Source organism: Mastomys coucha, unplaced genomic scaffold, assembly GCF_008632895.1.
Source record: "Mastomys coucha isolate ucsf_1 unplaced genomic scaffold, UCSF_Mcou_1 pScaffold5, whole genome shotgun sequence".
NCBI classification, from domain to species: domain Eukaryota; kingdom Metazoa; phylum Chordata; class Mammalia; order Rodentia; family Muridae; genus Mastomys; species Mastomys coucha.
Window position 1 is genome coordinate 65,471,431 of NW_022196911.1, and position 67,344 is coordinate 65,538,774.

The following is a 67,344-nucleotide window of genomic DNA, read 5'->3' on the forward strand; positions in this document are numbered from 1 at the left end:
ATCAAACATATGCATCACAAGGCCAGCTTTATTTTTATTTTTAATTATGTGTGTGCGCACGTGTGCACTCAAATGCAGTTGCCTGTAGAGACCAGAAGAGAGTGTCAGACCTCCTGAAGTCAGAGTTACAGGCAGCTGTAAGCTGCCTGACCTGGGTCCTGAGAACCAAGCCCAGGTCGTCTGATGATCATAATGGCTGAGCCATCTCCAGCCCTTGCCTGTGCTTTCTTGAAAGTATGTGATTTGATGCCTTTGTATTAGTCCAGTCTTTTTACTTTTATTATTATTATTATTATTATTATTATTATTATTATTATTATTAATGTAAGTATCATCCAAGCCAAAATAGTTTTGTGAAGTAGAGAAGTTTATTTGGCTCATAGTCCTAAGGATCCAATGCATGGTTCTGGTGATGGAACACAGGACATGAACAACAGGGAGAGATTATATTGTCAAACAGGCAGTCAGAGAGTTGAAGGTCCCACAGGCCACCCTGAGGCCTAGCCAACAACTGACCTAATGAATGTCCATTAGGTCCTCTCACTTCAACATCACCATACCTGGGACCAGTTCTCCAACAAGTCAACCCTTGGAGGCCATGGTATCTAAACCATCCTTCTTAATATTGTGTGCCTGGAGCCCCTCTTGATAAGAACTAATCTTAGTGGAGATAGAGGCAAGTGTACAATAATAAGAACAGATTGGAAGCTGGCTAGTAAGGAGGTATCTGTTTAGAGGGGGGCGGCAATAACTTAGGACCAATGACTGCTGAGGAGCTCATAGGCAGCGTGCAAATGGGTGTTTAGAGTTGGCAAGAGTTAGAAATACATCTTCCCGTGCTGAGCATGTACATCAGTTGTCTAGCACTTATGGAGCCCTGAATTTGATCCCCAGAACTACATAAAGCTTGGGCATGGTGGTACACGGCTGTAATTCCAGCATTCAGAGACAGAGTCAGGAGGATCAGAAGTTCAAGGCCATGCTTAGCTACATAGTGAATTGGAGAAGGAAGGGCCCTAGTAGGCCCAGGCACGGTGAACATGATTCTGGCAAGCAGTGCTAAACTGTTAGATTCCATTCCTAAAGCTAGCCACCAAGGTCTAGTCCCTTATTTGGCCACTTCCCCCTCCTGAGGCTGACTACCAAGGTCCAGCTATCAAAGTATTGAAGTAATCAAAAGCCCCTCCCACCTAATTAACACGCCCAGTCAAAACAAACCAACTCATCCTAACAGGGGGTGGGGAGTGGGGTTACAGAGGGTGAGGGGTGGGGGAGGGTACTCCCCTTCCTCCTTTAGAAACTTGTGTTTATGTCAGGGCCACATCTGTCTTCTCTCTACCCAGAAGCAGTCCTTTGTCCCTCGGTGACAAATATCCCTTCCCCATCTTCTTTGCCCCTTTTCTCTCTCATCTTCTATGTCCTGTCTCTGTCGCTTATTCCTAGCTCTTTGCCCCTCTGGGGCAAATAAATATTCTTTGTTCTGAGAACTTGGTTTTGATGTGTCCAGGGCTAATTTCAGTCCTTTCAGTGGCCAACCGGGGATATGTGAGATCCTGTTTCCAGAGAGAACCGGACCTCCAAATGAAACAGATAGAGTAGCCCAAGGAGGAGGTGCACTCAGGCTGCGCTGCTCCTTCTGGTGCTGTGTTTTCCTTCTGCTTGGGGCCTGAGAGACAAGTGCCCTGATTCTTCTCATAGCCATGGCTAAGTCACACCCTTTCCTCCTGGGTTCACAGGTTAAATGGGCAGAGCCTTCCTGAAGACTCATGGATGGATCTATAAACACTCAGGGATCACAGAGCTCTCCTACAACCATCCACCTACCCCATTTAAATATATTTAAATATGTAGACATATCCTTAAGTAGTGGGTTTTTTTTTGGGGGGGGGGGTTCGAGACAGGCTTTCTCTGTGTAGCCCTGGCTGTGCTGGAGCTCACTTTGAAGACCAGGCTGGCCTCGAACTCAGAAATCCGCCTGCCTCTGCCTCCCAAGTGCTGGGATTAAAGGCATGCGCCACCACTGCCCGGCAGTGTTACTTCTTTCTAGTTATTTCTCCTACCACTTTATAAATACTGAATCATTCAGTCCCCAGTCCACTTAAGATGCTATAACAAAATGCTGTAGACCAAATAATTTATAAATGATAGGAATGTATTGGTCATCAATCTGGAGGCTGGAAAGCCCACAGAGTCAGTGTCTCCTAATAGCCAACTCTCAGCTTCAGGACGCTAACAGCAGAAGGGAGTCACAGCTCTCAGACCTTTTACAAAGACCCTAACCTCATTCACAAGGGCTTCACTTAATAGCCTCATGAGATCCCCACCTCCTGATACTACTGCAGTGGGGATTAGATCTCGACATGTAGACTCTGGAGGGATATAAAGATTCAGATCATAGGACTTACCATCATCTTTTCCATAAATTAGAGAATTGTTACATAACAAAATCAAAGACTTCCTCTCATTCCTACAGTCCCTAATTGGCTAAGGCAGAGCTAGAAGGCAGCTGGCCTCCTTTCTAGATTCATATTCTAACTACCATTCAACAGAACCTCCTGAATCCATGTGCACTAAAACACTCATATTCCATGCTGTATTTTTACTGTTAGTGCATTTTCTATGGTACCCAGAGCCTCACACATGTTAACATAAACTCTACTCCCCCAAGCTATCTAGACTTTTTTTTTTTAAGGTTTATTTATTTTATTTATATGAGTACACTGCCTTCATACACACCAGAAGAGGGCATTGAATCCCATTACAGATGGTTGTGGGCCACCATGTGGTTGCTGGGAATTGAACTCAGGACCTCTGGAAGTACATCAATGCTCTTAACCGCTGAGCCATGTCTCCAGCCTGTCTCTCTGGATTTTTTACTTTTGTTTGTTTGTGTTTTTTATTTGTTTGGCCTTTTTTCTTCCTTCCTTCCTTCCTTCCTTTCCTTCTTTTTTTCTTCTCTCTCTCTCTCTCTCTTTCTTTCTTTCTTTCTCTCTTTCTTTCTTTCTTTCTTTCTTTCTCTCTTTCTTTCTCTCTTTCTTTCTCTGACACAGAGTCTCACTCTGCAGCCCTGGCTGGCCTGGAGTTCAGTATGCAGACCAGACTGCTATCCAGTTTACAATCTTCAGCGTGCCGAGATTAAAGGCATGCACCATCACACCCAGCTCTTTTTACTTCAGGACAAAGTCTTACTAACTTGCCCAGGCTAGCCTTGATCTCCATAGCTCAGGCAAGTTTTAAATATTCAATTTCCCTGCCTTAGGCTCTAAAGGAATTAGGATAATTGGCCTGAAATGCCAGGCTCAGTGACTGTTGATTTTTTGAAAAGACATGTATTTTAAAAATGTATTTATCTACAAAGAGCTCACTGAGTGTGTTATGCTCTGACACCCACCTCAGCATAGCTGTAGCCATTTTATTCCATGCCTGCCAGCTAGTTCATATTGTTGCTGTAACATGCTTGCCAGTCATTGACACAGAGAGGTAACTTGGCTCAGAGCAAGGTCATCCTGACCACATACCCTGTTTTGTTCTGTATGAATGTTCTGTATGATGTTTGGTAATCTTAAGAAATACCACAGAGTTTTACACAGGACCCATAACTCCAAGTTCATGATGAACTGTTATGTCTAAAATATCTTGAGTCAGAGCTGACCACTGGGCAGCCCTTCCTTCACCTATGTATGAGCTCACTGTGGTTTTTGTGGCTGACACTGAGGAATGCTACTAATAAGCCAAAAAGTTATTATTATAATGCTCATGCTCTGTTATCGCAATGTTCGGATTCCCCTGTTCACCACCCATCCACCACCTCCTTACCTAACTCAGGACCAATCAGCTTAAAGGCTAGCTGATAATTCCTAGGAGGTCAACTGCTCCCCTCCTTGCCCTTCAAGCTGTTGAACCTGGTACGTGGTTTTTCCTATAAAAAAGCCTACCCTGCGAGCAGACTAGTACCACAGCTTCTGAGTCCTTTTCAAGGTCCTGAGCATTCAGAATTAAGGTATGCGTTCAATAAACTATTCTCGCTTAGCTGAGATCAGTGTTTGTACGGTTTGAGTGATGATTCCTGGACCCAATGAGTTTAGTGTTGATTGATTTCTCATCAGTTATTATGGATCATAATGAAATGGACAAGGAACAAGAGTTTTCAGCAGTGAGAAAAGAAAACCAAACTTCGAGTTGCTTCCTAATATACTGATGCTTGAGACGCTAACCAAGTGGCTGACTGGCTAACGATATGTTTTGTAGATACGTATCTAAGCATTCATTATTTTAAAATCTTGCTTCCCATATTTTAGAGTCCATAAAAGTGCTCACCTCTCAAGCATTTATGTAAACACTTGGGAAGAGTTAGTTTAAGCCTGCTTACCCAAGAGACAAGTCACCTTTGCCTAAAGGCAACAAGGAAATAAACTCAGAAACCACAAGCCTCTTAAGAGCCACTAGGAAGCCAGGAGAGGTGGCACATATTTGTAGGTTCCAGTTACCCATGACGTTGAGGTGAGAGGATCTTTTCAGCCCAGAAGTCAAAGTCGGCTTGGGCAACACAAAGAGACCTTCCTTCCAATAAGAAGAAGGAATAGAAGAAAGAGGAAGGAAAGAAGGAAGGAAAATAGAGAGAGAAGAGAAGACAAAAGAAAAGGAGAGGAGAGGCCAGGCAGGCCTTATATAGGGTGAGGCTCAGTGTGGAATCTTTTTTTTTTTTTTTTTTAAGATTTATTTATTTATTTTTGTGTGTATGAGTACACTTTAGCTGTACAGATGGCTGTGAGCTCTGGCCCACTTGCTCCTGCGGAATTCACTGTAGCTGTCTTCAGACACACCAGAAGAGGATGTCAGATCTCATTACGGGTGATTGTGAGCCACCATGTGGTTGCTGGGATCGGAACTCAGGATCCTTCTCAAGAGCAGTCAGTGCTCTTACCCGCTGAGCCATCTCACCATCTCGCTAGCCCCTTAGTATGGAATCTTAGCTCAAGCTCTGAGCACTCACTGGCCCCAGTCCTAAAACTTCTGCTCTAAAGCCTTTGGTACCAACTTTTCATCTCCCAAATCCCTGGCTCCAGTGAGGTGTAAGCTCATGCCCTATAAATCAGGATGTCTACAGTCACCCACAGGTGAGATCATAACACTGCCCGCCCAGATACATTTTGAATTAAGGGCAGTCTCCTAGCAAACGACTCCTGGTTATGGATCAAGGCAAGGGGAGCTCCTAGGAGAGTTTGAAATTCAGTTACATAAAGCTTGGTAAACCTATTTGTCTGAATACGCTAGAGAACAGAAATCCCCAGGGAGAGAGGCTGCCAGGTTTTTTATTTTTATTTTATTTTATTTTATTTTTTAAGGTTGTAAAACAGGGGCAGGAGAAAGCTTTCAGAGGAAATGACACTGGGTTGGACAAGGAGATTTGTGGCAGATAAGAGGAACTCAGCTCAGAGCAAATGCACTGAAAGGGAAAAGATCTAAAACGAGAAGAGGGTGTGTGATGGCTGCCAGGTCACAAAACCTTCAGACTGGGAACCGTCCCAGACCTCACCAGTCCTCGCCAGACTTCACCCAGGCATCTGCCTTGCTCTTGAAAGCAGGCCCCTCTGCTTCCTTGGTCCAGGAGAGCACCTCGGTAGAAGTGTTGCACAAGGTACATTTTTGCCTGAAGTATCATAACTTCACACAGTGCTGACCTCCTGTACCCTCTGGTTTGGTAGCGCCCACAGGGTGTCTAGTGTACATTCCCACAGCTGCAGGGAAACCTGTTATCCAACTCCCTCTCTCCTCCCACTTCTGGCTTTTAAGCTCACATGACTCAGCTAAATAGAGATCCTGGCCAGGACAAGCCATTGTAGCCCAATGGGGTTATCCAGGGTTTATCTAGATATATCTTCTAAGAGAACACGTAAACTGTATGCTGAGGTACCAGTTTGGGACTGGAAAGGTCGATAGACACAGAAAACTCTGCGATAGCACAAAAGATGGGCAGAATAGAGAGAAAAAGAACAGATTCACTCTTGGCCTCTTTCATCTGCCTGTTCAAATCAAAAAGGATCCAATAAGAGAGTCACCCAAGCCTGGGGCAGAGAGAGGATGGGGTGGAGAAGACAGGGTGAGAACGGGTGGGGAGGAAATGAGGATGAACTGAAAAGCAGCAGAGGTGCTCATACTATCGATTAGTGAACCTACTTGTGATGTGCCCTGACTTGTAATGAGTCCCTTGCAGGTTTCCAGTCGCTGGAGGGCCACTGATAATCCTGGCTTAAGAGTATTAACCTAGTCAGGCAGTGGTGGTGCACACCTTTAATCCCAGCACTTGGGAGGCAGAGGCAGGTGGATTTCTGAGTTTGAGGCCAGCCTGGTCTACAGAGTGAGTTCTAGGACAGCCAGAGCTATACAGAGAAACCCTGTCTTGAAAAAAAAAAAAAAGAGTATTATTAACTTTCTTCACAGATGCCTAAGAATGGTAGTATCCAGAACAATACTTTTCATAAGTCACCAGGCCCCAACTGCCACTGCACGATGCACATCTGCCCTTGTTATGACTCAGATTCCATTTAGATTGACACAATTTGTTTACTGGGACTAAAACAGTTAAAAGACACCGTGAGCTGCCTTGAGTTTGGACCCCTTCCTTTCAGAAACCCTTCACCTTATTCACTTGTTTGTGTATTATTTTTAAGATATGATCTTGCTATATAGCCCAGGATAGCCTTGGGAACTCTCTATCTCAGCCTCCTGAGTCCTGGAATCACAGGCTGAGCAGTGGTACCTCCTCACAAAGTTTTTTTTGGCTGGTTTATTTGGCTGGCTGGCTGGTTGGTTGGTTTTTCAAGGGTAGATCTCTCTGTGCAGCCCTGGCTATTCTGGAACTAGCTCTAAAGACCAGGGTACTCACTCCATGGTCCAGGCTGGCTTCAGACTCACAGAGATCCACATGTTTCTGCCTCCCAAGTGCTGGGATTAAAGGCATGCACCATCATGCACCACTCTCAATGTAGCTTTCTGTCCAGCCAGTTCGTGAGGTCATCAAGCAGACTTGCTCCTGTGCGCAGTGGGCCTTACAACCTTCCAACATCATTACCTGTCCCAGCAGTGTTCCTCTGGCATTGAACCTCAAACCTGGGCCAGCATGTCCTTACCTCCTTCCCAGGTCATGTGCTTTGCTGGCTGTGCATCTGAACTCTGCCTTCCTGTGACCTGGTCACTGGGTGAACAGGGGAAATGGGGGAAGAGGTCTGGGGAGGGGGAGGCTCATCTGTTAAGCTTTGGAAGCCCCAGATTAACTAAGCCGATACTAGAAAGACTCTTGTTTTTGAGTTCCTCAAACAGCAACGTTTCTTGAGGATGACGCGCACTCCTTGCTCTTCTAGTCCTAGCCACCTCTGCAGATAGCTCCCCTGATACATGTGCACAGGGAACAGGGGAAAGCAAGACTTCACAGAGGTTGCCAGCAGAAGGTCTTAAGGATTCACAGGGCTCCTATAAAAGCCACTAGAGTTCACTAATGTAGACATGCTCCTAGATCCTGTGTCCCCAAAATAAATACTGTTTATATGGTTCTCAGTCTTCCTTATGGCTTCTCTAACTAAAGCCTTTATCTGGCTCCTCATCTACCCCCGTGTCTTCTCCACATGGGCAGGCATGTCAAACAACCATGCTGTGGTGATTTAGGCACTGAGTCTGCTCACTCAGACCTTCTTCCTCAGGTACATGTCGCCTTCAGCAACTTAACCATTCACCTTTACCATCTTTGGATGTGAAAGCCCTAGAGATTAAAATGTTGGGGTCCAATTTCTAAGGCCTCATGGTGTAAGAAGAACATCACGCAGGGGGATGGGGAGCCAAAGACGAAAGCAGACAATTTCCTGGCGAGCCATAGCATTCTGAAGGAGGCTAACATAGGCCGACTAAGCCAGTTCTGCTGATGATCCCACCAATTCCAACACATGGAGGCTGAGGCAGGAGAACCATGAGGAGTTTGTGGCCACAGTGAGTTTCAGAGCAGCCTCAGTTACATAACAAGACCCAACCTCAAGCAAACAAACAAATGGGTAGGTCAGAGGTTCTCAACATATGGATCTCAACACCTTTGGGGATGAATGACCTTTTCACAAGGATTACCTAAAACCATTGGAAAACACAGCTATTTGCGTTACAATTCATAACAGTAACAAAGTTACAGTTACAAAGTAGTAAGAAAAATAATTTTATGATTGGGGGTCAACCCAACACAAGGAACTGTATTAAGGGGTCACATCGTTAGGAAGGTTGAGAACCACTGCCATAAGCAGATTTGGTGTAGGTGTGGTCTGGGGGGACTTCCTGGAGGAGTCCTTCTGCTCAATCTAGGGGTTTGTTGCCCTTAATGGCAGGGTGCCAGGGCAAACAAAAGCTTGGAACAATTGCGTACCTCTTCCTGGAGTGTGTTCTTCTTCTCAAAATGAGGAGACAAGGTGTAAGCATTAGTTTCTTATGAATATTCGTCAAAGTAAAATGTAAAATACTCAGAATTTTCAAGTTAAACACAACACTGAGAGCTTTCTCAGGAGTAAAAGCCTGTTCTCTATATTCTCCGGTCCTCTTTGACTGTGGCATGACTGTCTTTCCAGTGTCCAGCTTGCCATTTTAGTGACTCCTCCTTCCATGGAAACTAAGGGGAAAAGTCTCCCGGAAGACGTTTACCGTCTCTTGTGTGGCCTCGAGGCCTTTCAGGCAGGACGCTGTCTTCAGATTGTCCTACACCGTTGCCCTACGCAGGAACTGTCTACAGGCTCTGTAAACAAGAAACAACATGCCAAAGTTTTCAACAAGTGCCATTCACCTGGAATGTCCCCTACCAACACATTCATCTGGCAAACTCCTACTCGCCCTTCAAGGCCTGGCTTAAGGGATCCTCTTCTAGAGAGCCTGCAAACAGGTCCGGTCTTCGAGACACGGTTTCTCTGTGTAGCCCTGGCTGTCCTGGAACTCACTCTGTAGATCAGGCTGGCCTTGAACTTAGAAATCCGCCTGCCTCTGCCTCCCAAGTGCTGGGATGAGATTTCTTTTCTGTGACTATTTCTCTGATTTGATTGTGGGGGCTAGGAAAGGAAAGACATATATTATTCATGCATGTATCCTTATTCCTAAGGCCAGTGATGGTCATGACAAATATCTACCCACATACACACACACACACACACACACATACACACACAGTTTTTCAGGCAGAGCTTTCTATATATAGTCTGTATGACTTTTCCTGGGGAAATGTGAACCTATTCACCCGCAGACAATGCAATGATGATCAAACAAAGAAACCATCTAGCTCGTTAATCGGAAAGTTTAACTGGGGTTACTTACAGGAGCACAGGCAAGCTGTGGGAGACAGCATGGGAGAAAAGCCTCCCTCCCTGGCAGTTATCCACACGTATCCTTGAGGAAGGGTGGGTGCATGAGACTTCCCATGAGTCCCTCAGACTGCACTCACGCTCCCTTGTGAGCCTTATGAACTCTCCCGCCTCCTCACGGGGACATTAGTGGGCTCAGTCATGTGATTGTCTTATGCAGATGGCCACAGGATTCCAAGACAGAAGCAGCCCTGCTATGTCCAGAGGAGACAGCTCTGCAACACTATACCCTTCTCTCCAGCTCTTCATTCTTTCCACTCTCTCTTCCACCATGTTGCCTGAGCCTTGGGAGAGATGATATGGGTGCATGATTACCTTTCCCACTCAAGGCTGATCATTGGTCCACTATACTGCAGTAATATTCATGTATACTTTCCACAGTATGCGTGCAACCCACTCTATAAAAAAAGCTTTCCCAGCCAAGACCAATAAGAGCAGTAACCTGGGGCCGTAACCATAAATGTTTAGAAGGCAGTTTTGACAGGCACGTCATATCCATGTCAGGAAACAAAAGCGATAACTTCTCCGCTAGGGGATTTTTGTCTTATAATACCAAATGTGTGTCCCTTCCTGTACAGTCCCAAACCCAACCAGAAAGCCCTTGGTTACACTCAGAACAGCTGTGCCACTTTTGTGCCCTCGGGTACATCTTCCCCGGCTTGTCACAGCATAGCATGCAGGGTCCATAACCAAGCAAGACGGTGGATGACACTTCTTCAGCAGTCCACACAGCACCCATGACACTTCAAAAGCCACTGAGAAAGCAAGGAGCTCTGAGTTCAATTCCAATCTGAATCTTATAACTAAAGTGTGTGGTGGCTTCAGCATCGGCATCTTTTTTTTTTTTTTAAAGATTTATTTATTATATGTAAGTACACTGTAGCTGTCTTCAGACACCCCAGAAGAGGTCACATCTCATTATGGATGGTTGTGAGACATCATGTGGTTGCTGGGACTTGAACTCAGGACCTTTGGAAGAGCAGTCGGTGCTCTTACCCACTGAGCCATCTCTCCAGCCCCCAGCATCGGCATCTTAAAGCTGAGTGCTGGAATGCTCCCAAAGACAGTGGCAATAGCCAGCCTTGTATAAGGGGCCTCCAGGACATCTCTGACCAACATTTCATAAGATGGAGGCCCATTTCTGACACTGAGGTCTTCATTCCCATAACCTTACAGGGCCTAGGCGGGCCTTTTCCCATCTAGTACCTTAATTCAAAGTCTTTAGCCATTGTTTTTAACTTATAGGCATTGGCTGCTGTAAGATTCTTGTCATCTTCTTGGGCATCACTCATACCTTAGGCAACTTGGTACATTCCAAGTACCAGCACTCTCCTGGCCCTCGCAGCCTGTGTGGACTGCTTCCCATCTTGCTTCTTTAGGTGTGCCCATGGCAATCTCAAACACATGCTCTCTAAACCTGTAAAACATTCCGAGGCTGCTGTCATATAATGAATGAAACCTTTCTGCAAATGGTGGGTAGGATGTACTACAGCCAACCATTTCAAGCAAACGCCAGTTGATCTTGGGATTAGGTAGCGAAAGGGATGCTAGAAAATGTTGGCGAAGTCCAAGAAAGCATAAAACTATTCTGTCACCTTGCATCTGCTGTCTCCTCTAGAGATCGATTCAGGCTGTGGTATCATGGATGAGAGGCACGAGCCTGTCTAGGTTTCTAGATCCCATGTTCATTCTCCATAGTCACTCCATTTCTTCACCTTGGGAGCTGGTGCAGTGTCTCCTTGCATCTTCTCATACCAGAAGGGCTCGGTGAGTCTGGATCACACTGTTCTCTTTGGTCTGAGGCAACCAGGAGCAGAGCTGTATGAACCATGGCTTGCTACACATGTTCTGGCTGCTTGGATTTCATGGGTTCTACCATGGCTGCTGCCTTTCTATTGGTCACATCTGCCTGCCAAAGAGCCCAGGGCTTGGTGAGCAACCTCCATCCGTGGAGAAGAACTGTATGTAGCATCCTCTGGTGAGATGATCTCTCACTCCTGGGAATAACGTCTTCTGTCTCACATTTACAGTTCTGCCATTCATTCTTTTATCCCTCGAGGCTCACAAGCACTGACTTTGGCTTTCTGACAGTTTCCTCACCAGGGACTCCAACTCCATAAAAAATCTTGCCACATTTCCTTTCAAGTGACCTGGAAAAGCTCGGTATCTGCTTTTTTCTTTTTTTTTTCTTTCTTTCTTTGTTTTTTTTTTTTGTTTGTTTTTTGTTTTGTTTTGTTTTGTTTTGTTTTGAAACATGGTTTCTCTGTGTAGTCCTGGCTGTTCTGGAACTCACTCTATAGACCAGGTTGGCCTCGAACTCAGAAATCTGCCTGCCTCTGCCTCCCAAGAGCTGGGATTAAAGGCGTGTGCCACCACTGCCTGGCTTTTTTTTTTTTTTTTAAATCTGAATCCTGTATTGCTTGCTTTAGCAGTTTACAGACATGATTTACATGCCAGCAACAATCACTCAGATCCACCAGCACTTCTCCTATCTTGTAAAGAAAATAGCCCACTGCAGAGCTCAACAAAACCACTAAGGGCCTGAGCTTCCGGCTGCATGAACTTGTTTTCTAACTCTTCTGTGCCCACAGCCCCATCAGGTCAGGGAACTTCACCACCAACACCACCTCTCCTACGCCCAGTCCCCTCAGCAATGCTTCCTTCCTCTGTTATCTTCCAGCCCCTGATACTCACAGGGACCGCAGCCAGTAATAACCAAGTGTCCCCAACAGGGCTGATTTCTCCCTTATTTTCTCAGATACACAAGCTTTGAGTCAAGGATGAAGGGGTAGCTGTATTGTTCAGTTTCTTCGATTCCATAGCACTCAGACTGACTCCACCCACCTCCATGTCCCATATTAAGTCTTTTCCAATAACATGGAAGTGGGTCTCTGATTACCATGGTTTTCTGCACTGGACCATTATTTAAGTTTTTTATTCCCTCCTCTCCCCATTGTCAGATTCACTGTCCTGTGGGTTCCAAGTTTTTGGATTTCAGGAGCAGCTATTTAACACAGATTTAATTTGGAGTCTTCTCTTATATGCCTTATATACCCCACCCTAGGAAACAGCAAGTCAATACCTTCTTCCCCCCACATTTCCCATCAATTAAGAGGTCATCAAAAAAGATAGAAACCAAATGTCTTTTTCATGTTCCAATTTCTCCCTTACAGAAGCAAGCTTTTCCCCCACCCTGGGGAGACAGTTGAGCCACAGTTCTATGACTTCCCTCTACCACACATGTTTGTGTGTGTAAGCGTGTGTACATGTGTAGTTAGAGGAGAGCTGTGGGGGTCAGTGCTACGCCACCTCCATTGGGATCTGTGTGTCAAGTTCCACAGACTGAGGCAGTTGACCTCAAAAGGGGGAGGCCTCCTGGAACCAGTGGTGGAACTCTTCACTGGAGAAAAATTATTGAGCCGTAGTTCTCATGACAATACATCTGTTTTGTTTTCTCTTATTCCTTTTCTTGTTTACATGTTCCTGCTATCCTAGGCCAAGATCTTTTTGTTTGTTTGTTTGTTTGTTCGTTCGTTTGTTTTTTGAGACAGGGTTAGGGCAGGATCTTAAGCTAGAAAAATGGGTAAGAAACCATCCCTTGAGATGGGGTCGCTATCGTGACGTTATCCCTGGGAAAACCAATGCTTTACTTTTTTGTTTGTTTGTTTTTTTGTTTTTTGTTTGTTTGTTTTTTTCGAGACAGGTTTCTCTGTGTAGCCCTGGCTGTCCTGGAACTCACTCTGTAGACCAGGCTGGCCTCGAACTCAGAAATACGCCTGCTTCTGCCTCCCCAAGTGCTGGGATTAGAGGTGTGTGCCACCACCACCCGGCTTACTTTTTAAATCACTTAAAAAACTTTCCCAACAATAAAATTTCATATGGCTACATGTGTGTCATCGGTGGTGGGGTTTGGTATATGGAAAAAAAAAGGCCTTAATTAGAAAGAATTAAAATTGTTTAAATTTATGTGAAGATTTATTTAAAAAATCAGGCATTAGATGTTAAATAATAATTAACCATATAGGGCTAGAGAGTTAGCTTAGCAGTTAAGTTGACCATACAGATTTATTAACCTGCTCTTGGAAATATGCCACTAGCCTTGGACAACTGCCCCCACTGAATACATCCTTTTAGAATTGTTATATTTTGACTTATATTAATAATGATGTTATCTGTTCTGTTTGTGACTGTTTCACTGGATACAGTTTCTAAGAGATATTTTTGTGCTTTACTGTGCCAAATAATGTTTGTTCGTATTTGTGATTATTACACTGGATACAGTTTCTAAGAGATGTAATGTTTGGGCTTTAATGTATAAAATCCCCTGCTTGAGAGTGGCAAAGTACACTCAGATTCAAACTGCCTCCATGTTTGTTTCTGTTTGTCACCACCGAATCCTTACCCACCTGGCCTCGAGAACCCACATCCCAGGGACCCCACCCCCACCCCCCATACCCGGCTGGGGTGATCCCTGGCAGGTTGGTTTTCTTCTTCTACCATGTGGGTGTAAAAAATCAATCTCAAGTTGTCATGGGTCATGACAAGAGTCTTTATACCCACTGAGCCATCTTTCAGGGCCCTCATGCCTTATTATTCTAGCAAAGGTCACACAACATAGGTTTTCTTATAACCCTGTCCCAGATATGTGGCTTCAGGGGATTGCTGTGTATGCTCCACTCTGTCAGCCATTTGGTTAGGTTGGGAAATGACTCTCATACTTATGAGGCAGGCTCCTTTCACTAAGGAGGTGTGTTATTCTGTACCACACGAGGAGGATGACCATTCTGGGATCCCTTCCACAGACATTCCACCTTGGGATGACAGAGCCTCGGTTGCATAACAGCAACAATCCAACTGCTACTGCAGCAAGCAAGAAAGATACCAAGGTATACTATGCAGGGAGGGACTCGGGGAGAATGCTTACACCGGGATTGCCTCTGAAGGTACTCCACCTTCAGTCTATCTTCAGTTGCGTATCTTATCACCCACCCAAAGTAGGAGACAAGGTAACTGCTTCTCCCAAAGCAGTTGGGTTCCACCGTGCAGTTGTTTGGGTGCCAACTGGTGCATAATTTTCCTGGACAGATGTTTTAAAGAGAAGAGTCTGTTCACTCCAGCTAGAGCACTGAAGACAGTTGAAAGAAATGCCTTCAACCAGGCACGGCGGGGAACACCTCTAACCCAGTACCCCACCCACAGTTTCATCCTTAGGTGGAGCCTTGAGAGTTTAGGGCCAGCCTGGTCTACCATGTAGCAAGTTTCAGGCTAGCCGGAGTTACATGGTAAGACCCTGTTCCAACTTCTCTCCTCTAAAAAAAAAAAAAAAAAAAAAAAAAAAAAAAAAAAAAAAAGTGCCACTGAAATCTAGCTTGGTGAGTCAATGAGTTTAATTGGGATTTCTTACAGAAGCATGACTGAGGAAGAATTCAAGAAAACTTAGGCTTCGTCCTCAGCCCTGTGAAGCCAAACCAAATCCTGAAGGGGTGACAGAGTGACTTATTGACATCTAGGTCAGTAGAGAAGAGTCTTTCTCTACAGCAATTACTCAATGCTTGCATGTTCTTAGGAAGTGGTGAGACCTTTGAGTAGCACACAGACCACCTGTGTGCCTCCAGGTGACTTCCCTGTGCCACACAGACCACCTGTGTGCCTCCAGGTGACTTCCCTGTGTGTCTCCACACAAACTTTGTGAGTCTCCCCAACTGCATAAGGAAATGTTAGTGTACCATCTCACCCAGATAGTCAAAGCTACTCTGATGTCAAGATGGTAGTGGCCATGTCGTCTCTGAAGGACATCATTCCACAATAGTACAGTTGACTTGGAATTATTTATGTAACTCAGGCTGGCCTTGAACCCGTGATCCTCTATCCCAGCTACCTGAGTGCTAGGATTATAGATGTATATTACCACTCTCTAAACATCATATATAAAAGTGAGTAATCCTGAGTCCTCTTTTGGTTTTAGTTTTGGTCAGGATAAGGAAGATATATTGATTCTCCAGCCCTGAATCGTAACTTAAAGTGAGCTTGATCACGGTTTTTTTTTCTTCCATAAGATATCACACCAGTCCACTCCATTGGCAACATTATGCTGATTGAACAAAGTTAGGAGGAAGTAGCAACCACTTGAACTCATTGGTAACACATACACAAATCAGAGGATGGGAAATCAATCCAAACCAAAATTCAAGGGTCTTCTACCTCAGTGAGATTTTTAGTAGGCCAGTGGTGTGGGGCATATAGAGACATTCTTTCTATGGTGACGGATAAGCTTTTGTATTTGACCCCTCTTAGTACAAAGAAAGAAGCATAGTGTTTAGTGGGTGACTTTGGATCCTGGAGACAGCACATTCCTCACTTGGGTGTGTTATGCCAGTCCATATACTGAGTGACTCTGAAAGCTACTAGCTTTGCGTGGGGCCTGGAACAAGAGACGGCTCGTCAGCGGGTCTCCAGGCTGCTCTACCACTTGGGCCGTGAAACCCAGCAGACCTGATGATGGTACTTGAGGTTGGTGGCAGAGAGAGATGCTGTTTGGAATCTCTGTCAGACTCCTGGAGGTGAATCACGGTGGAGGCATGACTCCATCCTCTCCAGACTGCCATTGGCCGGCTACTGGGCCTTAGTGAAAACTAAACATTTGACATTTGATGATGGATTAACTAGGTTATCATGCAGCATGAGCTGGGTTATCATCTGACCTGGGTTATCATCTGACCCACCAAGCCATAAAGCTGAACATGCGCAGCTGCAATCCATTATGGAATGGAAATGGTACGTGTTTGGGCCTGAGCAGGTCCTGAAGACACAAACAGGAACTTGAAGAAGTTGCCCAAATGCCTCTGGTTCCTGCTTCTTGTACAAGGCTTTCTGTCCTCGAGCACACACACACACCTACAGCTGCATGGGGTGTGCCTTATAGTTTGCTGATTGAGAAAGAGAAGACTAGACCCTTGTTTACAGATGTTCTGCATGCTGTGCAGGCACCACCCGAAAGTGCATTCCAGTCTCTGTCTGGGACTAGGGAACCTTAAAGGGCACAGGTGAAGGGAAATCTTCATAGACAGAACTTCTGTTAGTACACATGGTTGTACATTTATTATGGCAGGAGAAAAAGCCAGAGGTGGGATTACATATGGATGCAAAAGGATTGATTACCTTTAATCTCAGCACCAGGTTGATAGCATAAGTTCGAAGTCATCCTTAGCTACCTAGTGATTTGGAGTCAGCCTGGGTTTCATGAGCTCCATTCTTCCCACCACTCCCCCAAAAGAAAAGGAGCCACATTTTCCATTTAATTTTCTTAAAAACATTCATACTTTCTAACCCACGTGATTCTACAAAAACTCACAGGATTGATGTGGTTCCTTGCCCTTGAGTTACTAGAGCAGTTTTGAGTCTGAAATGGCCACCTGGCAAAGGGAAGCACTGCTGTAGAGCCTCGTCCAGTTGCCCTGGGCTACAGTGGTGACCATGAGGGCGATTACGTATCCTATTCAGACACTGTTCTAAGTCTCTTACTTACACATGCATACACCATGACGAATTTAATCCTTACAACAACCCTATCAGGTAACTGTTATTATAACCACTTGAAAAACAAGGAAACAGACAGTTGTTTGCACTCGGATAGCTAAGCGAAAGTCAAGCTGGGTAAATCTTGTTAGGGATCCATTTTTCCAGTGTTCATTACCTTACCTCCATGAGCAACACACATCAACCCTGGCTGTGAGCATGAGGAAGATGAGGAACCTGCCCTTTCACAACCAAGCACCCTTGGCTCTAGATTTCACATTCTGCCAAAGTACACAGCACTGTTTGCTACAACCCAGAAATAGTCTCCTCTCTGGCTGTCTTTCCACTTCACCACAGAGAGAGCCATTCCTTTTGACTGGCTGGGTTCCACTTACAGAGGAGCAGAGTCCTTACCAGCCCTTCTCAAGAAACCAACCGGTTGTTCCTCCCTAGTGGCTGAGTACCTGCAGGCGCCACCACTCCAGTGGCTTCCACGGACAGCTCCTGGCTGGTGAATCCACTGAGGCCTCTTTCCTAAAGTGTATGTGGCAGGGCCTCAAACCTTCATGGTTCTCTGTTCTAGGACGTTTCAGCAGAAAAACCATTTACGCCAAAACCTAGAACTGAGAAAAGGGTAGATTTGCTGATCCCTCGGGGGTAGGAGTGTGGGATGGGAAGGTAGCCTGGCTCGCCTTTAATGGTTGTGAGGCCTTACCAGAACACAATGGTGTGCTGCTGAAAGTGCCTCCACTCTTTAATCCTCAGGTTTCATGACTTCTGAGCTATGTCGCTTCCCTTTCTAGGCAGATACCTTCTCATCAGTTGGGAAACACTGCCATCCTGTGGCTATGGGTGGATATACGCTCCAACCTGCAAATCGCTGAAATCTCAATGGCATTGTTTAATGATTAAACCAAATGAGTCAAATGGCTGGAGTGAAGCAATAGCGACTGCTAATGAAGGATGCTCGTTAAAGTCTTCAAGAAAAACACCTGAATAGTTTATTTCTCCGAATTCTTGTTTCGCTAAAAAAAAGGATCTTGCCTAAGCCTTTAGCGAGGCTGGTGGCAAAGAGCACAGCTATTCCCAGTCACCTCTGGTTTAGAATCTCACGCACTGTGGCTTTGCATGGATTCTGCCCTTTCCATGGCAATTCACGTCAATCTGTCTCCAGGCTATTTCCCTCAACTGTACCAGTCTCTGTGTCACTCCTAGGTCTGTTCTTCCCGCATCCTCCCACGACAGGATAAACCTAAATTCAAATATTTCCAAATATGTCCACTTTTTTTTTTTTTTTTTTTTTTTTTTAAAGCTGAATGGTTTGGGGTGGATTTCCTAACCTTTTTAAGGCTCAGCTATTCCATTTGTAAAATGGAGATAGTGCGGTCTTCATAGGGATATCGTAAAGATGAAATGGCAAAGTATGCAAAGACTGCCTGGAACATCCTAGGTGTTGGTACTGAGGAGTCTCCTTCCTTTCCAGTGACGGCATGCTGGTATTGTCCATTGGAGGCCAGTGATTTGATGTCGGAGCTTTACAGGGTCCTCAGCAACAAATCCGAGAATCCAAGAACTCATTTAGGTTTTGGAGACCACCGCTATTTTTTACGCGTGGGCAGTCGGCCGAGCAAGGATTGCAACCCGGCTCTTCTTTCGTGCGCAGCCGACGGCAGGTGCGTGGGTGTGAACCCCGCGGCGCCGAGAGGCGCGGGGAGAGGCGGGGCGCGGCCACCAGGTACACTCATTCCTCGCGGTTCCCTATCCAGGGCTGGGGGTTGTGTGTGGATAATTCAATCCTCGTGGGACTCGGCGTCAGGCCTCAGCCAGGCCTGGGTGGATTGGCTGTCTCTCCTTCCCCCGCCCTCGGTACTCACCCCCACCCCCACCCCGTGTCCCAGGTGGCTCGGGCCCCTGTGGTGATCTCTGTTTACCGGAGAGAGCGGTCCAAGTTGGGCTCCATCTCCGCGCTGGCTAGCTGCTCCGCAGAACCCTGCCTGCCGGAAAGTGCGGAGAAAATCCGGCCGAACCCACCTTCGCCCTTTCCCTACCCCCAACGCGGGGAGAGGTCGGGTAAGAGAAAGAGGATTTGGGAAGGATGAGCCTCTGGCCTGGGAGATCCTGCTGCCCCCCATCCCAGGACCTCACGCGCACCCAGGACTTCTATCCCTAGGCCTGGTTCCCGCGCCCATGCTCCGGGCGACGTGCCCACCCTGGGCGAGCAGCCCGAGGCTGGATCTCAGGGACGTCAGCTCCCTAGCGGAGGCCCAGGCGTGGAGACTTGATTCACAGGTGTTTCCCCACCCCAGCAGACGGCGATGACCCCCAAGCCGGCCGGACCCCCGGACGGGGGCTGGGGCTGGGTGGTGGCGGCCGCAGCATTCGCCGTGAACGGGCTCTCCTACGGGCTCTTACGCTCCCTGGGCCTTGCCCTCCCCGACCTCGCGGAGCACTTTGAACGAAGCGCCCAGGACACTGCGTGGGTCAGCGCCCTGGCCTTGGCCGTGCAGCAGGCAGCCAGTGAGGGGGGGCCCCCCGAGGTGGGAGGCGGGCATCGGGTGGAGAGGCCGTGGATGTAGTGATGGGAGACAGCAGACTTGATTACCAGACAACCTGAGAGCTACTGGTGGAACCAAGTTCTAGAAGAGTGTGGGTCTTGAGGTCAAAGGGAGGAGTTAACCAGGCCAGGCAAAACAGCCAATGAGAAATGTTGCGGATAGTTTGGGGGTCCCGGGGCATGTCTTCGTTGACTCCGCCCCCTTCTAGGCCCAGTGGGCAGCGCCCTGAGCACTCGCTGGGGGGCACGCCCCGTGGTGATGGTTGGGGGAGTCCTAACCTCGCTTGGCTTGGTCTTCTCGGCTTTCGCCCGAAGCCTCCTGCATCTCTACCTCGGCCTGGGCCTCCTCGCTGGTAAGAAGAATGGGGTGGGTGTCCATATGCTTAAGGGGTGATAATGGGGACAGGAACTTATAGGGTAGGGGACTGTATAAGGACTGTGTGTGTGTGTGTCCGCGTGCGCATGCAGGGGAGAAGCGGGGCTAAGGAATGCCATACCTGTACTCTCATCCTGCCCTATCCATTTGCAGGCTCTGGCTGGGCCCTGGTGTTCGCCCCAGCCCTGGGTACCCTCTCTCGGTACTTCTCCCGCCGTCGGGTCTTGGCGGTAGGGTTGGCGCTCACCGGTAATGGGGCATCCTCGCTGCTCCTGGCACCTGCCTTGCAGTTCCTCCTTGACACTTTCGGCTGGCGGGGTGCCTTGCTCCTCCTTGGCGCTGTCACCCTTCACCTCACACCCTGTGGCGCCTTGCTACGACCTTTAGCTCTCTCTGGTGACCCGCTGGCCCCACCTCGCACCCCGCTAGCTGCCCTCGGCCTAGGTCTGTTCAAGCGCCGGGCCTTTTCAGTCTTCGCTTTGGGCACCGCCTTGATCGGGGGTGGATACTTCGTCCCCTACGTGCATTTGGGTCCTCACGCTTTAGATCAGGGCATGGGTGGTTACGGGGCAGCGTTGGTGGTGGCTGTCGCTGCAGTGGGAGATGCCTGTGCCCGATTGGTCAGTGGATGGCTGGCAGACCAGGGCTGGGTGCCCCTTCCACGTCTTCTGGTGGTGTTTGGGTCTCTGACTGGATTAGGGGTACTGGCGGTGGGACTAGTGCCCACTGTGGGGTCGGAGGAGGGTTGGGGGGCTCCTCTGCTAACCGCTGCTGGGGCCTATGGCCTGAGCGCCGGGAGTTATGCCCCACTGGTTTTTGGTGTGCTCCCGGGGCTGGTGGGCATTGGAGGTGTGGTGCAGGCCACAGGACTGGTGATGATGCTGATGAGCCTCGGGGGACTCCTGGGCCCTCCTCTGTCAGGTAAGGGCTGAGCCTGCAGATTCGCTCAATACTTGTCTTCTGCCCCTGGGATGCCAGGCTTCTAAATTCCTTTACCCCTCTTCTCAGGCTTCCTAAGGGATAAGACGGGAGACTTCAGTGCCTCTTTCCTGGTGTGCAGCTCTTTCATCCTCTCTGGCAGCTTCATCTACATGGGGCTGCCGAGAGCCCTCCCCTCCTGCCGTCCAGCCTCACCTCCAGCAACCCCTCCACCTGAGAGAGGGGAGCTGCTCCCAGTTCCACAAGTCTCCCTGCTCTCTGCGGGGGGCGCTGGCTCCATCCGGGATACGACTTGTTGATCCTTTTTTTGGTTGTCCCCTTCCCTAATAAAGAATTTTTATCTTACCCTATTGAGAGCTCCATTAGCCAATCCAGGACCCCAAGAATCTCTACTTAAGATATCTCATAACACTAGCTGAAAGCAGCAGGGTCCCAGCAGTCCTGGCGGTGAGGAGTGATGTCTGTCCGGTTTTTATTTGTCCAAATCCTTACCTTGAGAGGGTCTTTGAGAAATTGTCAGCTACTCAGTTCCAGTTTGTTAGGGGCACATCTAAACCTTCTGTTTGAACTTCTAAAATTTATTTTTATTTATGTGTGTTTGTGGAGGACAAATCTCTTAGAGCTGGACTTACAGGCAGTTGTGAACTGCTGGGTGTAGGCACCAGGACCCAAATAGATCAGCAAGAAGAGCAGCAAGTACTCTTAGATACTGAGCTCTCTCTTCAGACCTACCTTTAAAAAGATTTTTATCCCTTATGTATGTGCGTTTGTGTGAATGTATACCGTGTGTGTGTGGGGGGGGGTGCCCATGGATACCAGAAGAGGATATTGGATCCTCTGGATTATAGTTGTGAACCACTTAGTGTGGGTGCTCTGGCATACTGGAAGAGCAGGAAGTGCTCGTAACTGAGCTTCCTTTCTAGCTCTCAAACCTCCTTACTTTTTTCTTGCATTTTGATCGACCTTCATTAGCCTAGGAGGAACAGAAATCCATCTGGGTATGGTTGTGTGCACCTGCCATCCTAGTGCTTGGGAGAAGGCCAGTTCTCAAGTTCAAGAGCAGCCTGGGCTACACGGTGAGGCTGTCTCAAAAGTATAAGGCTCTTATGTCACACATGGGCTTTATCAGTTCCAGTTTCTGCTCCCAAGCTACCTTCTTCCATGCATATGCCTTTCTCTTAAAAAAATTCCCCCTGTGTCACCAGAATAGTGGAGAAGAGGGCGATAAGTGGACGGGAGGGAGTAACCCTGGATCACCAGGGATCACGGTCATCTCCACTCCTTTGCTCAGCCATGGCCCTGTTAGCTGCCCCAAGCACCTGGTTCCCAGCTCTTTTTGAGGTTAAAATTATTGTCCAGTTTCCTTATTTGTTCTATATACCAGGGACTTCAGATATCACATAGGAAAACATGAGAAGACTCTTGGCCTTTGATTTTCAGATTTGATTCAGAACTCAGTGGAGTGAGATCTCCTGGAGCCTTAAGAAAAGCTCTTGTGAGCAAAGGTGATAGGTGAGTCCTCAGCAAAATACAAATGGTTGGCACATAAATTGTAGAAACCCTGGGCCTGCTCTGGAGGAGACAGATCAAGAATCCTAAGGCACTGTGCTTCTGTGGATGCCTTGATGAGGCCAAAGACCTGACACTGCCAAGCCCTGTTTCCATGACCACTGCTCTCGGTGGAGTTTAGTCCTCTCCCATCACCTCCTCTTTGGGCAGGGGAATTTTGGTATCCGGTGCGTCTATCACAAGGTCCTGGGGTCTGGAGGTAGAAACTGAGATGCAGGAGAAGAATTGGGGCAGGGTGATAAGAACTCCACCTCCTGCAAGTAGGAAGGCCCCGGCCACCACAAAAGAAGCCGTGTAGTTGCCTGTCACATCCCGGAGGTAGCCTGGATCCAAGAGAGAAAAAGAAACATACATGGTGATCTGCACACTGGGGCTAACGGCCTAGACCCATTTGTGGACAAAGGAAAATCCATTGTCTTGGAAGAGATGGAACTCCCAAGGTAGGACTGGATGAATATGAGACTGGAGTATCTTAAACAGCCTCAAAAGGTCATTTTGGCTGTTACTCTCCTGTAGAAAGGATTCCCAACCAGTCTGTATGTGTTGGTGAGCCATAGGAAGTCAAGCATATCTGTGTGTTTGTTCTGGCAGCAGTGGCCCTTTTAAGCCTTCAGTTAATAGTTAAGAGGAAGATGTTAAAGATCGGAAGGTTCTGGAATCCTAAGCACAGAGAACTTTAACCAGATGTTTCAGACATTTGGGCAGGGGCCTACTGGGCCAAAGGAAAAGAAAAGACGCTGACAAGTTAGGCCAAGCCAGGTCTTCTGAAAACCAAGCTTGCAGTTTCACTCTTGTCTTCCCACTCCGACCTTCTTAGACCCAAGATCTGTCCTCATGTGAACCCACTTCAGGACTGTTGTGATTGGCTATGCAGGCTGTACACTGTTTACATACTAGAGGACACTATTAACACTTCCCTCAACTGTACAACATGACATCCCCAGCCCGGTTGGCAACCCCATTTCTCTTACCTGATAGAGGAGCCCCCAGCAGGCCCCCGATACTCTCTATCATCTGCACCAGTCCCAGACCACAGTAAATCCTTCCAGTCCCCACCAGTTCAGGAAGCACGGAGAAGGCCACTGGGGTCAGGGCTCCTGATGTGAAGCCATAGGCCACAGCCAGAACCACCAGGGTTGTGGAAGCCTGAGCAACAGGGAACAGGGCTAGTGACACCCCAGTCAGGGTGGTCCAAAGCATCAGAAGTCTTGCCACGGGCCCTGGGACTGCATCTCCCAGCCAACCAGATGCCACACGCCCCACAAGGTCAGAAATAGCAGCCACTGAAAGTAGGAAGGCCGCAGGCAGCGGGTCCCAGCCCAGATCCTGCAGATGGGCCACCAGGTGGACGTAGGGAATGAAGTAGCCAGTGTTGATCAGGGTGAGGGCAACAGTGTATCGGAGGAAGGGGCCATGATGGAAGAGGGAGGTGATCTGGGCCCCAGGGCCACCCACAGCAGTGTCTTCCGTCAGGGAGAGTGGGCGGAGGAGAGCACCACAGGCCATCAGGTGTAGGGAGAGGGCAGACACTAGTAAGAGAGCTCCCCTCCAAGCATAGTTGTTGATCAGCCACTGGAAGAGGGGGGCAAATGCAAAAGAGGAGATGCCCACTCCAGTCAGGGCCAGCCCCATGGCCAGAGATCGACGCTGAGAGAAGTAACGGGAGAGGCAGGCCAGAGTCGGAGTGAAGGTCAGGGCCCAGCCCGAGCCTGTCAAAAGGAAAACAAGTCGGGAGGCTGTAAGGGCTTTGGAGAGGCTCAGAACACCCAGTAATTCCAACACTACCTTGTAGCAAACAAGCCCCTGCTCTGCACTCCCACAAACCTGGGTATTCATAGTGCTGGCTTTAACACTTTCTAGCTGTGTGACTTTGTATGTTCGGCTTACTCTCCCAGGCTCTACCACCTCATCTGCAAAATGGGGTTGACACACTGTATGACAGTGGTTACCGACCTTCCTAATGTTTTGACTCTTCAGTACAGTTCCTCCTGTCATGGTGACCCCCAACCATAAGATTATTTTCATTACTACTTCCTAACTGTATTTTTGCTACTGTTATGAATTGTAATGTAAATATCTGATGCCAGGGTATCTGCTATGCGACCCCCATGAAGGGATCGTTCGACCGTCCCAAAGGGATCGCTACCTCCATGTTGAGAACCGCTGCTCTATGGGATCTGGAAAGACAAAAGATAGTGTTTCTAAAGTAACTAACACAATACTTTGGAATTAGAGCCCCATATGTACTGTTTCTGGCTACATTAATCTTCCGTTACCCAGGTGTGTTTAAGCATCGATAAGCACTGAAAGTTTCATCATCATCATTATTATTATTATTATTATTATTATTATTATTATTATATATTTTTTTTAAGTAAGCAATGATATCTATTTCAGTCGCTACCTAGCACAATCTTAAAGCCATTCTCCCTTCTACACTCCAGTCGGATGGGTTTGGGCTTGTGTTTTCAGGATTATCTCTGACTTAGTCATTCAGTTTAAGAATTCCCTTCAGGGCATATAGGTTCTCCCTAAGCCTTTTTGGAAAGAGGTGGAAGAAGGTGAAGAAAACCCAGAGGCTTAAGATCCAGGCCTTGGACTTCTGCCCTTGCCCAGGGTCTCACCTGACAGCAGCCCAATACTCAGGTATAGGTGGGTCAAGGAGGTAGCAAATGAAGCAAGCAGCATCCCCAGCGCAGCCAAGATGCCCCCAGTCATCACCACAGGCCTGGGGCCCAACTTCGTGCTCAGGGCACTGCCTATTGGGCCTGGGGAATTGGAATGGGTTCTGCGAGGTGGTCTCCGCCATCCTCCCTCAGCATCCTCCCGACCCTTTCCCCTTTCTGGTCCCCAAATTCCCTCTTTTCTCCAAGGATGGCAGGCCACCGCACCCGGACGCAGCACTCACTCCCAAACTGCTGCACCGCGATCCCTATGGAAGCGATCCAGGATACTCTGGCTGCCTGCTCCTCAAACGCCGCCACAAATTCCACGAAGAAGACACCGAAAGAACGGAGCACCCCAAACACGAGCGCCGACTGGAAGAACGCTGAGAGCACCACCATCCATCCCCAGCCCCCGTCGGGGGGCTCAGCCCTGCGCACCATTCCGGAAGGAACAAAGGGACAGCTCCTAAGAGCCCCTGCCTGATCAGGGCTTTAAGCCGCTCCCTTTGGCCCTCCCACCTACCCTGCAGGACGCTCAGCACTAAGCTGGGGCTGGTAGCTAGGAAGTTACTGATAAAGCTTGTGGCGCCTGCGCCTTTCCCCAAGGGGAGGGAGGCCTATAAACCGGGACCTGCCACCGACACAGGGCCGGGTTAAGCCCGCAGCCGAGATCCAGACTCCAGCCAGATGATTTCTTTAGAGGCCAGGAAGAAAACCGGGTTCGGGCTACAACCCTAACAAGAGGTAGTCTGGTTGTGGATTATGTTATCTTTGAAGATTCAACACCTGCCTAAGTGGGCCAACATCCAACACTTGGCTCGCCAATTAGGATGCAGGTCTCTAGAGCAAGGGGTGGGTCCAGAGGGTCTGGGCGGAGTTTACAGCATTGCTCGGAACCTGCAGTAAGAGAGGGGCGCATGCGTAGGGAGGGGCATGAGGAAGATAGGTCCCACGTGACAAGGGACCTACCGCGAGGGTTCTGCGGGTGCTGGGTCAATCACATTTCAGACTTGCATCAAAGGGCTGGTTGTGGAGAAACTGGTCCTGGCCAGGCAGAAACTCACTTGCTTAGTGAGGGATCCACGAATTGCCAGGCAGCGTGGGTACGAAGGGATAGGTTATGAGGTAAGAGTCAAACTGAGAGAGCACCTGGGGCGACTAGAAAAGCCCTGAAAATTCTAGACGGCTGAGTCGAGGGGGGACGAGGAAGAGGGAGGACAGGAAAGCACATTCTAGCTGCCCCGGAGGCAGAGGCAAGCTCATGCTTAACGTGGGCAATTTAGCTAGACCCTGTCTCAATTTTCAAAAATCATAATAATAATTAAAAGGGGTTTACAGGCCCTGTTGAACAGAAGGTTCAATTCCCAGCATTGCTGTTATAAAGGGGAGAGGCGGAGAACGAGGACGGGTGACATGTTGGAGTCCTGGCATTCGTTTCTGTAATGAGAATTCTTTTCCTGCCGTTTCTGACCCCACTAGCAGGAAACTTGCAGGTCACTGAGACCAAAAATAACTGGGGAGAGGAAGGGAGGCTGTCACCATCCGAGTCCCCCGTTACCACCTACTTTTCCCTCAGCGCTGCTGGAAACTTTCTCTTAGCCTTCTAATACTGGCCATTTCCTAACCAGTTGTTTTTGTTTTGGGTTTTTGGGTCTTATGCTGAACTACTTAAGAGAGACCAGCCATGATGCTGGCCACTGGAACAATCAGCCTCTTATCTAACCAGGGCTCCAGCAGGCACTGCCCCTTCACCTCGTTAGAGCAATAACTTGGGCTTTCCTCTTATTCTACCTCAGGCTCCCCAGGACTCTGACCTTGAAACCTTGGGCTCAGAATTCATATACAGACCAGTGGGGAAAGAGGCAAACAAGAGGGGGATGGGCTAAGGAGCTATGCTTTTAAGAAATCATACTGTAGGAGCTGGAGAGAGGGCTCAGCAGTGAAAGGCACTTGCTGTTCTTTCAGAGGAACAGGGAGGGCTCAGGCCTAGTCAGCTCCCACACTGTAACTCCTATTCCAGGGGATCTGACACTCTCTTCTGGCCTCCACAGGCACTGTACCCACCGGAGTCACTTAAATACACGTAGGCAAAATGCTACACATAAACATAAGTATATAAATCAAGTTTGATTGCACTGGCCTGTCTGCAGCCCCAGCTATTTAAGAGACTGGGGTAAGAGGGTAGCAAGCTTAAGGCATGCCGGGACTTCAGACTGAAGTAAAGGCTAACCTGGGCAATTTAGTGAGATCCTATCTTAAGGAAATAAATGGTGAACTTGGCATGCTCCTGTTACTCGCGATAGGAGGCAGAGTCAGGTTTGAGCTACATACAAGACTCTGCATCTAAAGCCTAAGGAGGGGCTAGGGAGATGTCCTAGCAGGCGAAGCGCTTGCTTTGAGAGGCTGATGGCCCGAATTCAATCCCTGAAACTCACAGGATCGTGGAAGGAGAGGACTGACTTCACAAAGCTCTCCTCTCACCTCCACATGTACACATGCCATGGTGTGCGCACACAAAAATACCACACATGCACGCACAATAATAAATTAGTTAATTAGATTTGTAAAATGAAAAGCTCCCTTCCCAAAACCCAAGGGCTTTTGGCGTCTCGTGGAAGTCCCTGGGTTCAATCCCTTGCACCAAGCAAAACCAAACCAAACCATGTTACATTTCTCAGCTGCATTTATGGAAAATAAAATGCTGAAATGCCTTGGGTCTACAGTTATAAGTAGACTTTTAATAAGGATATGGCAATGGTATAGAAAATAGTTTAATCTTAAAAGAGCCCAGTCTTTAGACTTTTAGAATCAGATCACAGCCCCATTTTGATTTTACCACTTTTTACACCGTCAGGATACTTAACTTCTCAGTTGGTGTCATCTGTTAACTGATCACTCCCTACTTTTTAGAGCTACCAGGGGTTAAATTAGTAAGTCTGTGCATTTAACATACTACAAGTAATTATAGCTGATCTTATTTTTGATAGAGGCTAAACTGTAACAGAAGGCTTAATTTCTATATTTTGCTACCTTTTTTTAAAAAAATAGCCTAGGTTATGGGCTTGTAAAAAAAAAAAAGTGAAGAAAAACAGGCAGCCACTAAAGATTACAAGGGAGAGCATTAGACTGACGAAAAAACACAGCCACAGCTGTAGTTGGTGAGGGTGCTTCAGAGACCGACTTTGTCTTTATGACATCTGAGTAAGGTCCAGAGGGAGGAAATACTAGACTTGGTGACTTTTGGCCTTGGGCCTGGAACACACCTGTGCACCTTGGCCACACAAGTCATGGGAAAAGACAAATGTATTAGACGTTAGATAGACTCCAAGATGCTACCAGTGGGAGATGGAGCAAGCCCATAGACACTAACACTCAGTCTTCCCCTTGCAGCTAGCACTCTAGCCAGCCTCTGTGGTTCTTATGGGACCCAAGTCCTACCCATTCTCTCTGGTGCTGGTTGTGTGTGAGGAGGTGGGGGTTGCGTTGGTCACAAGCATTAAGAACCTGAGCTAGCACAGATGCACTTCCTAGTTCTTTCCTACTTTCTCCTCAAAGCCTCCCCACCTCAGTCAGGAAGTGACTTCAGACTGGCAGGATGCAGGTGGTTCCGGATAAACTTCATGAAGTCACTGGTTCCTACACAATGAGGCGGAAGGCTGGGGCAGGGAAGGGAGAGCAAGGAACATAGAAGACTAGTGGGATGGAACGGTGCAATGAACAAGGAATCTGAGTTATTAGTTTCCAGAACCTCTTTCCAGGTCCCCGGTTTCCTCACCCCCAACACACACAAACACAAACTGAGGACACAACAGATGGCACAAAGAAGAGCTGCTTTATTCCAAGGATCTGATCTTGCAGGCTCTAACACCTCACCCCTGGCACTTCCCATGTGCCCAGCCAGTCTGCTAAACAGAAATCAAATCGCCTTCTCAATCTCTCTGCTGTTGTCACCACTCCCACAACCCCCACAGTTCAAGTCTGCATTCAGGTGATAGGGGAGTCAAATGGGAACGGGAAGAATGAATGGCTTTCTCACCTGTCCTCAGCTGCTGGCCACAAGGACTGCCTTAATTCAGGAGTCTCTGCTCTACAAATTCAAGTCGTTTTGCTGTTTACCCAAGTACTATACATCAAATAGGTCCCAGGGCAACAGGAACAGGACTGTCAATCAAGGCTTCCAGATACTATCTAACATCCCAGACACTCCATCTAACCATGGGACTCCATCCCTGACATCTTTATCTACATGTTCTACACCAGAAACTGCAGCCCTCAACCAACCTTGTATCACTATCTGGTAACTTGTTCAAGTGGAAGGGCCCTTTGGCTATCCATCAGCCAGGCTTTGAAGGATTTTAAGTATGTAATTCCAGCAATAATCTCCAAGGACTGCAAAGGCACCATAGAAGGGAGCCCCCCTTTTCCTCCCGTGGAAAGTCCTAGTACATTCACTGGTCCCAGACAGGAATGTAAGGATGGGCAGTCTGAGTCTCAGACTCAGACTTTAAGGTAAGAATCTACTCAAGCAACCATGAAAGATAAAATTTTTGGAATCTGGACACTTGCCAGAAGCTGTCCCAACACAAAAAAGAAAAAAGAAAAAAAAAAAAACACATTCAAAGAAGAAGGGCATACTGAGTCCCAGGGGACATTCAAACCCAGCTGCTCATGCAGTAAGGGATTCCTCAGACTCATAGTCAGGGAATGTCATTAATTCTTTCTAGTCATAGCATTCTCAGAAACTGGACAGTGAAGAAAAGGTCCCATAATCTCTAGTAAGGATCTTCAGGTCTCTCCCTATGGAGATATGGAAGTCAGTCCCGGTGAGAAGATCATGGGTTCAGTGCAAACGGTTAGGCAGGCTTTGTCTGATAGATGGACGTAGTGCATCTGAACCCAGGTGAATAGATCGATGGGACTGTTGATGCTGGGCCTTCTTGATGAAGACTACCCACTTTCATTTAGGATGATGAGGACTCCAGCCCCTGCCTTCCCAGCCTTCCGGAGGAACTTATTATTTACACTTTGGGTTCATCAAAAAAGGTTCCCATCACCCTCAAAGAGCTGAAAGGTTTCTTTCCATGTCTGGCCTGCAACAGATCTTTCATTATCCAAAATACCAGAGGATTCCTTACCCAACCTTATATGTTCTCAGGGCTGGGCCCAGGAAAACTAAAGGTTCCAGTTCTAGAACTGGAGAGGTAAACCAGCAAGCAAACAAAGAGAGGAAAAGAAAGGGCAATTCCAGAAAGAAACGTTAAAAAAAGAAAAAAACAAACAAAACAAAAAAACAATGTAAGACACTCAAGCCAAAGGAGAGGGCCAAGCCTAGGTATCTCTGCCCGCAGAGTGGTGCCCCCCCCTTCTGCGTTTCCAGTCTTTTTTTATCACACTTGTGGAAAAAGAAAGTCGGAAATGCAAACAGAATAAAGGCCCTGGTACCAACTACAGGCCTCAATAAATTATATTTACAGATAAACCATTTGAAAAGGAGGGGGAAGTTCCCTTAAAGAGAGCAAGTCCCCTGTTTCTCTCTTTTTTTCCCCCAGCCCCTACCTACCCAATCTGGATCGTGAGGAAGAGGTTTTGACCAGCAAAACAGAGGCAGATCTAGCCAGGATCTGCCACCCCCGCTCTTCCTCAGTGCGAAATTAAGGTGTCAGCACAGGGTGGCCCAGCACACCCCCATATCATCAAGACCATCAGGGAAACCAAGCCTACAGCTTTTACAGCCCCTAGGGGTTAAGATCCCCCGAGGATGTGGTAGCGCACTTTAGTGTTGGTAGCAGCCCCGTGTTTCTGACGCAGATGCAGCCGCAGTTGACTCTTGTGCCGAAAATGCAGGCCGCAGGGGTCACACTGTGGGAGGACAGATCTGTCAGGTCTCAACCCTTCCACAACAACCTTTCTAGTTAGGAAGGGAAGGGGAACTGTCCAGCTCTCCGCTGACAATCAGCCTTTTGGCATTCAGGCCCTTCTAGGTCTTCTGGGGGCTCCCTGGAGATGGGCCTTGCCTTACTTAACAAAAGCATCAACACCTGTTAGGTGCTAGTCCTAACAACAGCACCTAGTCGGGGTACATAACTACCTTCACCCCTCTCCCGGGTGCAAGCCTCTGATTCACTAGGACTCTAGGCTGTCGCTTATTTCCAAGAAACCTAACACCTCTGGCAGGACTCGCCCTTGCGTATACGAGGGATAATTTCATGATTAGACTGCGTAGGGTACCCACGTGGTATGGCTTCTCCCCGGTGTGGATGCGAACATGGCTTTTGAGGGTCTGTAGATGGCGGAAGCGGGTTCCGCAGGTGGGACACGGATAGGGCTTCTCTCCAGTGTGGATGAGCACGTGTGCGCGTAGGTGTGCCACCTGAGGAGCGGAGCCTTGAGATCGCTTCGGGGAGGGGCGGAACCCTCTTCGCCCCGCCCACTTGCCTTCCAGCCCTCTCCTCACCTGAACGAAACGCGAGCCGCAGGTCTCACACTTGTAAGGTTTCTCTCCAGAATGGATGCGGCTGTGTGTTTTTAGGTTAGCGGGTCGGTTGAAACGTGCTCCGCAGATGGAGCAGCGGTAGGGCTTTTCCCCTGCAAGTAGAAAGACAGTCAGATCGCGCCAAGAGAACGATGGGCACGAAGACCACGACCCTCTCCTACCTGTGTGCACCGTGCGGTGACTAGCCAAGTTGCCCTTATAACGGAAGGCAGATCGGCACAGCTGGCATTTATAGGGCTTGTCCTCGTCCCCTGGAGCTAAGGGCTCCAGCCCCGATGAGCACCCAGCCACTGCCTCGCAGTTCTGGCAGCTGAAAAACTCACTTCCTAAGAAGGGTGGGGAACAATGACAATCTTAGTAAATACTGAGGACTCCCCAGGAGTACCCATAAATCTACAACAGTACACTAGTACCCCTAAATTATTGTGGAGGCTACTGGGGATCATTTGGCTTACTCACGGCCATACAGTCAGCAAGATATGTCTAATTTAGAAGCATGCTTCTAATTTCAATGGTGCTGACAGTATGTGGGGGTTCTTATAAGTGGGTGGAGGTTTCTGTTTCTCCCCTTTCTTGTCTCACTCTGGGTGACAGATTGCCAGAGAGGCCCTGCCAAACTCTGGGCAGATCCAGATCGTTCAGTCCTGGATTGGGCTAGGCCAGAAATTCCCAAACTGTGTTGCTTTTTGGAAGTGCACGGGGAGCTTTAAAATATGTATGATCGGTCCTCACTCTCAGCCATTCTGATCGCTGAGGTGAACGTTTCCCAGCGGGGGTGGATGGGGGAGTCTAATGCAGTCAAGTTTGGGAACTATTAAATAGGTCTGTTCTGAGGTCTTTCGGTCCAGATTGACCTGGATCAGCTACAGAAGAGGACGCCTCTTACCTGGTGGTGGATTAGCCTGCTTAGAAGTTGGCAGAGAAGTCTCTTGAGCCCGGGGTGTGAAGAGGTAGGAGTTATTTGCTAGAGCTCCACATTTGAATCGTGCGGTGGTATTAGCTAGAGATATTCTAGGCAGATGGTAAAAGCCATAGAAAAGGTTAGGGATTGGGGGCAGGGCGCCGGCTTTTCTCCCCACCCCCCACCCCCCGTCCCCTTTCTGGAAAATACAGACTTCAAGGCCTATCTTCTGGAAGTGAGCTAATATTGGTCATTAAGTCTCACTGCACTCTGGCCTTTGGCCACCTCCCTAAGGTGAGTTAGTATCTTCGAAACCAGGCCTAAATAGTGACAATGGCCTGCTCAATGGCTCTGCATCCTAGAGTGGGCCAGCCTCTAAACTTCTTGCGAGTTTTAGATTCTATACCTGCTCTGGAGACCAGGCGTGGCTCCTTCTTCGCTGCTGCTGCTGTTGCAGCCTTCATCTCCACTAGGGAGCCTGGTTTGTGGGCAAGGTTGACCAGAACTCTCCCCAACCAGGCTTCCTGCTTGTGAGGTCTGGGAATTTAGGACAATAAATTTGTATTTTTTCCAGTTGCAGGCCTTGGGGTCTGGGCTGGCTGGACTTGGGGAACCTTGACTGCAGCTTCGAGACTCAGTAGGTGGGTCTGGGTGTCCTTCTGAGCGTCTGGGACTGCCTGGTGGAGCGACTGTTGAGGGTCTCGGGGGTTCTGCCTCCATGGGTCGCAAGGAGATGCCTAGAGGTTCATAGCTAGAAAAAGTGCGATCATCATTAACACCGTCTCCTAATCGTTGCCTTTGCCCTTAACTCCTAGGGAGGACACAAACCCATCGTTCCTTCACCTGGCTTGGATGAAACGGTGACATGCCTGGACTACGTGATCCATCTGCAAATAGGTGGCAGCTGCAAGGACAGCTGGTGCAGTGGCCGGAGAGAGGCGAAGCCTTGAAGTATACATGAAGTCCAGAAGAGGAGCAAAGCCTCTGGCTTCTGGTCCCCCAGGCAGAGAGAGTACATCCACTCCGACTCCAGCTCGGCCCCGGAAAATTGAATAGAAGAAGCCACTGGAGAGAGGACAGATGGGTCCTGTTAGAAGCCGGGAGACCAAAAGAGAGTCTTGCCTCCCCACTAGCACTGCTGCCTCAATTTTTGGACGCTCTCCCAAGCTTTTCTTTCCACCCTTCCCTTCCCCCCTTCTGACTCTCCAGTTCTGGGATTGCAGGTGTGTGGACCTCTCTATTCTCACTTTCCCTCATGCTTTCGATTACTCTCCACAGCCATGTTTCTCTGTTCTTTACCCAGTTAGTCCCCAGGAGCCCTACCCCCCTCGAACCTGCAAGCGATAAGAACTGCCTTGTGCGCTCTTAGGGGTTGCCCGCCAACCAGTAGCGTGACGTCAGTGAGGATCCCGCGCAGGCGCAGCTCATTCAGATTGCTAAGCACGTCGGAGGAGTGGCGGGTGAACTCTCGGACGTAGCCCAGAGCTCCTTCTGGGGCCGCTGTGGAACCCATAGCGACCCAAGCCTGCGCCAGCCACCGAGAAAGTTAGAGGATCCAGGCATTACTAAAGCAGATTACCTTCTCTGATGTTTTCTACCTGTTCCTAGAGCCAACGCCATCAGATAGCGGGCCCAGCATCACCAGCCCCACTTAATTTCTCTCGTTCACTATGCCCTAAACGGTGGCTTCCTTCCCTTTGCTGGATCGCAGAGATCTTGGAGCAAGTGAGAAATTCTCGTACCTCCGCCTGGAGGGCGAGTGTAAGGAATCCCTCACTCCCGCCCGCCGTGCGTTGGTTCGATTCTAGTTACCTCATCCACTACCTTCCTTTCCTCTGCTTCCCGGGCGCCTGGGTCACAGGTACCAGACCTTACCTGGGGGACCAAATATGATCTGCAGCCCACGCCCGTCTACGAGACTCCTATCACTAGACCCAGTACTCCCCATCTCTTTTTAGCACCGTTTCTGGGGTTCAAGTCTTATTACTATCAACTAATCCCAAGCCCTCTTTGGGGACTCAGAAATCTGATAGCCTCAAGGTCTGGTTCTTACCCCTGTCCTGCAGGGGCTGCGGCTTCTCTCTTCGAGGGGGGCGGGGTCTCTCCCCTTTCGGTCTCTGCTCCTTTATTCTGCCGGGATGGCGGGGGCGGGGGTGGAGGTGGGGTGAACCCGTGAGTCCGTATCCTTCCTTCCTCTGCGGCTCTCCAGATGGTGAGCCCGGGGCGGGGTCTCTGTCTCAAACTGTATCTCAGAATCTCGAGGTGGTCGTATCGTGGATGGCTTTGGTTCATTAAATAAGCACCCGAGGATGAGGATATTAGAATTGGGGAGGTTAGTGATGCGGAGGGTGGTAATGTGGGAGCCTGTGTCGTCGGAGGACCTGGGACAGCGAGATTTGGAGTGTTGGGTTTCGGAAGCGGGTGCCAACAGCCAGTTGAGGGAGAAGGGAAATATCCTTTCCAATGTATTGGATTCAGGAAGAAAATAGACAGTCCAAGTGGTATCGGTTTGGGGGAGGCATTTGTGGGCTCCCGTGGGGTCTCAGATAGTGGGAGAAGGAGGCGTGATTGACAGGCAGGGTCCAGAAAAGGGGGAGGTGGAGCTCTGACCAGGCGGGGTAAGGAGAGGGCGGATATGATTTCTAGTTCGTTTCCTTCCATTGTCCTGAGACCGGACGGCTCCTGCAGCTGCTTCCCCTCGAGGAGGTGGGGAAAACCCCGGGTGGGGACCGAGAGACGCTCGGAAGACCTAGGCGTCCGGCCTCTTACTCTCGACTCTCTTCTCAGCCCTTATAGGGATCCAGAGAGACAGACTCCCGCCTAAAGCCCTGACGCTCTCCATCAGTCCTAGCTCACTAGGGCTTCGAGCACCCGCCCGTCGGCTGCGCTTAGAGTCTGGCGGGACGCCGGGGTCCAGCGCGGCAAGTAGGCAAAGCTCGGCAATGTCTGCATCCTTCCACGAGAGGGCGGACGAGCACCAGCCTCGCTTCGCCCCTAGGTCTCCTCCCGGCTGGTGATGTGCTCAGACCAGCAAGCTGGAAGTATTCAGTCCAGGCTACAGGAAACCTTCAGCTACCTTCTCTTTCTGATAATTTCCTCTGCACGTCTGTCTCTTAGTGGGGCAGTAGGTAGAAGACAGAAGAGTTAGGGTCTCCGCAGGAAACTCAGGCTAGAACTCTTATGGAAGGCTTTGGGATGAATATTATGGTTAGGATGAGGTGGGGTCTTGAGCCTGGGAACACAGACCTTTGGGTTGTTTTGTTTTCTAATTTGTAGACAGGAATTTTCAGTGAACATTAATATGAACGTTGGTCGGAGTAAACAGAGAGGACAGAGGAGAAAGGGCAGGAGGAACCTGGTAACCAAGCACTCAATCCAGAAGCTAGGCAGGGACCACACCCTTAGATTTTGTTTGAAGAGTCTTGGGGTAGGAGGACAAGGTTCCTTTGAAGAAGAGGGGCAGAGCTGAGCCCAGGTACGAAGCAGGAGCTCTTTGAGTAGGGAGTTAGGATCATAGCAGTTGAACAAGAATGGACCTGCATATCTAGGCCTGAGGCATCTCCCTTCTGTTCTTGGGGGGTGGCGTACATTTTGTTTGTTTTATTGGTTTTGATTTTATTTATTTATTTACTTACTTATTTATTTTTTAGCAGACACACAGCAAACAAAACTGCAGACCAACTAGGGATTGGGGGTAGCTAGGGACCCTGGATGACGATGTGGCTTTACTTTGTAAAGATTATTTGGCCTCTATCCAATTTTTATCTCCAGTTTTGAGGTGAAAACATTAAGGGCTCCCTTTGATGTCAGGATGGAGTTAGATATTGGGAGTTTTGGGGTGTCACTTGCCAGAGAAGTTATTATAGTCAATAAGGCCTGTTTTTAGTCCTGAGAACTGATAGCAAATTGGAAGTACAGGGCTGGTTTTAAAGCCGTCTTAGTTTGGGGGTGGGAGGATCTTATGTTCACATTCGAAACTGTCCATCTCTGTTACTTTGATCTACTGGGGGAACATGAGTACTTGACTAGTAGGGGGGATGTAGTCTCTTTCCAAGTGCTGTTTCAAGGTTTGGATGAGAGTGTTTGGGGACATAAAGGTCAATTTGGGCTTTTTAGAGATCACAGTTGAGACAGAACAGGAAGCTAGGAGGGGATGTGAGGGCTTTCTGTAGCTGAGGACTTGATGGGGGGGGGCAAAGTTTTATATTTGAATCTTGTGGAGACTCATTTTGAGGGTAGGATATTCCTGTGTACATGTTTAGGTGTGAAATTCCTCAGAGGAGAAACTGTGAGAAGAGCCCCCCCCAGGGTAGAATACTTTGGGGGGTGTCCAGTTTCTGGGTGTTTTGTCACTGGCCACATTTGGTGAAGCTGAGAGGTGGATCACAAATTGAAATTGATTTGGAGATTCACCTATTCTAGAGCACACTTCCGACTTAGGCTGTCTTTTGCTGATAGTCCCCTCTTGTCCCAGATTGTAAAAAAATAAAAAATTAGTGAACCCCCAAATAAGGCCAGAATTTGAAGGGCAAAGCCTGGAAAAAGCAGTATGTTCCATCATAGACTTATTAGAATATGGCCTATTGAGCTCCGGGGGGGAAAGGTGGTTTTATACTCTGAACCCCGATTTCTTATGGAAGGAAAAATCCGTTTGGAGGAGATGGGGTGCCTCTTGTTAAAGTGGGTGCTTCCTGACTAACACAGTGCTGCTGAAACTGGCAAGGAGGGGCTGTGGTGGTCTACAAGGGGGTGAATCTTGCACCCTGATCTTTTAGGATAAGATCCCCAAAGAGAAAGCAGACAGAGGATTGGGAATGAGGGTGAGCTGAGGGGGGGAGGGGTTCCCAACGGCAGCAGGGGCTAGAGGGTAAACCAGGCCAGATATTCCCGCCTAGGTCCCTGTTCTCCTCGGCTCTCCTCCCCTCTCTCCCTCCCACCGCCCACCCCCCCAACTCAAGGAAAAAAAACTGCCTGTGCAATAGCAATGGCAGATTCCAGTCCTCCAGGCTTTCCTAAACCACCACCGAGACCAGCCAGGGGGGAGGGGAGGGGAGGGGAGGATCGGGCTTTCCTGCTTCCTTGAGACAGGGGCAATGAGCTTGACCTCTTGGCCCCTAACCCTCTAAAGAGTGTCCCCCAGTCTGGAAGCCAGGTGTCCTGGACCCTAGCCCCCAAGCGGGGGGGCCTGGAGAAACGGGGAGGAGGAAGGAGGGAGTGACTTCCAAAATTGGCATCGGGACAGAGCAGGGCTGGCGGGAGGCAGGAGAAAGACAGAATTTTCCTGAAAAAACGGGGGTATCTAAGGACCCCAAATTTGGGTAGCTAGTTCAGGACCGTCTTCCCAACATCCTAGATTTTTTTGGGATTTTTTGGGGGCCCCGGGACCCCTCTAGATAGGGTGAGGAATGTAGTGTTGGGGGAATCTGACTGGGGCAATGCAGCTGCCTCTCCCGCCGAGTTGGAGACGGATGGGCTGGGACGGGTTTTGGGGGGGTGTCCCCAGTTCTGACTGGGAGTGGAGGAACCCCTCCAGAGCTCTCTTGTGGGGGTCCCCCACCCCAGGGCACTTCCCAGTCCTTGAGCCAGCTGAGAGGAAGGAGGCCAGCGATGCGACTGGGGCGTCTCTTTTCTCCTGCACCCCAAATGTGAGGGATGCACCCCAAAATTTGCACCCTTTCAAAATAGGGGACCAGGATCTCAGGGGAGAGTAGCTGAGGTAAGTGGGGAGGAAAGTGTCCCCTGTTTTCAGGAGAGACGTGGCGGTTGGGGGGGAGGTTTGGAGGTACGTGCTGGGGTGGGGTTGCGCCTTGTAACTCTTAGAATTGGGGGGATGACCAGAGAAGCTTTCTTTTGTACCCCTAAGATGTAGCACCTCATATTGAAACCAAAGCCTGAGACTTGAGAGCCCCCAATATCCCCAGACATTAGCATAGTGTTTGATTTTTTTTTTTTTACCCCCACAAAAGCTTTGCTGGCATTAGAGCTGGGGGCAACAGTTGTTTCTGGGGGTCCTGGAGGGTGCAAGGAGCAGGAGGCCTTGGCGGGGTTTGGTATAGGAGATTTGGTAGTCTTGGTGAGGGTCTGGCATACTAGGGGGCCCTAAAACGATTGCTTATACACACCATCTTAGATCTTTTGATTGCTAAGAGTTTTGGGGGGTGTGTCGGAAGCTTGGGGGTGCTAAAAGGCGGGATGGGATACGGGAGGTTAATATCTGGGTTTTACAGAGTTTTGTTTTGTTTTGAAATTTCCAGAAGAAACTTTTGCCTTCTGGGAGGTTCTTTTTAAAATCAAGTCTTGGACAGGAGGAAAGGGCTAAGGGAAGGCCTAGGGTTGGGGGTGGGGAAAGGCATGTTTGTCTTTGCTTAAACGTGGCTCTCAGGGGTGGGCCTGCCTGCCTGGGCCTGGTGAATGGGCTAATGAGTGTTGCTGTGTGGGTGGGGCGTGGGTCTTGGGGGACCATGGGTAATGGAAGCAGCATTTGGGGTTGAATACTTTGCCCTCTGGTCCAGATGAGCCTCTTCCTGGGCTCTGCTGCTCCCCTTTCTCCCTGGCCTCCATTTCCTGCCTTTAGCCTCCATCTTGTGGCAGGCCCAGGGCCCAGGGCAACTTCCGGCCCCCCTCTCTCAACCGTGTTCCAGCCCCACCACCTCTGGACTGCCAACTCCAACCCTGCTGTCCTTGGCCCCGTCTCTTCTAGCATTTCTCTTGGGTTCTGACCTAGGGAGGGAGGAATGGACACAGGAAGCCTTAGGTTCCTGCCTTTGTGGGAGGCAGTTTGTTGGTCTTCCCCAGTCATCCCCTATTCCCTCTGCCACTATCCTGAGGATCCACAGAGCTGAATTCCTACAGAGGTGAAGAATATTCCAAGCTTATTACATTGAACTCATCTTCCAGAGCCCTATCCCCCTGGTGCCTGCTGAACTACTTTTGCTGGTTCCTGATTTTGTTTTCCCAGTGTTTTGGGGGCCATGTTTGCCATTCACACTTCCATCTCACTCTAGGTGGAGCTCTTCATGGCACTGTCTGTGCTGTCTTCCTCTGGATACACCCCAGTCCTGCTCCCGCCCCAGCAGCACACTGTGGTTTGTACGGCACTGTGGCCACGTCCAAACCACACTGTGGTGTTAGAGCGAGGGTATGGGAGGCACCGCTGAGGCCTGGCCCTGGGAGGCCACTCTGGAGAAGCAACACACACACACACACACACACACGGTCTAGGGTATTGTGATGAAGTTCTTGCAAGGTGGGATAGGAGACACTGGAAAGAGCCCCTCTACAATCCCTAGGTAGTCTGATACTACTTGTCAGGAACCCTGGGAATGAGTTCTGGCCCCTCAGAGCAAAGTAGAGTCTTTGTTGCCCACACCCAACTCTCCTGGCTCTAGCAGCACAGAAATATTGGCACGGGGAAGTGAGTCTGCCAGTATTGGCTGTGCTGCTCCAGGCAGGGTGGTGAGAGCTACTGTGAAGGGGCCGAGCCCCAAGGGTGAAGGAGAGGAGAGGGAACAGCAGCTGGCAGCACCATGCTGAGAGAATTTTTTTTAATTATAACTTTCTGTATAAAAATGTCCATCAGACAGAAGTCAAAGGGAGGGCACATGGTTATCAGGAACAAGGTGGACGGCTCCAGCAGCTCTCTGACCCTCTCTCAGGCAGTCCTTGCTTAGAGTCCCAGGTGATCCACAGGTCCAGGGTGAACAATGAGGGTCGGAGGTGGAAGGCTCAGCAGGAGAGGAGAGGAGCATCAGCAGAGGTTGAGAGAAGGCCAGAGTCCAGGGTCAGGCTGTCTGGAACAGGAAGTAAAATGGACAGAGATGGAGCAAGCATGGAGGATTTTTCCAAGAAAACCCTCACCTCCTCAAACGTCGCATTACTAACTGACCCAATCCCCTGCACTGAATCTTCCTTCTGAGGCCCCTGCACCAGAAGGGGGTGTCTGCGGGGACCCTCCCCTACCATCCAGGTGAGTACTATTTTCCCCACCCCAGCCAATGTGGGAGGAGGAGGACTCCTACCCTGGTCAAAGTTGAGTTTCTTGGCTGGAGGAGTTTCTCCTAGCCCTTCGACATCCACCAGGTCACTGTTGGCATCGGAGTCGTTCAGAGCACTGAGTGTCACATCTGGGAGGGGGCATAGGCTAGGTTCTAGGTTTCCCTGACTGCTGTCTTTCCCTCCTCCCGGTTTGCCAAAGCTTCATGCTCTACACACCCTTTTACCCGATTTGGAACCCCCAGAGTACAGAAGAGAGGTCTCTCCTTCTTTGACCCAGGCTCAACTCTCTTACTGAATCTCAGATAGGACCTTTAACCCCTACCCTAGGCAGCAACTCCACAGCCCTCACCAGCCTTCTGCTTCTTTATGGGAGGACCCCCAGCTTCAGGGACACTGGAGCTGCTAGGTGGAGGGGCGTTTGGAGGAGAGAGGACACCAGATGTCATCTTCTTGGGTCCTTTCTTGGGTGACTCAGTTGGAAGGGGGATGCCGGAATCTTCATACACTTTTCGCTTCACAGTGGTCTTTATCTGAGCCCTGAAGATGAAAGAGAGCAGATTAGGGAGTCATCAGAGAAGCTGAGGGGAGAGGAGAGGGGAGGGAATAATGGGGCACTCTGAAGTAATCCTGGGAGTTCCTTCGTCAATATCCAGGTCAAGGCCCCAATTCACGTGTAATAAGGGTCCTTCCCTCCACCTCCCGCACCTTCAGAACCTTTGCATCCACTTAGGGCTAATGGATTATGATGGAGTCCCTGAACTGAGCGGCCAGAAAAGCCCTTTTCATGGTCCTCTGGGAGAGATGTGTGTGGATTTGTAGGGCCACCAGGTATGCTATGGTGACTTAAAGGTAGATTGAGACTCTGTCACAGAACCTGACCAACTAATTAGTTCAGAATGCATCCCTGGACACGCTCGTCTCAAAGCTTTTATATAAGTAGCCAGGGAATTCTTATCATCACACACACCCACTGAGTATCTGGGCACCATGAAAATAAAATTCTCTGCAGGCCCTGGTGACCATTGCATTTCCTGAACTTCCGACCAACTGCCACAATTACGGTCTTTCAGTCTTCAAGGAAATGCTAGCAAAACTAGGAATAAAGTCGGGAAGATGCTGAGCAGGGAGTTCTGAGAAAGAACAATAGGGTAAGGAGGAAGAAAGTTGCCCACCCTCCCCTCTCTCTGCCAGCCACCCTCCCTCACACTGTCCGTTCCTTGATGACACAGCTGATGTGATTAAGATCGTCCCCAAAGCGCTTCACAGCAGCCCTCAGCATCTCTATCTCCGTCTCCGTCCACTTGGCACTGTCGGAAGGGGAGAAGGGTGATAGCAAAAGTGGAAGGGGAATGTGTGGAACCAGCCCACAGGCTATTCCGTCCACAGCCAGCAGCCTCTTCCCCCTAGTCTCTAGGGGCACCTTTCAAAGATTCATAAAAAGGACCTCCTTTTAAAAATCCCTGGGGACAAACCACTAGCCACACGAAATCGCATCCAGGGCCACTTCAAAACATCTCTCCATCATGTAACAGCTTCCATAAACAACCCACGGAAGCCAATGCAACAAGTAGGGGCCTTACAAACAGAACCCTTGAAAGATGTGTAGCAGCAGTTTGAGAGAGTCCACAAGGCTTGGGGTAGGTGGCGGACAGTATGTCGGTTTACAGCGGAAGGCTGTGGATTCGATAGTATCTTTACCTGTCATTCACTAATTCAACAATTAACACCTACACTGCGCTGGGCCAGGCACAGAGGAATTAATCTATCTCCCTGCTCTAGAGAGGGTCGTGTCTGTGACTGAGTCCAAGCGTCTGCTCTCGGCGTCCAGGTCCTAGACTGGTCTCACGTACCCGGCAGGGGAAGAGTCCGACACTGGATGCAGCTGCATCGTCAACTCCCCGAGCTTCGTGAAGGCGGCGCCGGCCGCGGAGAAGATCTCTCCAACCTGGGGGCGGAGCAGCATTACGGGGGGCCGGCAGCGCGCCGTCCCACCCCAGCCTCGGATCCGCCCGCCCCCCGCCCAGCGCGCACCAGCCGGGAGCCAGGCAGGGGGCCCACCCTCCCGTGGCCGCCAGGGAGCGCAGTCCGCGAGGGAGGTCGAACCTTGGTGGACGCTGACGTCATGGCCCCGCGCACCTCCTCACGGAGACGCTCCGCCGCCACCACCACGCGAGCTGGAAACCACGGAGAGCCCGGCAGCCGGCCGCTCTGGCTCCCGCGCAGGAAGTCCCGCCCTCCCTGCAGCTGATTGGCTGAGACCCGGCCTCTCCCCAGTCACTCAAGTGGCCTCGCTGCGGGGAGGAAGACGAGGTGGAAGACGTCGCTTCACTTCCGGCTGGCTTCATTCCACTTCCGTCCAGGGCTCCGGGCTCCTCGTTGAGGCCGGTCTCAGTCCTTCAAGCCCAGGCCCGCCCCCTCCCTGAAAGCACAGACACCAAGCTTAGGGGAACCGCTTCTTTTTATTGGAGTTCAGAACAGGGCGCGGTCACCCCCGGCCCCCTCCAGAGGATGGGCAACAGTTTTGCAGGGCCGGGGATGACGTCTCTCCGGGGTTGCAGTCCCAAAGGACGCCAGATGAGTGGGACAGACGGTCTGAGGGGTCTTTAAATAGAGGAAGGGGATGGGGAGGGAGAGTCAGACTGCGCTCTAGCGCACCATGTATTCCTTGCGCTTGTTGAGACGAACTTGGCAGAAGGAGAAGCCTCCGAGGACGAGGTAGAGGCCCGCGGCGATGAAGCAGTTGTAGCTGACTTGCTCGTACAGGTTGTATATGTTCTGAGGGCCGTTCCTGAGGGTGGCGAGTGAGCAGGGAAATGTCAACCATTCAGAGCATCCAATACGCAAGTTCTGTGTATCAGACACCATGCTAAAAAAGCACTTTGACTTCTATTAGTCTTCCCGAGAATCATACCAGATGAGTTTTATCATGGTATCCATTTTACAGAGGTAGACTAAGGAAGAGGAGGGCAAACTATTGGAAGAGGCCGCATCTAAGGTGGTGGGCTTGGGGTGGCCACGGAAACCTGGCTTGCAAGACTGCTTCTAAGTACAGACCTCTCTGAGTCTCTGTCTCTCTCGTGCTGGGGATTGAAACTAGGACCCTGCGTGTTGCCACTCTAACTACTTCGTAGAGAGCAGCCCTCTTCTTGAAGTCCCCAACCTAGGGCCATAAATGTCCAATCTTCAGACGTGTCCTCCATCTAAACCATGCTACCTCTCATGTACGCCCAACTCGCCCAAGTACCCGACCACTTACTCAAAATCTTTCTCCGTGAAGGGAACGTCCTCAATTAACACAGCAGAATGGACATTGAAAAATATTCCGAGCATTATCTGGAAGAGGAAGGAAATAGATAGGTTGTCAAATTCTTACTTTCTTGGGTCGCTCCCTAGACTCCTCCCATTTCTAAGGTTGGCCCAACACTTGCGCCAGAGATTAACTAGAAAGGGCTAGGAGCCGGGTGGTTGTATCTGGATTTCGGACTCAGCCGTCTGGAACAGGGCGTGAGGGTAGGACACTGGGAAGAGTGACTGGGTATAAGGAGGTATATAGCAAACAGCTCTCCAAAACGAGTCATTATCATGGGAGCAGACGGAAGAGATGAGGGAAACACTTCATATTTCTGGAAGTGGCTGTCGTTAAGAGTCCTGGAGAATCAAGGCCCCAGCTACCGTTTTCGGGGCAAGCACACTTCCCCCTCGCCTCCATTCAACGCACGCAAGTCTCAGGGACCTTGCTCTTGTTTACCTTGAGGGGTCCGCAAATTTGCCAGAGCTGGCTCCCATTCCCAAGGGTCCTGCCCCAGCTCCCCTTCGCTCCAGTCCCCTAGTTGCTTCGATCTGAGTTCCGTCTCGTTTTCCAGCGGCTGTTTAGCCAGCCCCTTAATCAGTCTGCTGCTTCCTAAGGCCTGCGGGTTCCTCGTGTCCTAGCCCTTCAACCCCAGAACCCCTCAGACCCGCTCCGATTCTCGCGGGTTAGTCCCCTCACCAACATGATCACTCCCCAGGCGCTGAGGACGATGCCACAGGCGGCCAGCTTAGGCCCACAGCACAGGAGCGACGCCATGGAGGAGAGAGGGAGGGTTCGCCAGAGACTGAGCGGAGCGCAGCGCAGATGCCGGGAGAGGGAACCCTGGAGACGCTGGGACGGGAGCTGGAGTTGGGGACTTGCGCGGCGCAGAGCGACGGGGGGGCGTGGCCTTGGGCGCGGACCACTCTGAGGGGTGACTTTCAGAAGAGAACGCTGTGACGCGTGGTGGGCCAAGACTGGAGAGGGGGGACACGGTGTCGGAAATGGATGCCGGAACCCTACAAGTCCACCTTGAACCGGGTGGCAGGAGCGTGAGTCTGCAGGAAGTAGGGCCTGAGGGTTCTCGGTCGTCGCCTACCCCGGCTTGGAATGGAAGGGGCGGGCGTCTCACGTGACCTGCTTTGACTGATCACATGACCAGGAACCAGCTGTAACTTGGTGTCAGGAGGGAGTCCACAAAACTGTTGCGTTGTGTTAGGATTGTTTTGTGAGGACGAGAAGCTTGGGGTCGTCTGGATCCTCACATACTTTCTTAGTCTTGGGTGGTCTTCTGTGATGGGAAAACCGGTAGGCGAGTCCGGGAGACTCGACGTGCGGGCCTATCGCTTCTATCCAGGTCTCCCTTTAGAAAGATGCTTTGAAAAAGAAAAAGGAGAGTCTCCTCCTGAGGCTGAGCATCCTGCTTTGAGGGAGGGACGCTTTTAAATAGTTGGCTTCTTGATCCTGGAAATGCTTCACTGGAAATGCTGTATCGTTATAAATGCTACATTCAGTAAAAATAAGGAAGTAGGAAAGGCAGACTCGTTGGACACATGAAGGAAAGCGGCTTTGCTAAGTGTACTGGAGAAAGGAGAAAATAAACAGAAATATTCCTGCAGCTTCTTTCTCCACAAAAGAAGCTGCTGCTACTTGAGTAAGACAAGACACAAGCTGTGACTTGGCCACTGTTCCAGTGCTGTCAGGAAACACTGTGCTCACAGCAACTCTTACAAAACAAAGGATTTAGCGGGGGGCTGGCTTAAAGCTCCAGAGATTTAGTCCATTACCATGATGGGGGGGTGGTGGTGGAGCGAGGCAGCATGCACGGCGTGGCCTGAAGCAGTAGCTGAGGGCTAAATCCTGATTGGGGGTGGGAGGCAGGACTGACTGGCGTGGTATATTTGTGTGTGTGGGGGGGGAGGGGAGGCCTCTGTATAGCCCTGGCTGTCCTGGAACTCACTCTGTAGACCAGGCTGCCCTCGAACCTAGAAACCCACCTGCCTCTGCCTCCCAAGTGCATTAAAGGCATGTACTACCACTGCCCGGCCTGGCATGGATTTTTGAAACCTCAAAGCCCACCCCCTAGTGACACACTTCCTCCAACAAGGCCACACTTCCTAGCCCTTGTAATCCTTTCAAAGGATTCTACTCCTGATGACCAAGCATTCAACCATATGAACCTATGGGGCCATTTTCATTCAAAGCCCCACAAGATGTAAAAGTAAGAGGAGGCCTTCCTCTCCAACAGAGAAATTTGGTAACTCCACTAGTAAGAAACATTTGTAGTATTTGGGGGTAATTAGAGATGTTTAAGGAACACTCACTCCCCTCCAGAGCTGGGGTTCCAACTTAGGGCTAGTGATGAAAAAGAATTCTGCACTGAGGTTGGTGTGCCCATCCTAGTAAGGACAGCAGCCACAGAACAATTGAGAGAACACATTTTAATCTCAAGCCCCCAGCACCAAACAGGAACACGGTCATGGACTGGAATCGTGTGCCATTCTTTCTGTTTATTTTGTGGATATTGTTCTTTTAATGGTTGGGGAAGAGAACCTGTGAAGCACACCGTAATTACTGCGTGTAAGTGAGCTGGGAGTGTGGGCTCAAAACAAGGGTTTCCTACCTCTCTTGTTTGTGACTGTTAGGAAAGGAAGCAACTCCATGAGATGGTGTTTATTTGGGGCCAGTAACACCTTTGTTTAGAACTGTTCAGGGTATGTGTTCAAAATGGAAAAGTGAGAGTCTGGAATTTACACGTTGGCCATCAAGCATGAGGTCTGGTTCCTGGAAAAGGCGAATTAGCTGAAGTAGTTGATTTCATCCAGAAATATAATTTTCCTCTCCTCAGCCAGGGCTCTTGGATGTTTTGAAAATGGGGTTTGGGACCTGAGTCTTGTATGAGATTAGACCAAATCTAACCTGAAATCATGCAAAGCACTTTTGTTTTCGTATCTGGTTTTGTTTTGTTGAGACAAGGTTTCAGCCCTGGCTGTCCTGGAGCTTACTCTGTAGGCCAGGCTGGCTTTGAATTCAGAGATCTGCTGCATCTGCCTCCTGAGATTAAAGGTACTGAGATCAAAGGAGTGCACCACCATGCCTGGCTCTGTTTTTGCTTTTAAATGGCCAAAAAAGCTGAAAGATGACCCCGTGACATGTGAAGTTCATATCTCAGTGTTCATACCTAAAATTTTATTGGAACATAGTCACACATTAGTGGTATAGTGAGAGAGTTAAGTGACTGTGGTAGAAAGTGGGTGGCCCTCCAAAAACTAAACTGTTCCTCTTAACAGCAAACCATTTAGTGCCCTGCAATAGAATACTGATGTGGAGAGTTTAGTCAGGAGAGAAATTAGAGTCTCAGCAGCAGACATAGGAAGGCACAGAACCAAGTGGATAGTGGCAGCCTTAGAGCTAACGAAGTCTTCTGGGTCTGCCTCAGATGGTGATGCTGTTCTCTATGCGACTGGGCATGAGGTATTCATAGGGCAGGTCGAGCTGCTCATTCCGGGTTGTAATCTCATTCTCCAAATTTTTCAAATCTGCTTGAAATTGGCTGAGCACAGCTTTGGTCCTTGGGTCTGAGAAATATTTTTCTTTGTGGTGTCCTAGAGGTACCTGAGACAGAAAGGACCACTCAGGCTCCAGTCCGAAGACAGACGCCTAGCCCCTTGCAGTGACACGTTCCCCCAGTTGTTACTTCCCACTCCATGGTCATTACTCACCATGTCTGGCTGGAGTCGACCCAGATGCCATGTGATAGTCATCTGAAGACAGGACTTCTGAATATCAGGTAGCGACCCCATCACAGTCTCCATCGTCACATCGTCCTTGCTGGTGGGTGGAGGCATCCTCATTGTGCATGGAGCATTAGGTACCCAACCGTACCAGTCCAGCTGCAGAAGGAGACCGAGGCTTTAGAACCTAGGTATTAGGATTTGAATCCCCACATCTCCCTTGGATCTCCCAAGACACAGACACTTGCTTTCAGGGGCCTGGGCCTTCAGCTCTCCATACCTGGCCCTGGTTGATGGCAGCATGCTGGGAAGTGCATGTGAAGACACACATGGTGAGGAAATGGCAGAGCTGGGCCCGGGACTGGAAGGAAACAGGGAATCCTAAACAGGAAAAGAACAAGATTTAAGGAGAAAAGTAATAAAGATGGTTTGGTGGGTCTGTATTTTAGAATGGGTGTGTATTTGTTTGTTTGTGTAGATGTATTTGTATCAGACAAGGGTTTCAATACCGGCCTCATCACTTACATCTTGGTTACTTTAGACCAGTTACCTAACCTCTCCACATTCCAATTTTTCCATCTGCACAATGGATGTAGTGGTGCATACATATAGCCCCAGATCAGGCAGGAGGATTGTGAGTTCCTGGCCAGCCCAGCCTGCACCATTGTCTGGGGCCACAAAGTGAGGTTTGTCAAAAAAACAAAAAAACCAAAAAAACCAAACAAAAAAACCAAACAAAAACAAACAAACAAACAAACAAAAAAAACATCAAAAAGTTTAAATAGGGTGCCAGAGAGATAGCTCAGTGGTTAAGAGCACTATTCTAAGTTCAATTCCCAGCAACCACATGTAAAGGGATCTGATGCCCTCTTCTGGTGTGTCTGAAGACAGCTACAGTGTATGTATGTGTATATATATATATATGTGTGTATATATATATGTATATATATATATATAAAATAAATCTTAAAGTTTAAATAGTGCTCAGCAAATACAGATACTGTTATTATGGAAAGATTAGGGACTGGGTGATCAGTTATCCCTAGTGATGAAGAATTTCATGATTCTTTCTATTTCTAGGCAGTCTCTCTGTTATAAAATAAAAAATAAGAGACATCCTGTTAACATGCCTATGAGCCCAGCACTTGGGAGGTTGAGGCAGGAAGAGCATGGAGCCAACTTTATTTTACAGTGATGTGGGGGCTTTGAGTTGAGCTGGTACATATATAGTTACACTTGTTTTCTAGATAAGAAAACCAAAGACCGGGGAGATTACCCTGGCAGGGAAAGCAGAGACTAACTTTGAACTCGGGTTCCTGGCTGCTATTCCATTACTCATTTTAACTTCAGCATACTTCCTCTAAGTCCATCAGGGAAATCAGGCAAAAATGAGCTCTGAGAGTTGAGAGAGAACAGAGTGAGGAGGGGCCAAGAAGCTATTTGTGGGGGTTAAAGTCAACACTTAGGGCGTAGAATGAATGTTTGCTTGTTTCCACCCCCAAGTTAGTATTTTGAAATCATTCACTAGTGTAGATGTGAGGAGTCTTTGGAACGTTATAAGGTCATGAAGGTGGAGCTCTCATGAGCGATGGCAGTGTCCTTATGAGAGAGGATGTAGTGCCATGAAAGTTACCTGTGCAACCTGGAGGAGTGTCCTCCAGAGCCCAAACATGCTGGCACCAGACCTCAGACTTTCAGTCCCCAGAACAGTAAGAAATACACCTCTGATGCTTAAGCCTGTCTCATTTCATTATTTCAGTACAAATGGACTAAGACGCTAAATATTTATCATAAATTTCAGGATGTAGATACTGCCCGAGGAGTCGGCCAGGGAGAAGAAGAGTCTTTTTGGACGCAAGTGAAAAAGCTTAAGTGTCCGGACCCAGAAACATTAGAGAAAGCTTGGTCCCAGAAGGGTCTTTCTCAGGAAGGTGATCTCTCCAGGGTGCAGGTGTTCCTGCACTGCAGAGTCTAGCCATCATGGTTCTCCCATGCCATAAAGAAGCAGAGGATGGGATGCTGGTAGTTGGAATATTTGTATATGCTTGACCCAGGAAGTGGTACTATTAGGAGGTGCAGCCTTGTTGGAGTAGGTGTATCACTGTGTGTCACTGTGGGTGTGGGCTTTAATACCCTCATCCTAGCTGCCTGGAAGTGAGTATTCTGCTAGCAGCCTTCAGATGAAGATGTAGAACTCTCAGCTTCCCCTGCACCATACCTGCCTAGATGATACTGGACTGAACCTCTAAACCTGTAAGCCAGCCCCAATTAAATGTTGTCCTTATGGTATCTGTTCAGATCTGTTCAGATTTTACAGCGGTAAAATCCTAACTAAGACAGGAGTCTTGAGTATGGAGGGGACCTCAAAGCCAGAGAGGGGGGACCTTATGTTTAGATAACCCATGAAGGGCTAGTTCTCTCAGTAGGTAAAGGAGGAAATAGATAGAAGTTGACTGGAAATAGAGATTGCATCCTCACTGCTGGTAGGGGAGGTGGAGATCAAGGGCCAGAGAAACCTGAGCCGCCAAGGATCAGGGCACTGAATTCAGATGTGAGCATGCAGATATCATTGAGATGGCACCTAGAAATGACCTTGCAGTCTGCCAGAAGCCTGTGTGTGTGTGGATGGCAGCAGGCATGAGGAAAATGGATAGCCATGGTCAGATCTGAAGGGACCAACAAGGACTGGGCAGAACTCACTGGCTGTGGCTCTGGACTGGTTGAGCCTGGTGCTATGGCATGCTATGGACATGACTGATGGGCATGAGTGATGGGCATGTCTCTTTATGAGGATAACCTGGGTATATAGGATGCTCCTGGGTGTTTGGAGGCATGGTGGATGCTTTCATGAATAGAAGGGAAGGTGTGATTAGGGAGTTCTGTCCCTGAGGTCTGGGGAGGGGCACTTGCTGGGTTTCTGTCTGGGCACCATCTCTGGGACAGATCTTACCTCTGTCCTGGGCATGGCGCAGCCCCACCTCAGTGATCTCCCGACACCAGGCCTGCAGCTCTGGGTCTCCCCTCACAATATCATCATTCTGGTAGAAGAGATGGACCATCCCCTTCACATACCTGCCCAGAGAAGGAAGCAGAGCTGAGAGCAGAAGGCTCCTCCCTCTCACCTCTGCACCCCATGTCTATAGCTGCCTCGAGTCTGGCTCTCACTGTGCCTGGGCCAGATCCTACCAGATTTGTGTTTTGAAGTTTTAATTCTCATTTAAAAATTCAACTAGTTTATTACAGTACTGGGATCAAAATGAAGTCCTTGCTCATACTAAACAAGCATGCTGTGGTTGAGTTACACCCCAGGGCTCTCAGGGCTTGGGTATATTGATGTAAGGAAAAGAGATAAAAGTAATTCTGTGCATCTACACCTGACTGCTAGGCACTCCTAACAAAACCTTGAGTCCTCCAGATCCCCCAGCCTCCCCTCTGGCAGCCCCCCTCATCTGGGTCCCACCCCTACTCTAGTCTCTTTGTTTTTAAACCTTACAACTGACTCCACCTGGTCCTTAAATTTCTCTCTCTAGGGAGATGCTTTTGCCCCACCCAGATTTCGCCCATTTCACCACTGGTTCCCTCTCACTCACCTGGCAGTGACTTCCCAGAGCTGTAAAGCATCCTGAGCATAGAGAGCACCTGGGATTCTCAGCAGGCCTCGGTTAGCCAGATCATCAGGAGGACAGAGAGAACGATAAGTCAGCTGAGCCACTGCCCTAGAGAGCAGCTGAACATGGCCACCTCCACCTGTGCTCACTACCTGGGACAAGAGAGTTGACAAGTCTTGATGGATGGAAGCCAGGGTAGAGAACCAGGACTATAGAGGGCTCAGAGGTGGAGTTTCCAGATTTATAGTCATGTATATGGAGGGACAGGACTCGTAGGTCAGGGCTTGAGATTTTCATGGACGTTAGTCTGGGATCGCCAAGTGTTCAGGCTATCAACAGGTCGCTCCATACCTCCCTTACCTGATCAAATATTCCTCCATCTGAGATGAGCTGGGTCCGGCTTCGTGTGTTAATTTCCATAGTGTAACGGATGTGTGGAACTAGGAGCTGGGTGGAGATTAAAGGGGCTGTACTTGAGACCATCCTTGTAGGACCTGACACCAAGGTGACACCCGACACCAAGCATAATGTCCTCCTGTCCTCTAGGTGCTTTCATTCAGGCTGATCTCTAACAGGCTGGTCTCTTGCTTCTCTGATCTCTCATTCATATTCTCTAAACTCCTCAGGAATTGTCCGCTAGAACCACTAGATTTTTCAGATCTTTTCATCTGACCAGGATTTCAGCCCATGCTCAGACACTTGGCCAAGATAATTACTGTCTAATCTGCACTGTCCTCATCTGCCAACAGGGGGCAGTGATAGGCTCTTATCTGGGGGAGCTGTAGCAATGTGTGTGACGGTGTAGGTGACCGGTGAAGTGTTTGTCCTTAAAAAGGATCCCCATTAATAGCTGTTATTCATTCCCTTCCACCTTGAGTGGGGGTGTCTTTTAGGGGTTCTGAGCCACTTTTGATTTTCTTATATTCTATCATTTATATCTGCATAGCTTAAATTAGCCTGTATATTCCTTACCAAAACTATACCGCCAGTCTTTGGTTATTTGACTCTTGGGTTTCTTCAGGAGTGCCTGGAGGGAAGGGTATATGAAGCTGTTTGCTTATACAGCAGAGGTGTTGCCACCCATCCTGTCCCCAGCTGTGTTGGTACTGTTGGCTTCCCCTCTCCTCCTTGGCTGTTACAAAACACTACCTCATTCTCATACCCTTCCTTCTGTATTCTCTTTACACAGTTAATATTCATGCTTAATCTAATCTTGGTGTTTATCTGAATTGTTTATGCCAAACATAGGAGTGACTCAGTGCTCTCTCTGATTTTGAGTTATCAAAGCAGTTCACATTGGTCTGAGATTACTTGGAAAATTCACACAAGATTCGGAATGACATAGATCGGCCCAAGTCCACACGAGGAGAAAAGACGCCTGGAAAAACCCCTAAGAACAATTGCTAGAACTTTTTGGATAGCATTTAGTATATGTCACATTATAATTTATGTCATTTATCCTTTAACAAACCTACCAGAGACCTGACATCATTTTAAAATGTGCACATCTAGGCTGGAGATGGCAAAATGCTTGGACTGTATATATAAAGCCTCCAGGCTCAATTCCCAGCACCCCATAAGCTGGGTGTGGTGCTGCACACCTCCAGTCTAAGCATGGACACAGGAGGACCAGAGAAGTGTAAGGAAATCTTTGGTTATAGAGAGTTTGAGGCCAGCCCGGGCTGTATGAGCTCTCTGTCCCAAAAGCAAAGCAAAACAAAACAAGACAAAACAAAACAAAACATACTTGGAAAATATGCAGGCAAGATTTGAAATTTATACTCTGACAATCACAAAGTGCATAAAGTGAACAGGAGGGAGGCCCTTGGGACATTTGTGCATTTAGGCCTTGTCTGTGTCCCATGATATGAAGCAGTTTGCCATGGGATGTAGTTGTTAGGATGGGTGGAGACAAGAGGAGGCTGAGTCCAAAAGGAAGCATTCATGTGTGAATAGTGGCTTTAACTACACACACTGATGAAAAGACACAGATGCAGGGAGCCTCGTGTAGTCAATAAAATCCAAAACACTGTTAACCAGACTGTGTTACCCAGGGGATGTTTCCAAAGGGGTCACAGCTATATTGGCCAGGCCTGGGAGGTCAGATGGAAGCATCCAGCTGGATACCCCGCCAACACTTTATACACCATGTGGCTAACACCAAACACCTCCTTTGTCCCTTCTACTAGCTCTGACAATCACATTCTTTTAGAAGCTTGCACCAATTTTGTGATCTCTGGCATATTCTCTACGTGTGAAATGTCATTGAGATTTTTCAGATCTTTTCATTTTTGTTATTGTTTCATTTGCTTGCCAGTTTGTGGGGAGGGGCATGTGTGTGTGGTGGTGCCCATGTGGAAGCTGGAGGAAGTTGGTTCCCTCCTCTCTCTCTCCTCCCTCCATCACACTGCTGGGGCTACAGACGCACCACTACATTTGGATTTTGCACAGGTGCTGGGGATCTAAACTCAGGTCCTCATGCTTGAGCAGCAAGCATTTTATCCACTAGCCACCTCCTCCATCCTCGGTTGGTTCTTAGCCACTTGTCTTCCTGACTAAATACTAAATCTTCTAAGGTAGGAATAAAACTCCCTCCACTCCCACCTGACAATATTTTGGCTATGTGGTAAGCTCGTTGTGAGACTGCCAGATATTTGAGAATTTCAGAGATCTCATTTATAATTGTCCCAAAGAGACATTAAAGGACTCAGCTCGATTAAAATAAACTCCAAGGTAATGATACAGTTTCGAGTCCCCAGCTTCTCACTCACAGTCTGTGATGAAGATTTTTGATGTCGTATCTACCTCCTTTGAGTTGGGGGAATGGTAGAGACAGGTGGATTCCAGGGACTTGCTGGCCAGCCAGTCTAGACAAAATGGTGAGCTCCAGGTCCAGTTAGATACTCTATCTCCAGATAGCTTGTTTAGGACTAAGGGAGACAGGACAGAGGGTCAAGTCTGTACCTTGAAGATAGGGTGCAGTCCTGGGAGGCATCTCATGGTAGCAACAGCAATGACCTCAGCCACCAGATGAGTGTTCAGCAAATGGAACTGGAGCTCCTGCAGTTGGAAATCTGAATTTCGAACCCAGATCTTAGCTAAGAGCCAGGCCAGTGGAGGATCTGAGGGCAGGAACAATGTTGGAGCTGGGGAGGTGGGACTGGGAGGCTGAATCTGGGAAAAATAGAAATTGAGTAGTTACTTAACTCCCACTCCATGTATGATGTAGTCACAATTCCTGGGGAAATTGATGACTAAGAAAAACCTTTTCCGTCCAGCTTACACTCAAGTGGAAGGGATGAGAAACCTGTCACTCTGCTTCCTTAGCTATAGCACCACCGTGGGCATGCTGGGTTCTGGAGATGGGGTCCAGAAAGGAGCTCCTCAGAGTGGTGTGGGGAAAATGTAGTGGGGCTCGGAGATCAAGTGATGAAAGAGAGTGAAGGCTGGATGGATGTGAGCTAGTGTGGTGTGCGACACTTCAACTCTTAACACTCAGGAAGCAAAGGCAGGTGGGTCTCTGTGGGTTCAAGGCCAGCCTGATTTACTTGGTGAATTCTAGGCCAGCCAAGGCTACACAGTGAGACCCTGCCTCAAAGGACAACAGAAACAGAACAAAGATGGATGTGTAAGACTATTAATGGCATTCGTCAATGGTTGATGGAAGCAATGGGTGAAGAGACAGTCAGCTGACAATTGATGTTTAGAAGCAGAGGACACCAGGGGATTAAACGCAGTTCCCAGTGTGGCCCTCAGCTACTTAGTCTCCACATTAATTTGGAATTTGTAAAGAAAGCACTTTCTTAGATCCCACTTCAGATACACTGAACGAGAACATCTTGGGGTCGGACTTAACAAACCTCCTTTCCCCTTCTGCCCCACCCACGGCCCTGTGCATCCTAGGTAAGTGCTGTGCACTGAGCATCATCCACAATGCAGAAACCTGTGTTTCTAACAGGTGATTCAGAAGCACAACATTTGAGAGCTGCTGATAATGGCATGAGGACTCAAGAGGCCGCTTGGTTTTTGTTTGTTTTAAGATCTTACTATGTTACTCAGGCTGGCCTGAAACGTGTTGTGTATCCTTGGGTAGTCTTGAACTCAAGATCCTCCTGCCTCCAGAGTATTGGGATTATGGTTATGCACCACTACACCCAGCTGCTTCTGTGACTCACAAATAAGCACTTTCATTTGGGTGAGTGAGTGGGACTGGACTGTGAAATGAGGGTCGGTCTCAGTAGAGGTAGGGCCTGGGAGCCAAGCACCCAGAAATTGGATTTCTGGATGCAGAGGTTTAAGTAACAGAGAACAGCATCAGGAACAAGATACCCAGAGAGCCTTACTTGGATAGCCATGGGTAGCAGCTTCCCACGTGGGTCCATCCTCAGCATGACAAGAGGGGCAGCCAGGTACTGCTGTTCTCCTCGGATCACATTAGCTGGAATTCCGTCCAGCAGGATAAAGTCAGCTTCAAACAGGGATCCATTCTGGAGAAAGGAGTGCGGCCATTCTTAGAGTTCAGAGTTCACACACGGAAGGGCCAAGACAATGGTTAAGGCATTTACAGACATTGATTCCAGCTTCTTTCACTGTCCTTCCTCTTGGCAGAGCTATTGTACCTGGTTGGTCCAGTTCTTCTAATCTTAAACCAAAACAAAACCAAACCCAGCCTGATGTATCCTGTGTGGGGAATACAGGTAGATCTGGGTACAGAATAGGCCTGCTCAATCCAGTTTGCTTCACAAGCACTATCAGCCTGACTCAGTGTCCAGATGGCCAGTCCCCCATCTCATTCTTCCTAAGTGGTCTTTCTGCTCTCAGCTTCCACCACCTCAGCAACCCCTCATCAGCTCTATAAGAATCTCACCTACCCTGAGGAATATTTCACTGAGCTTGCAGAGCCACCAGTGCCACTGAATATAGTGTTCACAGTTTACAGTGTTACCCTCCTGGCGGCCACTTCCCAATCTCTCATCTCTAAACATTTCCCAGAAAACCTCCTGTATCTCTGGGTGCCACGGCACAGGCTTTTTGTTTTTATCTGCCAAGGTCACTGGAGTCCAGAAGAAAACCTCACTTAGCAAGAATGTCATTGTTCCAGCTAAGGTCTCTGGACCCAGCCTGTGCCCTAGGAATCCATCCTCTTTCCCCAATTCATATAGGAGTTCCTTGTAGCTTTTACACGATAGTGCCATTTTTCAGGGCCGTTTCTTACTAGAACATGCACCCAGGGATGCCTCCTTTTCCATCATCACAACCTCATGAGGTCTTACACACTAGTAACAAGAGAGAAATGCCAGGCAAGAAGGTACCTTGAGTTCTTTCTCCAACTGAGCTTGAAGCTCCTCTGTCCCAGAGGGCAGTACCAGCCTGGAGGGCAGAGAGGTGGAACGTCTCAACAGCATAGGGTTGGCACCGTTGAGGAACTGGTAGCCAAAGAGTTCATCTTCCTGCCAACACTGGTGAACCTTCTCTGGGGTGGGGGTGGGAGGGCACAGAAAGGACGAGATTTACCACAGCTTAGATGTTTCTGTTCTTCCCATTGAACCTAAGGGATTTAGACTATCCTATGTTCATCCCATTTTTATTTTTGTCACTTCCAAGGCCTCTGTGAGAATATCAGGCATAATATACCTTAATTTGGCAAGGACCCATGGGGACCATGGATCGTAATGAAAAGGGACCACTAGGAAGGGGGTTATGGGGAAGCCACTGACCAGCTAAGGCACTCTTCTGGCCCCAGAAGATCTGATCAAAGTCTTCCAGACGGTTCCAGCTTCTCAGGAGGGTATAAACACGTTTGAGGCCCATTTCCAGAACCCTAGGATGGGTGTTAAGACATGAGCCCATCACCTGACCCTCAACTCCTCACCATATATATACCTCCATGCTTGAATCTCCCAGCCCCCATCCCATGAGTGTCCACCCTCTCCTTACCCTGCCTTCAGTGTCCATTCAAAGTCCAGTCTCTTCTCCTCATGGAATCTCATATTTGGAGGTAAGTCATCCTTACAGTCCGCTGCTATTGTCTGAGGTAAGCCTTCCTTCCAGGTGGCCCAGCTACAAGTTGGGGACAACACTTCAGAGAGAGTGTTGAGATCAGTGATAGGTGTGGGGCAGGGAGGGGAGCAGGACAGTTGGGAGGCCTCTGAGTAGATGGTTACCAGTATGTCTGTTGTCTTTCCTTCAGTTCCTTTTCTCGATGCTTCTGGAAGACATCCAAGGCGTTGTCTCCTGCCAGGCGGGCTGGGGAAAGTAAACAATCAGCTACACATCTTGTCTGGGTTTTGAGCGCTTTTCCGCTTGTCCCCTACTCTCGCTTTGTAGCCAGGGTCCATGTTTTCTGCTGAGCTCTGTGGTCTTTATTTCTGACGTTGCCTTCCTTGACTGATCCCCGGACACATTCATCCAGTTCTTGCTGGTTTGAGCTCTTCAACCCACATCTTTCCCTTCCAGACCAGAATCCCATATCTGCCATATTTCCCTGTTCCTTATGTTCACATTCTCTTACCTGCCTCTATTTCATCAATATCTAAAGTTTTTTGGGGGGGGGAGAATCACGCTAATTAAGGTGATGAAATCGTCACCAACACCACACCTATAGCTACTTGTTGCTTTGACTAACCTCACACCCTAAACTTCATCTGTTCACGTTCAGCCGTACTTTCATAACCTGGCTTCGCCTCTGGAGCTGATCACCATTCTACAGCTACTGACTTGTCCTGGGTGCCACCTCAATGAGATCCACCTGTCTCCAGGTGTTCCCACCCTTACCACCCTGGCTTTCACTTGCCTCTGCATATCTCTTTCTCTTGTTTCCCATGGTAAAAATGTGAAGTTTTACAGCTCTTTCGCATGCCTTCTCCTGCCGGGTGGTCCCCACTATCCAATCAAATCAGCTGACCATTGGCCCCTCCTCGCTGCCCGTTGCTCATTGGCCAGCTCTTGTTCTGTGAGCCCCTCACCTGTCCCTGTCCTCACTGGTTCTGAGTCACAGAACTACTGTTTTTCTTTGCTTCTCCGTTTGTGTCCCCCGCTCCATGACCTTCTTCCTATCTAGGAGAACAGAGTATCCAGATCTCTTACTTCCCTCTTTAATTCATTTGCAACATCACTTCTTCTGGAAAACACTTGGGGGAATTCATAACTTCTCATTTCCTCACTTGTGCCCTGGAAACTCACTATTCCATGCCTGCCCATCCTTTCTCCACGTTTTTCCCCCTCTCCTCTTCTTTAGCCCTATCCCTCCACCCCATCTCTACCAGCACTGCTCTTTCTTTCCCCCTTCGTCGTCCTCTTCCCCAGGGTAGGACGCTGCTTGCTCACCTGTCCCCTCTGGCAGGCTCAGGATTCCCTCTCCCTGCACCCAGCGGTAGCAGGGGAACAAGACCTCTGCACTCGTCCCGGGCCCCTGAACTGTGATGAGGTTGCAGAACCAGGCGTCATCCACAACTGTGTGCTGTTTGTGCAATTTCACAAACTGCAGTGGCCCCAAGTCCTCGGGAACGTCGAAGTCAAACTCCTCCTCCTGCGGGGACCACACTTAATAGAAGGGATTGGGAGAAGCCTTTCGGTGGCCGAGCCTCTCCCCTTTGTGGAGCCTCAGTTTTACCTCAGCCCTCAAAGAACACTCCTCGCCCCTGCTCTCCTCCTCTCTTCCACCTCTAACCTGTCTGGCGGGTCTAAGGTGTCCCATTTCTGAGGGAAGACCAGCGTCTACATTGAGCTGATCAGAGATTTGAGCAGGTGATGACAATCATCACCTGTCTCATCCCGTTCACTGAGCTCCCACCACACTGGAACTTGGAGGAGCTTCGACTAACCTCAAGTTCTGTATTATATCGGCTCTGGGGCTACGAATGCAGGACTCAGAAGCTGCCTGGGCCGGGGTCTGGGAAAGGAGACTACCCCAGGCCGTAATTGACATCACTCCCGGCGTCCCACCTCCACAAAACTCCATCGCGGTCATACTGTCACAGACCCCAGCCTCCAGTCCCTTGCCAACCTCCTACTCCCTACTCGGACACTAGAGGGCCCCAGCTCTTGCCCACTGACCTTCCCCCGCGCTGGCCGCAGCTGCAGCTCCAATTTCGCCTCCCGGTGCGCCCCAACCAGCCACAGACGCACTAGGTTGAGGGATCCGGAGAAGAGCCAGGCCCCAGTGACCACGCGGACGCGGTAGCGGCCCATGGTGCTCTCTGGCCTCTCAGGAGGCAACCCAAGTCAAGTTCAATTCGAAGACCGCCCAGGGCCACGGTCGCCTCAGGGCCAGGTCCAAGACTTTAAAAAGATGGATCTGTGTCCCCGCCCTCACAACTCCTAGGCACTCCCAAGTCCCCGCCCCAGACTAGCCTTAACCTGCTAGCCCAACCCAAGAACAGGCTTTGGGAAAGGGCTGTGCCTTTGGATCAGCTACAGTGTGAGAGAAACCAAAGGGACCCTGGCTGGAGGGTTAGGGATGGGAGGGGGAGGCTCAGAGCTTAGATATGGCAGGGGACTCTCTAGACTTAAAGATGATCCATAGTGCAGGAGCTTTCCAGCCGGAGCTAAGAGGCTTAGAGCCCTTCCCAAAGTCTCTGGGCTTCTAGGAAAACTTGCAAAGGGGTTGAAACCATGTTTCAAATGGAGGAGGGAAAAGTGTCTTTTCTGGACTGAGAGGAATGCTCATAGCAGGTGAGCCTGGCGATGCCCAGCTGCTAAACCATCTGTGGTCCCAAAACACCCTAAGTCCCTGTTCTGTACTTTTGAAATCACTCCTTCAATAAAGCCCCAGGGATTCCCGGGCTGCCTTGAGCCTGAAAAGACAGCGTCCAGACTTAGAACCCCACCCCTCCCTTCTCCCCCAACTCATCGCCCCCCACTCACCTGAACATCAAGACTTTAAGATTTCCTTTTCTTTCTTTCTTTTTTTAAAAAAGATTTACTTATTTATTTTATGTATGTAAACACACTGTCACTGTCTTAGACACATCAGAAGAGGGCACTGGATCCTATTACAGATGGTTGTGAGCTACCATGTGGTTGCTAAGAATTGAACTCAGGACCTTTGGAAGAGCAGTCAGTGCTCTTAACCACTGAGACACCACTCCAGCTCTGACTTTAAGATTTCAAATACACAAAATGTCATGGACCACACATCTTGAGGGAGGCCAAGGACAGTGAATGATTTTGTCCAACCGCCAGACAGTGGGTGCAGTGTGCCAGCCCGAGTATGAGGGTGCAGTATGGAATCAGTTAAGCACCCAGCAGGAATGGGTGAGTTTCATGAGTTTATTTCTTCCAGGTAAGGAAAGTGAGCCTTTCTTTAGAGGATCCCAGATTGGATTTTTCTCCCCAACTTATTTAACTCCTGGCCTTGGGTCTCAGAAAAGGAAAGTCATGAACAGCAGTTAGAACGACGCTTGGTAGGGACTCAGGCTTTGACACATGTACATGTCCCAGACTAGATTTCTTTGTGAACTAAGACGTTATAGTTTGGTGGCTAGGCCAGGGGATCTGTTCTCTGGACATAGTATGCTGTTGCTTTTGGGAAGGGAAAGTCTGGGTCACACCTTCAGGCTTCCAAACCCTGAGGCATGTCAGGTCCTTCGTGGGTTACCATTGCACATTTTCCGGGCTCATTCCTGCCTAGAAGTTCTGTGTTCTGGATTGAGTGTCTGTCAAGTGACAGCCCCCCCTTCCCTTCAATGTTTCAGCGTCACCCATTTCTGTATGTCCCCCTGGTCCACGACAGCAGGCCGTGGCCCTCTCCACATGCATTTTCTTTTGTTTTTCTCTTTTCACTGTATCCTATTTATTTAGCATGCCTATGCATATGTACATACATGCCACATACATTCAGGGGGACATCAAAGGACAATTTCTGGGAACCAGTGCTCTCATGTTTTGCCTTCTTGAAGAGTTTGTATCCTCTAGATGATTCCTTCCTCTCTGCTGCTTTATGACTAGTTTTCTGCCACTTTGGTGTGCTGTGAGGTAACATGAAAGAGAGAGAGAGAGAGAGACAGAGAGAGAGAGAGAGAGAGACAGAGACAGAGAGAGAGAGAGAACACTAAAAAAGAGAACTGAGCTTCTACATAAGTGTAATGGCATGATGTGCTCAAACACTTAGACACTTAGTACAATGTTTGACACATAGCCCCCTGTGTATTAACATATTATTATTCATGATGAAATGTCATGAATCCCTCTCCTATTTCTTCCCTCACCCGCTGCTTCCTCAGTTTCTACCAGGATGTTCACTTCCAAGACCTGCTCCCCACTCGCTTTTCAGTTTTTAAGCCCATGTAGTATATTGAGAAGATACATTTAATTTTTAATTGTTTTCTGTAGTGCTGAGTACTCAGGCCTAACATATTTCTGTCTCTGAGGAACTTATGTCAATCTACAAACCTAAACAAGCCTTGGGCCAGCTTCATTACACGGAAACAGATAAGAACTTACTAGTTTTCTGACACATGCCTTCAGACCCCCCCCCCATATATGTCTGCCCATCCATCCATCTGTCCATCTATCCATCTATCCATCTATCTATCTATCTATCTATCTATCTATCTATCTATCTATCTATCTGTCTATCTATCTATCTACCTATCTATCTGAGAGAGAGAATTTTTTACTATGTAGGCCAGGCTGGCTTAGAACTCACAGAGATTAAAGGCATGCACCACCATGCTCAGCTCCTTCTCTTGCTCTTTAATACAGAGAATTCAACATCACATTTTAAATCTGTCTTCTGATGCTGTCCTCTACCTACATAGGGCACAAGCAGGAGCAGTACCTTCCCTTGTCGAGGACCTTCAAAGCTAACCTCTCTTGCCTGCTGTCTGTGCCAGAAGCCAACTCCCACTCTCCCCTGACCTGTCTCTGCAACTTTTAACTTCTGGATCAAAGCTTTTCTCACTGGGTTATACCCCGGGGATATGGACGAGCACTGCGACCCTTGCTTTACTCCATAGCCAAAATGCTTCTTAAGATGTTTTCTAAACGTAACAATTCCATCCCCTTTCCTTCTCCTGTGCCAAATGCCTCACTTTGCAGTCACTTTCTTTGTCTTTTTTCTTTTCTTTTTGGATGATGTCTCTACCATCTCTGCTGTGTTGCTTGGAGCTTGTGTATGGCACAGGACTATATAGACTCATATAAGCTTCTTGAGGCATGTACTCATAAGAAATTATCATTACATTATTAGCCATGTAATGTTAAGTGTGTGATCACAGGACGTGATTTCAAGGCAGATAATGCAACATTTACTTTTCTAATTAGTAAAGTTGGCTACAACACCTGCCTCTACTGCAGGAAGGCCAGGACTTTCCTCTCTGAGTGTGGTTATTGCTATCTGGTGTTTTCTGATGTGACAGAAGGAACTTTGTCCTGTGAAATCTAATAAGTCATTTCCTAAGGCTCCCAAGATGCCTGCATGGGCCACAGCAATGACACAAGCTCGAGCTTCCAAACTCTGGGTTCTCAGAATTTTGGACAAGGTCTCCAAGCAGGACTGTGATGCTCCGGGCTGTGCCAAGGCTCTGTCCATCCTTAGTCTCCTGTATCCTGAGGCTTGAAGTTGAGATCTGGTCAGGGAGGGTTCTCCTTTGAGGTCATGGGTATTCTTTCCCTAATGCCAGACCTCTCCTGAGACTTTCTCAGACTTTCAGAGAGAACTAAACACTGGACATGTAAAAGAACACCACTGGCTCCCTCCTTTCCTTTTGCTCTACCACCAACTCTGTATGACAGGAGTGTCAGAGTGGAGAAGCTTTCCTAGAGAGCATGGTTGGCTCACACCTTTAACTCCAGTAGTTAAGAGCAGAGACAGGCATGGTGGTATACAACCTTGTCTCAAAGAGAAAGGGTGTATGTGGCCTGACTCATCTCAGAAATCTCTGGAGCTCTGTAGTTAGACATCTGATTCATTCTTTTTATCTTTTTTAATTGGTGTGTGTGTGTGTATATAGGCCAGAAATTGACACCAGATAATCTCCTTGTTTTCCACCTTATATGGGACCTGAAGAGAAGTTGAATGTCTAACAGTGAAATGGTGGCTCCGGGGCACTGGCATGCCCCAGTTTGACTCGATGTTTCTGGAATGAAACTCTAACCCAACGCAGCTTGGAGAAGAAAGGGGTTTTTGTTTTTGTTTTTGGCTCATATCCACCATTGAGGGGAGTCAGGGCAGAAGCTCACACAGGAGAAGAGGCAGGAAACTGAGCCTTCCCACATTGAACCATCAATGCAGAAGATGCTCCAGAGGCAGGTGAAGCTCTGCGAGGCCAGCTGGTCTATGGAGTGAATTCCAGGGTAGCCAGGGTTATACAGAGAAAACATCTTTCAGAAGAAAGGAAAGAAAAGGAAAGAAGAGAAAAGAAAAGAGCCTCAGAGAAATGCCCTCAGAGCAGTCAGCTGGAAGTCATTATTGAAGTTCCTTTTCACAGATGACTCTACTTATAGCGTGTTGACAAAAACTAATCATCACTTAGAGGGGTTGGAAGAAAAGGGGAAGTACTGGTCACAGTATACAAGACCTCACTTATGAGAATCAAGAACACAGCCCAGCTCATAATAATGTAGATACTAAATTTACTAAGAGAATTCAAGTGTTCCCATATCAAATAAGTATTCATTATAATGCCAGGTGATGGTGGCTCATGCCTTTAATCCCAGTACTTGGGAGACAGAGGCAGGTGGATCTCTGTGAGTTCGAGGCCAGCCTGGTCAGCAGAGCAAATTCCAGCAGGGCTACACAAAGAAACTCTGTTTTGAACGCCAACCCCCAAAAGAAGTTTCTATTATAAAATAATCATAATAAATATATATAATAGGTATACATAGAATAAGGTGGTAACTAGATGAGATGTAGCCATGTTAATTGTTTGTTTTTTTTTTATTTTTATTTTTGGTTTGGTTTATTTTTAAAAGATGTATTTATTTCATGTATGTGGGTACACTGTTGCTATCTTCAGACACACCAGAAGAGGGCATCAGATGCCCATTACAGATGGTTGTGAGCCACCATGTGGTTGCTGGGAATTGAACTCAGGACCTCTGGAAGAGCAGTCCGTGCTCTTAACCGCTGAGCCATCTCTCCAGCCTGACATGTTGTTTAATTACAGCAATGATTTCACAATGTCTACATAACCATCACATGTGCCATAAAATGTACAACTTTTACTTTTCCATTGTGCCTCCACAGAGCAGGGGCAAAGTTTCAACCAGCACCTGATTTTGCATTCTCCTGGCTAACATAGCTAACATTCTTTCACCTGGGAGCCCAGGTGAACGAAGTCTGTGTGGGTGAGGCAGAGAACTGAGCTCCCCGTGCAGGGAGGAGCACAGTTCAGCTGAGATGAGGCAGAAGCATAATCAGCCTTTCAAGTATTAAGGACATGATGAGTAGAAGGGAGGGCTGGAGCTGGCAAGGGCAATCAGGAGGGCTAGTGAGTGGGAGAGCCGAGTTGCTGGAGAAGTGAAGACCCTGCAGACCAGCAGTTCCCAACCTTCCTAATGCTGCAAACCTTTAATACAGTTCCTCATGTTGTGGTGAGCTCGAACCAAGGCATTATTTTCGTTGCTACTTCATAACTGTAATTTTGCTTTTGTTATGAACCACAGTGTAAATACCTGTATTTTTCTTTTTTCTTCTTCTTTTTTTTTAATACCTGTATTTTTCAATGGTCTTAGGTGACCCCTGTGAACGGGTCATTTGACCCCCCCAAAGAGGTCTCGACCGGCAGGTTGAGAACCTCTGGTGTAGAAGAAAAGAAAATTCTGAGAATGTGTGGAAGAACGGTTTCTTAGTGCTGCCATCTCATCAAAGGGGACGGGACACAAACATCATACCTATTCCAAAGGCTGTGGCCCCCCAAGAAGCACAGTATGTAAAAGTCTATGAAAGTATTCAACTTTTATGAGGCAGCACACATAGCAATTAGAAAATAATGCCCCACAGACTCCAAGAGCGGGGCAATAATAAAGAAAGGGCAGAGAAATGTGGCCCTAAGTAGCAGGGGACACCTCCTCCCTTGTGACTGGAAAAAAGAGAGCCTACCCAGGAGCCTCAGTGCATAGGAACTTAGGAATGGGCGCTTGTAATAAATCTGGTGGCTTGTGGGTTCTTTTCTGTGAAATTGGCAGGAAGGTAGTGACACCATGTCCAGCTACCCTCTGTATACTTAAAATGGTTTGAACCATTCCTGTCATCAGAAATGTCCCTTTGGCTGACTTGGTCTACAACACCCACATCCCCCACACCACGGACGCTTTGTTTATTTTCAGACTTTCTCCTCAGTAATGGCGTATTGAAGGCAATTCATATTCTCTGGGAGGGGTGCTGGGGACCTATCCCAAAACCTCATGAATGCTAAGCATGTACTCTACCTCTGAACTATACCTAATCTCTAATATTATTTTACTATGTTTTTAAAAAAATACCTTTTAAAGTCTTATTTCTTTGTTAAGATCTGCCCTGCTCCCCATGTTTCCAAAACCAAGGTGATCTTCAAGGTAAGTTATGTATGGCCATCTACTTAGCTCATTAACAGCTAACTCAATGATTTTCCAGAATGAAGCTCTCTGATGTTAACTGTTTTCTCCCAGTGTCTCTACACTAAACAAGGCAGTGTATAGTGCTGAATGTCTGTAATCCCAGGATTCAGGAGGCAGAGTCAAGGAGGATCAGGAGTTGAGGCCAGCCTGGGCTCAAGACCCTGTCTTAAACACAAGCAAACAAAACCACATACTGCCTTCTCCAAAGGACACTGATGATGTGTTTGAACTAAGGAATTTAATGTGTCTAATTTACTCCTACAAATTTCTGATAAATAATTATTATCCTAGCTTTATACTTAGACACTGAAGCTCAAAGAAGGGTGCCAAGTCCTGATCAGCCATGACAGGGACAGTGTGACATGGTTCCTGCCCCTGGAATAGAGCCAGTCGGCCTCTATGAATGTCAGCAGTTGCTGTGGGCATAAGGCTTGTGTATGTGTGTATGTGTGTGTAATGCATACATATACATACATATGTACATATGTACATACATACATACAGCTTTGTGTTTCTCCTTTGGAAGAATGTCCTCTCTGCCAGGGTTAATGAATCCATGATAATCAGAGACAACACAAATTTGGGAGGCGAGGATGTGTCTCAGCAAAATGGTAGAACACTGTGACCTTCAGGACAGCTCTTAAGGCTGTGGGAAAGAACGCTGAAAACATCAGTTCAAAAATATATAATTTCTCAAATATGCAAAATATAAGGATGTGAATGAATTATATAAGGAGCTTCACAGATCTAAAGGCACAGAGGGAGCTACAATGTGAGCCAGCCTGTCAGAAAGATGCTAAGGAAGGAGCTAAAGAGCTTTCAGGAGTGGTGATCACAGGAAAGATCCAACCCAGCTAAATTTTTATGTTAATGCTTACAAAGGCAGGCAGATTTCTGAGTTCAAGGACAGCCTGGAACAGAGGGAGTTTATGTCCAGGCCTCGGTGTGGTAGGAATGATAACCCCATCTATCTCATTGTTTGTGCTTGTACTTGCTCTCTCTTTCTAAGAACCAAGAGGTGGACATGGGATGCTAATTGTTGGTTTAATCAAACGGGAACCTGGGGTAATAACTGAATTGATATGTAAATAAAAGACTGGACTTTTGATCTGTAAGAGTTGAGCTATAGAGAGAGTTTTGAGAATAAAAAAGAAACTGTCTCAAGCAGAACACACACACATACACACAGAGACAGAGAGAGACAGACAGACAGAGACAGACAGAGACAGAGAGAACAATGTGGAAAGCTGGCTCGAGCAGAACATAGGCCATCAGCTTGAACTCACAATTTGACTTCGAGTTGTTTGTCTCGCTGATCCCAGACATCCCTTCTCTCAGAAGCTCAGGCTGGTCCTTGGCAGAAGGGATTCTGTCAATATCTTAGAACACAAAGGTTTAACAGCCTAGACAGTGTCATGAGCTCGAATCTCATCATCATTCTGTCTGTGATTCTTCAGTGTTGCTCTTTGTCTTGTCACTATAATAAATCTACCCCAAGCTTACCTCTAAGTTACTCATCTTTAAATTAAAAATTTTAGATCAGCATATAAAGTAATAGGAACCTTACCAATTTTTAACTTTTTTAGGTGATCTTAGACTTTGTCTAAGACTGTTCTTAGGGTATGTGGGGTCTCAAACGAGTATATTTTTGTAGGCCCCTTATCTGTATAAATGATTTATTTAAAACTTTATTTTATTTTAGATGTATAGGTGGTGGTGGTGGTGGTGGTGGTGGTGGTGGTGGTGGTGTGTGTGTGTGTGTGTGTGTGTGTGTGTACATACCT

General features: G+C 48.4%; 6 protein-coding genes and 1 long non-coding RNA gene across 19 annotated transcripts; 1 reads left to right on the top strand and 6 right to left on the bottom strand.

Moving 5' to 3' along the window:
* Positions 1–16,450: 16,450 nt before the first annotated feature.
* LOC116078091 lies at positions 16,451–18,817 on the bottom strand. Its single transcript, XR_004113418.1, has 2 exons — positions 17,611–18,817; positions 16,451–17,518 (listed from the first exon to the last, which is right to left on the bottom strand). It is a non-coding gene; the product is annotated as an uncharacterized LOC116078091 (long non-coding RNA).
* On the top strand, positions 18,600–21,114 carry Slc16a11 (solute carrier family 16 member 11). 4 transcript variants are annotated; one of them, XM_031353053.1, is made up of 6 exons: positions 18,600–18,630; positions 18,794–18,965; positions 19,066–19,412; positions 19,659–19,802; positions 19,979–20,746; positions 20,834–21,114. In XM_031353053.1, exons 3-6 carry the CDS (start codon positions 19,211–19,213, stop codon positions 21,061–21,063), a joined length of 1,344 nt encoding a protein of 447 aa, XP_031208913.1. In that variant the 5' UTR covers positions 18,600–18,630; positions 18,794–18,965; positions 19,066–19,210; the 3' UTR covers positions 21,064–21,114. The 4 variants fall into 4 exon arrangements, with proteins under 4 accessions (XP_031208913.1, XP_031208915.1, XP_031208912.1 ...); XM_031353055.1 differs by having other exon boundaries at positions 19,205–19,412; XM_031353052.1 differs by having other exon boundaries at positions 18,794–19,412.
* Positions 21,115–21,214: 100 nt separating this feature from the next.
* Positions 21,215–25,770, bottom strand: Slc16a13 (solute carrier family 16 member 13). Its single transcript, XM_031353056.1, has 4 exons — positions 25,242–25,770; positions 24,958–25,101; positions 23,305–24,042; positions 21,215–22,656 (listed from the first exon to the last, which is right to left on the bottom strand). The coding sequence occupies exons 1-4, from the start codon at positions 25,438–25,440 to the stop codon at positions 22,451–22,453; spliced, it is 1,287 nt and encodes a 428-aa protein (XP_031208916.1). The 5' UTR covers positions 25,441–25,770; the 3' UTR covers positions 21,215–22,450.
* A 3,040-nt stretch (positions 25,771–28,810) lies between these two features.
* Positions 28,811–34,503, bottom strand: Bcl6b (BCL6B transcription repressor). The gene is made up of 9 exons (XM_031353698.1): positions 34,447–34,503; positions 33,728–33,918; positions 33,237–33,458; positions 32,800–33,144; positions 32,379–32,503; positions 31,654–31,818; positions 31,454–31,584; positions 31,232–31,369; positions 28,811–30,858 (listed from the first exon to the last, which is right to left on the bottom strand). Exons 2-9 carry the CDS (start codon positions 33,904–33,906, stop codon positions 30,742–30,744), a joined length of 1,422 nt encoding a protein of 473 aa, XP_031209558.1. The 5' UTR covers positions 33,907–33,918; positions 34,447–34,503; the 3' UTR covers positions 28,811–30,741.
* A 5,417-nt stretch (positions 34,504–39,920) lies between these two features.
* On the bottom strand, positions 39,921–42,705 carry CUNH17orf49 (chromosome unknown C17orf49 homolog). 7 transcript variants are annotated; one of them, XM_031353021.1, is made up of 6 exons: positions 42,492–42,684; positions 42,239–42,333; positions 41,594–41,695; positions 40,738–40,925; positions 40,412–40,516; positions 39,921–40,183 (listed from the first exon to the last, which is right to left on the bottom strand). In XM_031353021.1, the coding sequence occupies exons 1-6, from the start codon at positions 42,510–42,512 to the stop codon at positions 40,119–40,121; spliced, it is 576 nt and encodes a 191-aa protein (XP_031208881.1). In that variant the 5' UTR covers positions 42,513–42,684; the 3' UTR covers positions 39,921–40,118. The 7 variants fall into 7 exon arrangements, with proteins under 7 accessions (XP_031208881.1, XP_031208883.1, XP_031208884.1 ...); XM_031353023.1 differs by having other exon boundaries at positions 39,921–40,179; positions 42,492–42,677; XM_031353024.1 differs by lacking the exon at positions 41,594–41,695 and having other exon boundaries at positions 42,492–42,701.
* Positions 42,706–42,828: 123 nt separating this feature from the next.
* On the bottom strand, positions 42,829–44,720 carry Rnasek (ribonuclease K). The gene is made up of 3 exons (XM_031353029.1): positions 44,377–44,720; positions 43,645–43,721; positions 42,829–43,176 (listed from the first exon to the last, which is right to left on the bottom strand). The coding sequence occupies exons 1-3, from the start codon at positions 44,452–44,454 to the stop codon at positions 43,035–43,037; spliced, it is 297 nt and encodes a 98-aa protein (XP_031208889.1). The 5' UTR covers positions 44,455–44,720; the 3' UTR covers positions 42,829–43,034.
* A 1,445-nt stretch (positions 44,721–46,165) lies between these two features.
* Positions 46,166–59,300, bottom strand: LOC116077965 (arachidonate 12-lipoxygenase, 12S-type). 4 transcript variants are annotated; one of them, XM_031352860.1, is made up of 14 exons: positions 59,075–59,300; positions 58,346–58,547; positions 57,184–57,265; positions 56,957–57,079; positions 56,737–56,840; positions 56,332–56,492; positions 55,363–55,506; positions 53,984–54,193; positions 51,380–51,466; positions 51,002–51,171; positions 50,362–50,483; positions 47,692–47,792; positions 47,400–47,570; positions 46,166–47,292 (listed from the first exon to the last, which is right to left on the bottom strand). In XM_031352860.1, the coding sequence occupies exons 1-14, from the start codon at positions 59,207–59,209 to the stop codon at positions 47,113–47,115; spliced, it is 1,992 nt and encodes a 663-aa protein (XP_031208720.1). In that variant the 5' UTR covers positions 59,210–59,300; the 3' UTR covers positions 46,166–47,112. The 4 variants fall into 4 exon arrangements, with proteins under 4 accessions (XP_031208720.1, XP_031208724.1, XP_031208725.1 ...); XM_031352864.1 differs by having other exon boundaries at positions 58,346–58,561; positions 59,075–59,225; XM_031352865.1 differs by lacking the exons at positions 58,346–58,547; positions 59,075–59,300 and adding an exon at positions 57,813–57,834.
* Positions 59,301–67,344: the final 8,044 nt, after the last annotated feature.

Bases quoted from the DNA above. Each gene is read 5' to 3' on its own strand.
- CUNH17orf49 (XM_031353021.1), bottom strand. From the start codon at position 42,512: ATGACGTCAGCGTCCACCAAG. The intron at 42,334-42,491 runs GTTCGACCTCCC...CTCCGCCCCCAG, and splicing joins TGACGTCAGCGTCCACCAAG to GTTGGAGAGATCTTCTCCGC. The intron at 40,517-40,737 runs GTGAGGGCTGTG...GCCCCCTCCCAG, and splicing joins CATAAAGAAGCAGAAGGCTG to ATGTGACACTCAGTGCTCTG.
- Slc16a13 (XM_031353056.1), bottom strand. From the start codon at position 25,440: ATGGTGCGCAGGGCTGAGCCCCCCGACGGGGGCTGGGGATGGATGGTG. The intron at 25,102-25,241 runs GTGAGTGCTGCG...CCAATTCCCCAG, and splicing joins CGCGGTGCAGCAGTTTGGGA to GCCCAATAGGCAGTGCCCTG. The intron at 24,043-24,957 runs GTGAGACCCTGG...TCCTTTTGACAG, and splicing joins GAGTATTGGGCTGCTGTCAG to GCTCGGGCTGGGCCCTGACC.
- Bcl6b (XM_031353698.1), bottom strand. From the start codon at position 33,906: ATGGGTTCCACAGCGGCCCCAGAAGGAGCTCTGGGCTACGTCCGAGAG. The intron at 33,145-33,236 runs GTGAAGGAACGA...CACTTTTTCTAG, and splicing joins CACCGTTTCATCCAAGCCAG to CTATGAACCTCTAGGCATCT. The intron at 31,585-31,653 runs GTAGGAGAGGGT...TTCTACTTGCAG, and splicing joins TCACCGCACGGTGCACACAG to GGGAAAAGCCCTACCGCTGC.
- LOC116077965 (XM_031352860.1), bottom strand. From the start codon at position 59,209: ATGGGCCGCTACCGCGTCCGCGTGGTCACTGGGGCCTGGCTCTTCTCC. The intron at 58,548-59,074 runs GTCAGTGGGCAA...TGGTCCCCGCAG, and splicing joins TGCGGCCAGCGCGGGGGAAG to GAGGAGGAGTTTGACTTCGA. The intron at 47,293-47,399 runs GTGAGTAATGAC...TTTCTGTCTCAG, and splicing joins GTCGACTCCAGCCAGACATG to GTACCTCTAGGACACCACAA.
- Rnasek (XM_031353029.1), bottom strand. From the start codon at position 44,454: ATGGCGTCGCTCCTGTGCTGTGGGCCTAAGCTGGCCGCCTGTGGCATC. The intron at 43,722-44,376 runs GTGAGGGGACTA...TTCCTCTTCCAG, and splicing joins CCTGGGGAGTGATCATGTTG to ATAATGCTCGGAATATTTTT. The intron at 43,177-43,644 runs GTAAGTGGTCGG...CGCCACCCTCAG, and splicing joins TTCACGGAGAAAGATTTTGA to GAACGGCCCTCAGAACATAT.
- Slc16a11 (XM_031353052.1), top strand. From the start codon at position 19,211: ATGACCCCCAAGCCGGCCGGACCCCCGGACGGGGGCTGGGGCTGGGTG. The intron at 19,413-19,658 runs GTGAGGGGGGGC...GCCCCCTTCTAG, and splicing joins GGCCGTGCAGCAGGCAGCCA to GCCCAGTGGGCAGCGCCCTG. The intron at 20,747-20,833 runs GTAAGGGCTGAG...CCCTCTTCTCAG, and splicing joins CCTGGGCCCTCCTCTGTCAG to GCTTCCTAAGGGATAAGACG.